A 72,089-nucleotide genomic window follows, 5' to 3' on the forward strand; every position below is an offset into this window, starting at 1 on the left:
GATAAAACAAACTTAAAATTATTTAAAATGTTTTAAGAAATTTCCCTTCGTACTTTCAACTTGTAAATTGAATATTTTGTTGAATGAAAGAAAATAAAAAAAAAATGTGCCAGATCTGGTCTCAGGGGCGTTTACTGCTGGCTTGGGGGTGAATAAATTTTAATCGAGGTGCCCCTCCCCCCCCCACCCCCGATGAGGCCAAAACCTTACCTCATCTTTCCTTCTCTTTTCCCTTAGGAAATTATTATATTTTGTTGCCCCCTCTTCTTTTCAAGATGAATTCCATACCTACCCCATTTATGCCGGGGAGGGTTACCTATATTCACAAATTTAAATGGAGAAAAATGATATTTTTTAATGAAAGCGGCTAAAAAGCAGTTAATAAGCGGTCTAGCTGCCAATTTGAATAAGTGGTCAAATAATATTCTTATTTTATCAAAAAAAAAATCTTTATATTTTGTAGAATCTTAGAAAATCTTATTCAAGTAAATTTTCTCAATAAATTAGACGGGAGGACGAACTGACGGATCAGACCTGGTTATATAGAAGGTGTGCTACTAAAAAATTAGATTGATATTCTATGAAAGCAAAGTATACGTGTACTATAGGAATCCAGTTGAATTCAGCCCACATGGGATTCAACCCACGGAATTAAGCCCAGAAGGATTCAGCCTACACAAGATTCAACGTATTCAGTCCATACGGAACTCAACCCATGGATTTCAGCTCAAACGGGATTCAAACCATGGAATTCAGCCCATACTGGACTCAACCCACAGAATTCTGCCCACATGGGATTCAACCCACTGTTATAGATATATTTCTCAATTTAAATGATTAAGTTTACTGTCGTCCCTTAGATAATTTCGTAGCTTCTTATTCACTAGCAGCTGCGCCCCCAAATAATAGAGGAGAAAAGAATCAACTAAATTAACAAAGATGACAACATCCATAAAAGCGAAGCTTTATAACGGTAGGACAAACGAACATTAACACTTGTAGAGTGTCAGAACTAAATAATCAGAACATAAATGTATGGAAGTTGAAACAAAATTGTATGTAAATTTGTTGAAAACCTGAATAAATACAGGATAATGTTTAAGGACTCACTTACATTTTTAGGACTTGATTACTGAGATGATTCGCTTATAAAATTGTACTTTGTTCTTCTAGGAATCAGTTTTTCATAAATCAGATCAATCGGATTATTATATCTTATAAAAACTTTTTGTTAAAAAAAGTTGAAAATCATCATATTTAAAATGGACGTACGAACATTCTGGTAATGATTATAGAGTTGCTATGCTTTCCTAAGAGTACCTAACCACTACAGGAATCACAATGCAAAGTTTGAAATCGATAGGACAATTAATGAAAAAAAGCTATCCGTTCCGGTCAGACGGACGATCAATCACAATTATTGAAAAGATTTGCTTTTAAAAATCCGCACAGTTTAAAACCATCCCAGGATCTTTGAAAAAAAATGGAGAACTAATACACATGCACCCCAAATTATGATAGATTAACAATATTGGTGGAAATGTTTGAAATCTAAGCAATCAATATTCATAAAAGAACCCCAACCTTCTTAACGAATGAGCGAATGTGTTCATATTATGATCCAGTTTATTTTATAGTAAAGTGTCCCCTCCCTCTCTAGGCTAACCCATCTCAAATATTATAATCAGGGGTAGCCAGTCTAACCAACAATTATACAAAAAATCACGAAACCTTATGGGGTGGGATAAAAGGGAAGGAAAAGGGGAAGGAGGTTGTGGGGAATTTTTCCTTTAAAGTTGTTTGTCAGAATATTATTACCTTGTCCCTGATTATGATAAAAACAGATCTATAGATGTATATACATACAACTGCCTCCATTCCTTTTCAAATACCTATTTCGTCTGCTTTTAAATTATTTTCTGCTACTTGGCTGTGTTAATATAAGCTTCACCATTGGTTGATTTTCAATGTACCATTAGAAAGGTTGCACAAGGTGGTTGCGATGGGGAGATACAGTTATATAACCCTTTCTCCCTTTAGTGTTTTACTCTAGTTTAATAAACCTCACCAAACGGAACCCATATAAATTTTGATTCATTGATTATCCCCATCCCTGTTGAAAATCTCCTCCCCAGTTTTTCTTTTACCGCCGCCAACCAACCCCTAGCTGACTGAATTTTAACCCTTCTACTATGTGCATCTACCACCCTAACTAGCTCTCAGAGAATCTTGATAGGAGGTGGGGGATGGGGGGGGGGTGAAGAGTGTCCTAGTATACCTGCGCACACCCTTAATTCTCTAGAACCTAATTAAACCCACTCTATCTAGAGATTAAAAGAGAAATGCTAATTAACAAGTATGACAAAAATCATAAAAGCTCTAAGAAGGAAGGACAAACGAACAATAACTCTTGTAGAGTGTCAGAACTTGAGCACAATAATTTGTAATTCAAAGCAAAATCAAACATAAATTTGTTGCAAATTGCGTAAACAAAAAATGTTGTGAAAAAGTTTACAAATCAGCATATTTATGAACTTACGGACCTTATGGTAGCGATTAAATAGTTTTAAATCGATAGGATAATTCTATCATATATAAATTAACGAAAAAAGCTATTCCGTACGGACGGACAGACCAACCCTAATTACAGAAAAGCTCGCATTTTATACTTTTACAGTTGATAATGTGTAGAATATTTATAATCAGTTGAACCTGATTGAAATACTAATGTAGATTTCATCATATTTTAGCCATTTTGATTGAAATTAATATACACTAGCGGTTACGCACCCTAGAGGCCTCTAAGGGCCCTTAAGGTGTGGGGGGGGGAGGCAATCTCGACCCAATATCAATTGTAGTTTTTTAAAGTAAAAGTTTTGGATTTGTAGGATTTCTCTAGGGAGGTTTGTGACACCCTCCCCCAAAAATAGATATAAACCTTCCCAGAACCTATGAGAAGCTACACTTTAAAGGAGAACAATATCGGTTCAGTGGTTAACGAGATTTAAACTGACAGACAGAAAGATGGAGGAAATCGTATTCGTGGCTGTTATTAAATTGCGGGATCTAAAGGGATAATACAATGGCCAATAAATTGACATACATCCCCAATGATGATACAAAAAATTATCCCTTCCATAGATTACAATTAGTGTTTGAAATAACTCTCAACTGAACGAAACAACCAATCAAAATTCAGTAAATGTTTCTCAAAGTTTTTAAGCCAGCGAATAAGAAAATTTTGGGGACTAGTGTAATAAACAGCCCAAAGTCCCCTCCCTGCCTGGCACATTGTACTATATAACTTACATGGTCCGTTTATCGGTCTGTCATGCTGCAGGGGAAATTTTAAGTTTCCTGGTAATTAATATATACACTCCCTAGCATCTAGGAGCTCTATATTCAAAAGCATATGGAAGGGCAGAAAAATTGCCTAAAACCATACCTAGAGTTGTTAACAAAATAAATTAGCCTTAAACCATCTTAGGACCAATAAGAAGCTAGTCTTTAAAGGAGAACCATATCGGTTCAGTGATTAGCAGGATCCTTCGCTTACACTTGATATGATAGTATAATAATATTTTGTTTTGTTTTTATAAATAAAGGTTTCGTGAGTTCATTTCATTTTTCATAACTTTCTCTATCTTTTTTATGACCACTAAACATCTCCCTTTTAACTTTCTTTGTTGATTGGTCAATTAATAATTTTGTGCTTTGCACTCCTTATGGATAATGTCATCCTTGTCTTTCAACAATTAGAAGCTGGGCCCAAAGTACAACCAGCACATACAATAGTTAATAATTTCAAAGACCTCTTCCGTCTGCATCTAAACTATTTTCTGCTACTTGGCTGTGTTAATATAAGCGACACCATTGGTTGATTTTAATGACCCAATAGTAAGGTTGCACAAGGTGGTGATGTGGAGATACATTTATTTATAGTTCCACGACAAACGCAGGAGTCCCAAACGTCGGAGTGGACAAACGCAGGAGTTTAAAAATATTAATTTAAGTAAGTATTTCAATACAGGTTAGGTTAGGTTAGGATATGAATATACAAATAAGCCCCCCGCAGGGGTTAGGCATTTAAAAAACCTAAAACATGATTTTAAATAGGTTAGGTTAGGTTAAGGGTCTACTCCTGCGATGTCCACTCCGACGTTTGGGACTCCTGCGTTTGTCCTAGGACCTTATTTAACCCTCTCTACCTCTAGTGTTTTACTCTAATGTGTAAACCTTGTTAATAAATTTGTATTTCATCTACTCTATGACGACATTTGAATTCGTTTAAAGCAAAGTTTTGTAGAAATCCTGACAACCAATCTCCGTGTGCAGTGCATCTGAATACTAAATCCAGAGAATCAAAGGTGGATTCTTTTTAAAAAATAGGGTTGCCTAGTGAGGCAAAATTATTTTTGTAAAAAATCCTCCAAAATCACATAAAAATCTACAAAATTCTTATTGTAATAACCGTTTGATGATTTTATTTAATTTTTGTAGATTTTTGATGCGATTTTGGAGGGTTTTTCACAAAAATAATTTTGCCCTGCTAAGCGACCCTAATTTTTTAAAAGAATCTAAACAATTTGTTAGCAGACGAAAAAGGTGATTGAAAAAGAAAGGGAGGTAGTTATCTGTATATACATATATATATACTATAGATCTGTGGTCACAACATATTACTATGTAGTATTGTTAGTAACGTATTTCCTAATGGACATATGAAATTTGTATAGTTGCTTCGCTGATGTTTTTAAACTTCAACACTTATAGAGTGTTAGAGCTGAAAAAGCAGAATGTAGATGTATAAGTTTAAGTAAAATTGATGCAAAACTGCTTATATGCAGAAAACTGTTTAAGGACATACTTACATTTTTAGGACTTGATTATAGAGATGCTTTATTCATAACATTGTACCTTGTTATAATAGGAATCAGTATAAATATATGACATAAAAATAATTGATAAAATTTAAAAATGTAAAATATCAACATTTCTAAAATGAACGTACGGACTTTCTGGTAACGATTATAGAGTTACTAAGCTTATAACTGTTATAGGAATCATTATGCAAAGTTTGAAATCAATAGGACAATTCTAAATAACTAAAATAGCTAACCATTATGGACGTACAGACCTACCCTAATTATAGAAAAGCTTCGCTCTTTAAAATTTTAAGCTGTGTGCCTAAATATTCGACCATATAAAATTATAAATTCCGTAAAAAAACACTGGTGGCTAAAAATAATATCTTTTTACACTTTACATTGCGGTGCAGGTTAAGTAAGTAAGAAAAAAGTCGGTGGGGGAAATTACGTGTAACATTTTTTCACTTCCCTTTCCGCCATCCTAAAACTCCCCCCCCCCCCCCTCTTCTACAGCTCGTCTAAAATTACACGAGAAACCACCGTCAATTTTTTATCAGTTTTCTCGCGACTTCCGCGCTTTGAGCACACAAAAGTGCACGCACGTAAATTAACACAAGCGATAATAATAAGTGATCACTCATATTAAATGAAGATATAGTATGGAGTTTTTGTATAAAAGTAGTTATTATTAACTATATGTTTTTTTACAGCGAAGCTTTTCTTTTCGTTTGACCGTCAATTCTTTAATGAATAGCTCTATAATCGTAAATTTTTAGGCAAATGAGTATTAAATGAAGATTTCTACAACGATAGGATATGATTTTGAAAGCGTTCAATCTCTAATAATGATTCCCAGGAAGATCAGGCATTATTTCTATGACTGCAACTTGAAACAATTAATTTTTTCACTGACATTACATTTTTAACCAAAAATCAATGTCTTTCAAATTGTTGATAATCGTTTGATCAATTGTCGTATTTGTTTTACTTTGCTACTATGCACGCTCTCTTATTCGCTGACTAAAATAATTTGGTTACTATATTGAATTTGGATTGGTTGGTTCATAATTTGTGATGTCCAATTTTTACAATCAATAACTTTCATTTGTAGAAAGGGTAGTAGTTTATTATTAGTGAAGCTTTTCTATAATTAGAGTCGGTCCGTACGTCCGTAACGTTTAGCTCTTTTCGTTAATTTAAACAGGTTAGAATTGTCCTATCAATTTTAATCTTTAAATTCTGATTTCTATAACAGTTAGGTACGACTTAGAAATGGCAGCAACTCTATAATCGTTCCAGAAAGTCCGTACGTCCATTTAAAACAAGCTGATCTTTTAAATTTTTGTTTGTCAAAATTATCCTCTTCATCTGATTTCAATTTATTCAGTTTTAGTGTTAGTGTTTGTTTGTCCTTCCATTTCAGAGTTTCGCTTTAATGGATGTTGTCATCCTCGTTTATCATAATTAGAATATTATATAATTTCATCAGTTGTTGTCTTATCCTTTATGTTTTACTAGCGGCTACGCCCCTAGAAGCCTCTAGGGCACTGGTAGGAGGGGGAAAAGTTGACCTTATCCCATTTTAAATTTGAGTTTCAAAAGAGTTAAAAAACTATTTATGGGGGGAGGGGGGTGTAGAACCCTCCCAAATAATATTTAAAAACCTTCCCAGGACCTATAAGAAGCTTCACTGTAAAGGAGAACAATATCGGTTCAGCGGTTAGCGAGATCCTTTGCTACAGACAAAAAAAAGGTTAATACTTTAAATAATAGGATTGTATATCTTTGTAGGTTAAAATAAAACTTAAATATACATAATAGATGTATAATACAGACAACTACATGGCCCAAGTGGTGGAGACCCTTTTCGTCTGTTAGTAAATTACTTTCTGTTAATTTGTAGAGACTCGGCTGTGTTAATATTTCCGACGCTATTAACTGATTTCAAAGGCCTGATATATATCGGGTCAGGGTTCGCGCTCACGCCCCTCTATTATTTTACTTTGATATATACATAGCATAAAATTTTGATATCATCCCTAAATTTTTACATTGACCCCAGAACTGATCCCCTTGTTTTTGCTAATTGAATTGAAATCTTATCTAGATAACCTTTTTAAAAGCGAAGCTTTTCTATAATTAGGGTCGGTCCGTCCGTCCGTCCGTAACGGATAGCTTTTTTCGTTAATTTAGGCATGTTAGAATTGTCCTATCGATTTCAAATTTTGCATGGTGATTCCTTTAGCAGTTAGGTACGATTTAGAAAGCGTAGCAACGTATAATCATTACAAGAATGTCCGTACGTCCATTTTAAACATGTTTAGTTTTTTACTTTTTTAACAACAAATTTTATGTGATCTAATCATCGGATTGGTCTGATTTTTGGTATATTGATTCCTGTGACAACAAAATATAATGTAATAAGCGAAGCAACTCTATAATCAAGTCCTAAAAATGTAAGTATGTCCATAAAAATTATCCTGTATCAAGCCGTTTTTCAACAAATTTACTTGCAATTTTGCTTTGACTCTTATAAATTTATATTATGATAATTAATTTCTAATACTTTACAAGTGTTAATGTTCGTTTGTACTACTGTTTCAGTGCTATGCTTTTATGGATGTTGTCATCCTTGTTTAGATAGGTTTTAGATAGGGTCAGTGTTTTCAGACGAAAAGATTTATATAAAAAAAATATTTAAAATGTTTGAGGTCTCAACAAATGTATATAGAATATACGTGGATATTATGACAGGGGGAAAATTGTCGTCAATTTAGGTTGCTAGCATGAAACTCATCTATTGGTCAGTTCGACCATTAAGTAGGAAGCAGGGGATGGGGTAAAAAGGGTCGATAGGGAGTATCGTTATTTTAGCAAGAGTCTCACTTTATTAGAGAACATGAAAATCTGGTGTAAGATCCAAGTAATAATATAAATTTATTTGTCAGTATTCATAGAGGGCAAAAAATAGACTAAAACCATTCCGGAACCTTTACAAAGCTGCATAAAAGGAAGAACTAAATTAGTGCCTAACGAGGTCTTAAAAGAAAAAAAATAACCTTACTACTATTTACACTTTACATAATAGGATATTTTATTATCCAAATATTTATTTATAGTTATTATAGACAGCTTTCCGCGAATATCAAAATAAAAATTATAAGATAATATTACCCCGGATATTAATCGGTATTGAAGCCAAACTGAAAAATATTTCCCTAACTAAAGCTTTACATACTATATCTGGCCATAGGTGGCATTTTAAGTCCATGTAAAATGATTAACATGAAGATGTTAAACATAATAAAAGGTTTTTGATGGGTCAAATTCTTGTTGTTAATCGTTGTTTATTGTATTTACAGCCTATTATTGTGCAAAGAAATACATCAAAAATCAATTGTTACGTTTTATAATTATTTTTTTTTCAGTATGGCCTTAAAACAGATTAAAATTCGCTGAATTAGAACCTTTTCTCAGACATACTCAAAAATCATGTATAGTATCGCATTACAGACAATTTTTTAATTAAAATGAAAAAAAATAAAACCAGTTTTATTAAACTAGGCCTTTAGCTCCTCGAGGCTAACAAAACTGGTATTAATCTTATAATTTTTTATTTTAATATCCGCGAAAATCTGTCTATAATACGATGCTATAAATAACTATTACTGGAGATGATTATCTTTAATCCCTGCTAAAGTATTATTACCGCTTGTTAGTTAAATGGGAAGAAAAATTTCAGTAGAAAGCAATTTTTTCAACAAGCTGTAAAAAAATAAATTTAAATTGATTTTTAATAGCAGTCTAGTCTAGCATCTCTTACAAACTTTTTTTTATGCGAAGCTATCTTATAATTAGGATCGGTACTTCCGTGATGGATAGATTTGATTTAAACCCAGTTAAAATTGCACTATCTATTTCAAACTTGGTATGATTTCTGTACAATTTAAAAAGCTTAGTAAATCTTTAAGTGTTACCATTTTTGCCCTCTTTCCTTGGTTTTATCGTACTATTAGGTGCAATATTGTATGCGTAGCATCTCTATAACCAAGTCATGATATGTGAGTAAGTATGTCCATTTTAAACAACCTGTATTTGAGAAATTTTTCTATAATTTATAAATGTTTAGATTTTTAATTAATATTCAATATTTTTAGTTATGTTACACTATATTTTTTGTAAATGTTCGTCTGTCTATTAAAATAATGCAATAGAGGGTGGAGGGGTTACATTACTGTATGTTCCTACCCCATAGACCCTGTACCGACTTTCAATTGTGTCTTTGAATATCAAATAATATCTCACAAATGATAACATAACCAATTCGCTACAAAAGAGCAGAAAGTAGTTTTCTAGTGAACGAAAAAGGTCTCCGACAATGGATTCAGGTTATTATTTGGATTATATATCTATACTTCTACATTTATTGTCTGTCTAAATATCCAATTTGTTAAGCTTCTCAATTATGGATGTTATCATACTCCTTGTTTATTTAATAATTGATCAGCTGTGGTTTCAATTATTCAAATTATAGATTTCTCTCTTACATTTTTTTTTTGGCATAAATAAATAAATAATTCAAATCAAATTTGTAACTATTATTTAATCATTTTCAAATCACCTTCGCTTATTTATGACTTATTTTTGTATTTATGAAAACGCAAAGATTATTATAGTGTTTGAATGGATAGCACTGTTATAAAAAGCAATAAGATTCCTAAATCATTTAAATATAATCATAAAGACTACTAACCCTATAATCTTTACTATAAAGTTTGTACGTTTAATTTTACCGTTTCTAAAATACACTTTTAAAGGGAGCATTCTGCTCTGTTTGATTGTTATCTTGTGTTGTCATCCTTGTTTAAACATTTTAAATATTGTATTTTTTGTAATTTTTAAGAAATAAAGCTGCAAAGAATAAATTAGATATAATACCTATAGGAATTGCTACAAAAGACCAACTCTACAAAAGACCAACGCCTACAAAAGACCAACTCTACAAAAGACCAACCCCTACAAAAGACTACCACTACAAAAGACTACCACTACAAAAGACCAACGCCTACAAAAGAGCAACAAATATATATTGTTATATAAACATCATATAAAGGTCATGGCCGCAGCGCTCGGCCCCCTGGCCTGCCTAGCCGCAAGCGCTCGGCCCCCTAGCCTATAACCTAACCTAACATAAAAATTGTAAAAACAATATTAAAAAAAACAATAATAAAAATTGTAAAAATCCACCAACCACTTTTTGTAAAATCCACGAAATTCTAAACCACCTATGTATCAACAGTTGAGGATATTTTTCTTAAATGAATGTCCTGGGGCTAACATAGGTTAGGTTAGGTTATAGGCTAGGGGCCGAGCACCCGCGGCTAGGCAGGTCAGGTACACTATTTGCAGCTATAGACCTTCCAGCTCTACGATTTTTTGTAGGCGTTGGTCTGTTGTAGGCGTTGGTCTTTTGTAGAACCGACTAGTTGGTCTTTTGTAGGCGTTGGTCTTTTGTAGAGTTGGTCTTTTGTAGCAACGCCGGAATTATATATCTTTTTTAAAATTCTTTTGTGAAATCTTTTACTACTACATCAGGACAAAAAGTTTATACAATATTTTGGTAATGGCTAAATATTAAAGTAACTTTTGGAGTAGCTTTTCAGATAATAAATTCTAAAATCTTATAAGTTATTGCTATAAAAAAACATAATAAATCTTTTTCACAACTATGGGACTATAAATTAAAAATGTTTACTTTTATGGAGGTCATAATTTTAAAAGAAATTATTTCAGCTATGATATAGAAAATTAAACAAGAATGACAACATCAAAATAGGCGAAGCATAAAACGATCATTTTGACATAATGCATTATTATTAATTTGAACGAGTTTAACTTTTTTATAACAAGGCACCTTTTATTTGTTCTATCGTTTCCAAACTGTGGATGATGATCCCTTTACCAATTAGATATGATTTAGAAGGCGTAGCAACTCTATTATCGTTAATCGTTACTGAAAAGTCCGTACGTCCGCAAAACTGCTGATTTTTACAACAATTTTTTGTATGATATGATCATCCTTTTTATCAGATTTTTTTACAATGATTCCTAGAACACGAAGGTACAATATTTTAAGTAAATTATCTCTATAATCAAGTCTTAATAAAGTAAGTAACAAAACACTTTTTAACTCAATATTAAGATAATTTAATTTACAATTTTGCTCATACTCCTTATTAATTTATGACACTCAACATGTGTTCATATGCGTTTGTTCTACCGTTTGATTTCAGAGCTTCGCTTTTATGGATCTTCCCATTCTTGTTTCAAAACAAAAATCGGATCATGGAAAGAAAACGAAGTTTCCGGTTTCGTTGTTTCTTCACAGTAGCCTTTCTCCTATTTCTAGCCCCTGCGGGGGGCTCTAGCCCTGCAGGGCATATTTTCTAACCCTGCGGGGCAATCATTAACATTCACTTAACCTAACCTAAAATAACCCTTCAAAAGCAACTGTAAAAAACGATGAAACCGGCAACTTCGTTTTCTTTCCATGATCCCAAAAATCGATTCCCCTTTTGAAGCTTTTACTCTCTTTTATCAAACAGAACATTAAAACAGACCTCCATGCATTGTAGAAAAGCTTCGGGGTTTTTTACTAACACTTCAATATAAGTTGATCTATGTTTGCCCTTGCTATGATGAGGATGTTCGTACGAAGCTTTTCTATAATTAGGGTCGGTCCGTCTGTCAGTAATAAATAGCTCTAATCGTTAATTTATGCATGTTTGAATTGTCCTATCGATTTTAAACTTGACATGGTGATTACTGTAGTAGTTAATCGTTACCAGAATGTCCGTGTGTCCATTAAAACGTTGATTTTGACAACTTAATTAATGTGATATAATTATTCTTTCCATCTGATTTTTGATATACTGATTCCTATAACAACAGGGTAGAATGTTATAAGCAATACATATTTAAAATCAAGTCCTAAAAGTATGTTCTTAAGAAGTAACTTTTATTTCAGCAGTTTTACAACAATTATACTTACAATTCTATTTAGACTCAAATTTATATTCTGATTATTCAGTTCTGACACTCTACATATGTTAATGTTTGTCCTCTTAACTTTTATGGATGTTGTCATCCTTGTTTTTGTATGGTCGTTCTGCCTCATATACTCTATAATTCTTTATTTATTTCAGTTGGCACTTCATGATATATATGTTAAAATATCATGAAATATAGGTGCTTTCCTTCAAAGTGCCTAACGAACACTAATAACCTCCCTCCTCTTAGTTTAAAAATAAATTGAAATTAAGTTAAGGGTTAGTTTATTTCATCGATGCCTAACCCCCGCAGGTGGTCCTACCCTTGTTGGGTGGCTATACCTGCGGCGCTACCCGGTACTCAATATAACCTAACCTAACCTTGACCTAAAGTAATAAACAATCAAAGGAAACACCCCTCTTATTTTCAATTTTTTTAAAAGTCGGCTCAGTGGGTGGGTAATGATGCAATGCTAGTTTAGCCACTTGGAGGAAAACCACCGAAATATTTGTTTTATAGACATGCTGACTTTAATCAAACATTTTTTATGCCTTTTTTTAAAAAAAGGCATTAAGGGTTCACTTCTTCCATCAATTAAAAAATATCTAATTATTGTCTATGTTGCGTTCAAGTCTCTATGAAAAATGAAATTTCCAAATTTTTTGTGATTTTTCTTGGGAAATACTTATAAACCTTCCGGGACCTATGAGAAGCTACCCTGTTAAGGAGAACCCGATCGGTTCAGCAGTTAACGAGATCCTTCGGTACAGACAAACGAACGAAGAGAGAAACAAACATCCTATTACTTTATTATAAGGATTTTTGGAGCTTCGTTTTTATGGATGTTGTCATTCTTGTTTATTTTTACATTTATTGCTAATGATATCATCATCCTTGTTTTGATGTTTTACTGTTACAGATCATTAGCAGAAATAAGAATTAATTCAAGGTTCAATATGTATTTTAAAATATTTTATGAATCATCAAGAAAATTCAGTTGGGGGGTTGATAATTTGCAGGGATCTAAAGGGATAAGACAATGGCCAATAAATTGATGTACGTCCCCAATGATGATACAAAAAAATAACCCTTCTGTTGTTTAGAATAAGTTGTTGACACGTTTGGACACACAACTTAATGAATCAACCAATCAAAAGTCCACAAAGTTGTTATGCCAAAGTTTTACAATCACCCGGGTAAAAAAATGGTATTAATTTCATGATTTTTATTATTAATATATTCTTGGAAAATTGTCTGTATTACCCTGATATATACATGATTTTTTCAGTATGGCTGAGAACCGGCTCTAATCCAGCAGAAATTAATCGGTTTTACTTGAAGAGAAATGTATTCATCTTTCCAACTGAAATAATAATTAAGAATAAAGTTTGAACCTGCAAGCAACCTTCAAGATTTCCGGCATTAAATGACTCATTGCAAATTATTATACTTTTTTATGCGTAACATTAAGACAACAAAGAAAACTTTGGTGCTTGTTCTTAAAGTGCATGGTCGAGCGGAGACCCCCTCCCCCTCTTTAAAAGGGGGTGATATCTTTACTCTTCTGGGCTACTTTACAAATATTAAAACCTGACCTCAATTTATGAAGGATCTCACATATTAACCAATATACAGGGCGTTTAAAAAAAAAACTGCGTTTTCCAAATTTGGGAAACAACCATTAGGAGTACAAAAAAAAATAATTATATGTCAATATTCTCTATAAAAATGTGCATCGAAATTGTTACAGGTGTTTTTTAATATCTCTGAAAATAACGGCGCATTTTAAAGCATAAATATTTCAAAAGATGCGTATGATGCTTTTTTCTGGTAGAATTTTTTGCCTTAAGGTTGGTTTTCAAAAATGTATTTACTTGAAAACAACATCTTAATACGGCCAATACAATTTTCTACCAATTACCCTAAAAATTTCATTTAAAATTCCCTCACTGAAAACAAATATTCAGTTTTTCTTTTTGTATACTTAAGAAACATGACCTTAAAAATTGCTCATGTTCGTAAATCCCCACCCCTCATTTATTCCTATAATCCTTTAATTTGATTGACAGGTTAAGATATAAACTCATAATTTATCCATAATTTGTAATTAAATGCTTTAATAAAAAAAAATAAAACTTCAATAACTTTTTTGTCTTTAGAGATTTTTTTGTCAAATAAAAAGGAGTTTTTTATCTTTTTACTATAACCTACATTATTAAAGAAGATTCTTTGGGTATAGTCCTTTCCACGACATCCCTCCATAAGGGGCGATTCATCGTATTTTTTACAGTAAGTTTTCTCCTATTTCTAGCCCCTGCGGGGGGCTCTAACCCTGCGGGGCCAATTACCTAACCCTGTGGGGAAATCACCTAACCCAATATAACCTAACCTAACCTAAAATAACCTATTAAAAGCCATTTTCAAAATACGACAAATCGCCCCTTATGGAGGGATGTCGTGGAAAGGACTATACCCGATTCTTTTACTGCAAATGCATCACAATCAAGAAATGTGAAAAATTGACAAATTGCAGTTTCTTAAAAAAAAATTTGTGAGGAGCTAAAAGCATTTCATCTTTAAAACTCATTAAGGTACTTTTCTTATACCTTTTTCTAAATTAATATTGAAATTCTACGATTTTTTTATACATAATAGAAGAGTCATTTTAATTTTTCTTGCACAACATTTTTCACATAAAGCATTTTTGGAAACTATGTATCTATCATAGATGCCGTATTTTTAGAGATAATGAAAAACACCTGTTATAAATTTGATGTACTTTTTTACAGAGAATAAGGACATATAATCGTTATTTCTGTATTCCTTCTGGTTGTGTCAGAAAAACGGAAAACGCATTTTTTTTCTGAAACACCGTGTAGTTCTCCTATACAATGTAGCTTCGTTTAGGTTCTGGTAAGGTTTTAGATATTTTTTTTCGGGGGGGGGGGGGGGGAGGTTCTTAGAAAAAATTACAGCTCCTAACACATTAGAAACACATTCTGTAAAAAAAATTCTGAAACTAAAATAAAAATGCGATCGATCGAATAAAACCTCCCTTTTCCCCTTAAAGCCACTAGAGACCTATAATGGCAGACCCAGTAGAACAAAAAGATGTGTAACACTTCTGTGAGTTTTTTGTTCCTCAATATTAATGTTCAAGTTTCCGTCTGGTTTGTTTTTAGCTTCGCATTTTTTATTTTTGTCATCCTTGTTAATCTTGACAGAGAGAGAGAGAGGGGACAATAGGCTGTTTATTACACTAGTCCCCAAAGTTTAATAATAAGTTTTCTTATTCGTTGGCTTAACAACTTTGTGAATTTTGATTGGTTGCTACATTAAGTTAAGTGTTCTAACGATTCAACCAGTAATTTTTATTTAAAGAAGGGGTAATTTTGTGCATTAACATTGGGGATTTACATCAATTTATCTGCCATTGTCTTATCCCTTTAAATCCCTGATCTTGACACCACCAAAACTGACCAATGGATGATATCAGCTGTCATTCAATTTTGTAAAACTATTTTTACACATTCTTTTTATTGTTTTCTTTGGTACTTTACCTCGAAGAGCCTATTGAGCACTGAATCCCCCCCCCCCTATTTCAGAAAAAATTTTAAAAAATCCTACAGGAATACTCTAACCATGTGGGACTATCTAGTATCCAATATAGACTAACCTAAAGTAATAAACAAACCAACAAACAAACCAAAAACAAATGGGAGGGGGATTTCTGTGTCAACTAGAAACTTTGAGAGAATAAGCAAATTTTCTTTTCAATTTTAACGTCTTTCTGAGAGTCTGAACTTTTATGATAGAATTGTCAATCATTTTCTTAAAATTGTCATAAAAGATTTTTAATAAAATAATCAATCGTTTCGATAACACAATACAAGATTAATATAGTTATGTAAGGGGATAAAGCTTCACCCTTTCTCTCTCATATATCGAGTACTTTTTATGAATATCTCACATATATCTCAAGTATATAGGATATTACAAATATATGGATGGACGAACAAACCGTTAAGTAAGGAGTAGATGCTTCAAAAGTCCTATTTTTTCTTGTAATGGAAAGCTATACGAGAACAGGGAGGGAGGGAACATTAGCTGTTTATTTAACTAGTCCCCAAAGTTTTCTTATTCGTTGGCTTAACAACTTTGGGGACTTTTATTGAATTTTGATTGGCTGGCTTATTAAGTTGAGTGTTGAAACGCTTTAACCAGTGATTGTAACCTAAAGAAGTGGTAACTTTGTCATTATTGGGGATGTACACCATTATATCGTTCTTTGTCTTATCCCTTTATATCCCTGATCATTAGAAACTCATCTGAGATACTTGACATGATTTTTTGTAAGGCGAAGATGATTATAGGTGTTGTGATATAGAATTACATGATTATCATGATTACTAGTTTAGGATAAAACAAGATATTTCAACAACAGATGGCGCTAGAGCGTTGCATACATACATATTTTAGATGTAGATTCTTTCTATTTAATTTTTCTTTTTATCTCTATAATCAAATCCTAAAGTAAAAAGTCCTGTATTTTCTCAATTTTGTAAGAAATTTATGTACAAATTTGTTTCGACTAAAATTAATGTTTAGCTTGTTAAGTTCTGACACTCTACAAGAGTTAATGTTCGTTTGTCCTTCCTTCTGATTGAAGGAAAGATTGGACTGTAGGTTATACTGGTTCCCAAAGTTTTTATTGACACGTTTTCTTATTTGTTGGAGGTTTATATTGAATATTTCTAGATAAAGGGTAACTTTGTGTATCATAATTGGGGATGTACATTTTTGTCTTACCTCTAAAGAAAGATCCCTATAATATATGAAGAAAAAAGACTTGTGTTTTTTTTATTTTCTTTACTTTCATTTTATTTTAATGTTTTTAGATGAGTAATAAATCTATATTTAGAGATAGTTTTGGAATTATTTGGTAAAAGTATAGATATTAATCGCATCGTATTATAGACAGATTTCCGCGGAAATAAAAATATACAATTATGAGAATAAAACCATTTTGTTAGTCCTGGGATGCCGAAGGAACGGAATATCAAATCTGGTATTAATTTTATGATTTTTATTTAAATATTCGTGGAAAATTATCTTTAATACCGTTTCTAATCCAGTTTGAAAAAGTTTATCCTAATCTAATCTATAACTTGAAAGTCATGAATGTATGTATTGTTAAAATTGGACCTTTTTTCAGAAGGAAAAAAGATTTTCTATATTTATGGCTTGCACATCTGAAAAAATAAGGGGTGCTATTATATGTCATTCTTTTTGTACAAAAAATGAAAAATCTCAACATAAATGTTACATGTGGTTTATATCCAGGGATCTAAAGGGAAAACACAATGGCTGATAAATTAATGTACATCCCAAATGATGATGCACAAAATTACTCCTTCTGTAGATTACAATCAGTGGTTGAAAAGTTTGGATACGCAACTAAATGAACCAACCAATCAAACGTCCCCAAGATTGTTAAGCAAAGGAATAAGAAAACGTTATTAAAAGACTTTGGGGACTAGTCAAAAAACAGCCCAATGTCCACTCCCTCCCTCCCTCTTGGCATATTTTTGTTTGGATGTAGCCATCTTTGTTAATTCATATTTTCTATTTACAAAGATGAGGGGCGAAAATTATATTTAGAGAAATACAAACATTTCTTTAAGAGGATTTCTAGTAGCGTAGCTACTCTATACTTTGAATGTTTGTCTGTTTGTCCTTTTTAAAAGATATGGAAGAAATTTGAGGATTTTTCCGATAAATAATTTACTTGCTTATTTGGTTTGTTGGTAAACTTTATTTACTCGGCTGATATTCAAGGTAGTGATTTGATTTTTGGTGAAGCTTTACACATGTACCAGGATAATTCTATCTAAATTTAGATTTATGGTTTTATGATGTTTCTATCCTAATTTCTTTCCCTAGAAAAAAGCATAAAAATAGCACAGCCCCAAGATATTGCAACCGCTAGTGAATAAAAATTTATTGTTTGGTTCCCTACTTATGGAAGTTTTCGTCCTTGCAATTTTGCCATAACAAGGCGAGATTTTTGCCACTTTGATTTGTGCAAAATTTTAATTTTTCTTGCTGCAGGGAAATTTTAGCACTAGCCTTATAATTATACTAATTGGTACAGTTTACAAATTATACTTCTCTTCAGGGAGACAGGGAGGGGACATTGGGTTGTAACTTCAACTTGTAAACAAAGCTTTATAATAACATAATATTATTATTTGGCTAAAAAAGTTTTAGTTCCTTTTATTGCATTTTGATTGGTTGGTTTTAAACTAGTAGTAGCCAAACCTTTCATCCAATAATTTTTATCTACAAAATTGGTAATTTTGTTTATTATCATCAATTAGGATGTGTATTAATCTATCGTCCATGGTCTTATCCCTTTAGATCCCTGAATTCTCAGACAGATTATTTTTGTTTGTAATTATAAGTCAGATGCTTGCGGGGAATTCCAGGGATTTCTGGGGATAAGACAATGGATGATTATCAAAGTATCCCTTTGGTAGATTAAAAAATTTCAATGATTTTAAGCCAACGAATCTTTTTTATAAAATATTGGGAACCCTAATATAAATTTACAGTGTAATGTCCCCTCCCTCAATGCACAATGTTTTTTTTATTTTCTGTACTTTTTGTTGGGTGTACCTTGTAGTGTTATGTTTTTTTAAGGAATGAGTTTCTAAATAAAATGATTAATTTTTGCCACAATTTCGATAGTTTGTCATCATTTTCGATATAACGTAAATATAAATGTCAATTAATTAATTTAAAGGAAGTTCAAGGAAAAGAGTAAAGGAGTTTTAACAAACTTCAACCCCCCCCCCCCCTCCCTTTATCCAATGAATTTAGGATTGCCAAAAAAATATTTTAGGAGGGAGGGAGGAAATTACCCCTCTTGTTTAGCTTTTGTAACCCCCCCTCCCTCAATAAAAAAACATAAAAGATATAAAAAAAATTAAAATTGGCCGTCCTTAATTAAGTTATTCACTTTTCCATTTTTACATAAAACAAAAAATACATATCCATTACAATAGTAATTATATCTATATTGAGAGGGAAAGAAAAAACATAAATTTAATTTCTTTAATTGGTTTTTAACTTCTGGGAAACTTTTTTCAATATAGATACAGTTTTACAACATGACTGGCTAAACTATAACAAGGATGACAATATACATAAAAGCGAAGCTCTAAAAACGCTAGGACTTAATAATCAGAGTATAAATCTAACAGTTGAAACAAAATTAAAAGTAAATTTGTTGAAAAACTGCTTAAATAATCAATATAGGATAATGTTTAAGGACATACTTACGTTTTTAGTACTTGATTATAGAGATGGTTCGCTTATAATATTGTACTTTGTTATTCTAGGAATTAGTATTCCAAAAATCAGATCTATCGAAAATTATATCAATTCAATTCTGGTTGCTACGCTTTCTAAATCGTACCTACTACAGGAATCACCACGCAAAGTTTGAAATCAAAAGGACAATTATAACATGCCTAAATTTAAAAAAAAGCTATCCGTTCAGGACGGGCGGACGAGTAGACCGACCCTTATTATAGAAAAGCTTCGCTTTTAATAATAGGATAATAAATATTACTTTTTTGCTTTCTCTTTTACAATTTTTGACATTTTTCAATTAACAAATTTGAATATTGGTATAATGAAATTAGTTCTGTAATTGATTAATTATTTTCCTTTTTTTTCCAGAACAATAACTTTTGACAAAATAATTAAGGTATATAGGCGAAGTTAATTGAGTTTGACTGTGTTATAAGTTTCTTATATTTTATTGTTACTTGCCGTTTTTTTAATGCGGTATTTTCACAAAGCGTTTGTAATTATGTAAATTAGGCTGCGACGTATTGGCAGCTTTTATTTTATACAAAATGATTTTATACTAAAACCAATAGTTTCGCCCCTAGTGCAATTCATATAAGGGTAGAAATAAATAGCCTAAAGTAAGATATTGATTCATAGTTTCAGGATCTATATGAAGCCTTCTTAATAGGGAAAACTCTATTTGGTCATCTAAGTGCACTTCACCCTTACCATTCAATTTTAATGTTTTTTTTTTGTGGGGGGGGGGGGAGTATTTTTTCTAGGGGCTTTTCTCTTGGGAGGGTGAAGGTACCCTCCCCAAAAGAAGTTATGATCCTTCTCTTTGACTATAAGAAATATTACTGTAAAGGATACAATAGACATCCTGTTACTTTTAAATAATGATTTTTATTATTTCAGATGATATTTGAATAAAAAAAATTTTTAAAGTGCCATCAAAAATAATCAAATTTTCAATAGAAAATTAGAAGGTTATAGAAATGAAGAAAAGTTGATAGACTTGTCTGTGAGAATATGTTCTGTCATATTTTCTCAATTTTTGTCCCAGCTACGACGAACATTATCATTATTGCTGGTCACAATTGAACAAAAAGTCAACATTTCTGGTGCTATACAAAATTTTATATAAAAAAAACATTTAAATATTGTGATTGGTGACAAGATGTTTTTGATATACCTGAGTTTACCTGTGTTGCTGGCCGTTGTTCCTGGAATATCTGGAGGCCCGGAGTTCCAGTGTCCGGGTCCCGGATTCTATCCGGATCCGTATTCGTGTACAGCTTTCTACAGATGTATCAACAGATTTATGAACTACCGATATCTGTGTCCAGCAGGTAAACAAATTAATATTTTGACAGTACTTGCCAGGTAGAGAGGAGGACAATGGGCTGTTTATAACACAAGTCCCTAAAGTTTTACAATAACGTTTTCTTATTCGTTGGCTTAACAACTTTAGTGAATTTTAAATGGTTGGCTCATTAAGTTGAGTGTTCAGACGTTTTAACCTCTAATTTTAATCTACGGGTACTAAATTGTATTTTTCCTCAAAGTTTTATAAACACGTGCAGTCATTCGTTGTCTTACAAACTTTAGGGACTTTTTATTGAATATTGATTTATTAAAACTAACAGTGTCCAATTTTATCAGGGTTCGGAAGCCGCGCCTCAGCCGCGCATAAGCCTCAGTTTTAAACCTGCTTGTGAGCAGAAAAAGAAATTTCAGAAAGAAGGATTGTCTGCTAAAGAGGCAGTTTTATACATCTAGCTGAATTTTATAGTGATAAGATGACGATTTCACTGAGGCTTACACGCGGCTTACGCGCGGCTTCCGATCCCTGAATTTTATAATCATTGAGGATGTAAAATAATCAAAAATTGTCTTGACACTATCTCAAGATTAATTACAGCATAGTTTAATGTTCTATGACGATTACTAATAGCTTCTCATAGGTCATGCGATGGTTTAAAACTTTTTTTTTTGTGTGATACCACTACCCCCGAAAAGAAATCGCCCCTAGAAAAAAAAATTGGGGAGTGATCGATTCCCCCTCCCCCCACGAAAAAGTCATGTGCTCTTAAAGGCCTCTGGGGGCGTAGCCGCTAGTAATGAACAAAGACAACAAATAAGTTTAAAATGCATTTTTTTTTATTTTATCAAGCAACTCATAATTGTTCCTAACTGTTAGATGAATCATAATATCAAGATTTTAATCAATAGAACAATTCTATCATTCCTAAGGTAATGATAACAGCTGTTCCTGTACCCTAAGTGTAGAAAAGCTTTGTTTTAAAAAAAACTTGTTGATTGATTAAACGGTTGAGTAAATTTTATTGTATGTCACAGACTTAGTCAGGGTTAAAGCAGGGAGGAGGGAGGGGACATTGGACTGTAAATTACTCCAATTACGTCGTAATCTCTCATTCGATGGGTCCAAACTTTAGGGTGTTTCTTATAGAAGTGTTCAAGCATACCAACCAATAATTTTTATTTAAAGAAAGGGTAATTTGTTAATTAACATTTATCGTCCATTGTCTTATCCCTTTAGTTCCCTGGAATTAAGTGTATAAACTTTTGGCGGCTTTGAATCAATGATGTCCATATTATGTCATTGATTCAATAATAAAGTTATTTTTAAAAGCGAAGCTTTTCTATAATTAGGGTTGGTCCGTTCGTCCGTAATGGATAGCTTTTTTGGTTAATTTAGGCATGTTAGAATTGTTCTATCGATTTCAAATTTTGCATGGTGATTCCCTTTAGTAGTTAGGTACGATTTAGACAGGGTAGCAACTCTATAATCATTACCAAAATTTATGTGATCTAATTATCCGATTGATCTGATTTTTGGTATATTGATTCCTGGGACAACAAAGTATAATGTTATAAGAGAAGCAATTCTATAATCAAGTCCTAAATATGTAAGTATGTCTATAAATATCATCCTATATAAAGCAGTTTTTCAACAAATTTACTTACAATTTTGCTTCGGCTCTTATACATTTATATTCTGATTAGTGCTCATGTTTGTTTGTCCTACCGTTTCAGTGCTTTGCTTTTATGGATGTTGTCATCCTTGTTTATGATGGGATATTTGAACTGTCGAGATCACCAGAGCGAAGCATAACTACAACCAGAAATCTGAAGGGATAAGACATAAGTTTATGTATAATTATAAAAACAAATTACATTTTGGATATTGATAGTTTGAACCAACCAATCAAGATTAACAAATGCGAGCACTAGTTCATAAACCTTTGGGTACCAGTAAAATTTAAAGTCAAATGTCCACTTCAGCCCTACATTGGCCTGCTAGTGTTAACTCAATTCAACCATTTGTGGAGGTTCCACGCCAAACGTAGGAGTGGAAAAACATCGGAGTGGACAAACGCAGGAGTCCTAAACGTCGGAGTGGGTCAAACGCAGGAATGGGACAAACGTCGGAGTGGACAAACGCAGGATTTTTGGGACAAACGTCAGAGTGGACAAACACAGGAGTCCAAAATTTTTGTTTTCAATTTTGAATTATTTCAATTTTTAATTTTTTTATACAAACCAACTCCCCCACCCTCTCGGTCTCGTTATTTTTCTTAGTTGTGTTAGGTTATAGGCCATGGGGCCGAGCACTGCGGCTAGGCAGGCTAGGGGGCCGAGCACTGCGGACATAGTCATTATTTTGTAGACAATGGTATGCAAAAAATTTTAAAATTGTCATATTATTAAAATAGCGCGAACACTCCAAGGTTTTACTTAAGCAATGTCCACTCCGACGTTTGGGACTCCTGCGTTTGTCCACTTCGACGATTGGGACTGCTACGTTTGGGGTAGGACTAGTGGACATTTTTTTCTTGAATAAATAAGCAAGACACTAAGAAAGAGAAAATAAGATGATATCATAACAATTGTATGTCCGTACGTCCGTCAACTTCAGTACGTCAGTTTACTAAGGATTTTCAAAATTTAAATATAAGTTTATTTAAATTTAGGATGAACAAAATAAGTACTTTGTTATATTTAATTATTTATTTTCAAACATTTCCCCTACAATTATAATCTTCATGTTCAATTAACTTAAACTTAAAGGTATAAAAAGTCTAATTACTTTAATGTCATTTTTTTCATTTAATACATAGTAAACTTTTAATTACCGTGCTTTTCATTGATAAAATTGTCATTGGTATTCCTATATAATGGGTACAACTGCCTCTTAAGGGGCGTTTCGTCGTATTTTCACAGTAGATTTTCTCCTATTTCTAGCCCCTGTGGAGGGCTCTAACCCTGCGGGACAATCAACTAACCTAAAATAACTTATCAAACGCACTGTGAAAATACGACAGAACGCCCATTAAGAGGTGTCGTCACGAAAGGGGCTACACCCAGCACAACTTTAAAAGCTCATGCTAGAAATAAAAGCAACCTGCTCTAATTAAACCTAAAGTTACATTTGCTGTTTGAAGAATATATATTAGCGACATTGTTTGACTATTTGGTGTTACCCTGTCACATACACCGTAATTAAGCTGTGAATCAATGGATTTATATCATTATTTAGATGTTTCACCAGATTTTCATAATCTCTAATAAAGTGAAACTCGCAGCGGGCTAGAATAATGATACATCCCCTCCCTACCCCATACCCTCCCCTCCTACTGGATGAATGAACTGACCAAAAAATAATTTGCATGACGACAATTTTTCGCTGTCATAATATCCACGTATATTCTACATATATTCATTTGCGAATCAAAGAGACAGTCTTTTGCTAAGGGAGGGAGGGGCTTTTGATTACTTTGGTACCCAAAGTTTTATAGCTACGTTATCTTTTGGTAATATTTTGTACCGTTATTTAATTTTAATTGGTTGATTCTAAACTAAATTAATTCATCTTCATTTTCTTTTTACATTCTTTAATTCACTAAATAATTTAAAATCTTTGATTTATTTTTTATAATTTATACAAATAAATCTTTTGGGGGGGGGAGGAATTTTTTTTCATGGGGGGGGGGGGTTAGTCGACCCCACTATTTTAATTTTAGTTTTAAGAAGAAAAAAAAATTTTGGGGGGGTATTTTTAATTTTTTTTTTTTGGGGGGGGGGTTGGAGGTGTCCCACCCCCCAAGAAAATAGTTATAAACCTTCCCGGGACCTATGAGAAGCTACCCTGTAAAGGAGAACCCGATCGGTTCAGCGGTTAGCGAGATCCTTCGCTATAAACAAACAGACAAACAGACATCGTTCTACTTTGTATTATAGATATTCTGATTATTCAGTTCTGGCATTCTACTAGTGTTAATGTTCGTTTGTCCTACGTTTTCCGATCTTCGCTTTTATGGATGTTTTCATTCTTGTTTTTATTCCACTTTCTCTGTTACATTTCTTTTTTTTGCGTAATCTAAATGCTTAAAAGATACTATTAAGCACAACTCATCCTTATATCCTTAATACAGTCTTTTTTCTAAAATTAGGGTAGATCCGTCTGTCCGTCCATCCGTTACGGTTAGGGAACGGAACGGTTAACTTTTTTAGCCAATTTATACATGTTAGAATTGTATGATATAAATATCCTATTAATCTGATTTTTAGAAACTTGATTCATAGTTCAACAAGGTCCTAAACTATAAGCGAAGAATCTCTAAGATTAAACTACAAAACGAGAGTACGTCCAAAAAGTATCATGCTTTTACTCATCCATAAGTAGCAAAGCAACAAAAATCAAGGATGAACAAACGGGGAATGCAAATGTTCAGTGATCATAAAAAAATTCAGTCCAATGCTCCTATCCCTCTCTGACCAATTTAGCTTATGTAAAAGTATAGAGAACATTGATTCTGAAGTCATTCTGATCATTCAAATAAATTTTTGTTTAATCACTGTTTATTTTTTATAGTTTTGGGAAAATCATTCAAAATCATTATTCTTATATCATTTTGTAATTGTAAATATATATACAACTTTTTCTAGTAGCAAAGCTACTCTATAAGTTGAAATGTCCGTCTGTAAGAAACGGTATTCTTGAATTTCTCAGCCGCTATTCAAGACAGACGGCTGAAATTTTTTGTGAATATTCCCAATATACCAATAAGCATTCATTATATAACTTACTTGGTCTGTCCGTCGTAATTCAAGGAAACTTTTTTTTAAATAAAGTTTTTGCTGATTAATGAGCATCTACTTGGTTCGTCAGTCTGTCCATAATGCTCATAAGGATATTAAATACAGAGAAATTTGTTTTCCACTTTTGCTATTTAAGATGGGTGGTTTTTTTGTTGAAGATTGGGCTGCCACGTGAATCGGTAATGCTCTAAAATAATTTTTACATTCAAGAGCTTCGCTACTTATAGATGTTGTCATCCTTGTTATTTGTATAATTCTTATTATTGAATAAATAAAAATTACAATTGAATTACAAATAAATACAATGTCTGTCTGTTTATCTGTCTGTCTTTGTCTTGTTTTCAAAATTATATTTCTTTTAATGAATATAAAATTGAAAGACCAACTTAGATGATAAAATCCATATTTTCTGCATATTTCCAGGCAAGTGTAAAATTTCTGGATTTGAGTATGTGTAAAATCAAGAAACATAAAAATTTTAAGACATTTTTCATTTATTGTACGCACAGGGTCTCTTATTTGAATGCAAAAAGTTTAGTGTCAGGGAGGGAGGGGGCAATTGGTTGGTTCATTAAGTTGAGTGTTCAAACGTTTCAACTACTAATTGTAATCTACAAAACGGTTAATTTTGTGTATTATAATTTGGGATGTACATCAATTTATCGGCAATAGTCTTATCCCTTTAGATCCCTGGTTTTAAGTAAGTTAGGGCAGGGAGTAAGGTTTTATAAATAAGTGATCTCCTTCGTTGGCTAAAAACCTTTGTCTACTATTATAAAATCTTGTAGTGTTTAAACTTTTCAACAAACAATTTCAATGTAAAAAGAGAAAGTCACTCAAAAATCAGACACGTGACGTCATAAAAATGAGGGATATGAGAAAAGAAGTGGGAAAAAAAAACTCTTTAAAAAGAGATGGATAATAGCTCATTTTTATGACGTCACGTGGCTGATTTTTGAGTGACTTTAATTTCAATTTTAACAAAGGTTAATTTTGTTTATAACTAATGGGGATATGCAACAATTATTATATCCTTTCAGATCCCTGATATAAAGAGAGTGTAAAAAGTTAAAAATATAACCAGCAGATATTATTGCATAGCAAAGTTTGTACTAATACTATTAAGGGCGCAACTACTTTTCAGCGTATAATTTCAATTTAAACAAGGGTTAATTTTGTTTATTATTATTTTTCGGGATGTGCATTAATTATCTTATCCTTTAAGATCCCTGATATAAGGAGAGTGTAAAAAGTTCAAAATGAAACCAGCAGATATTATTGCATAGCTAATATTGTACTAATATTGTTTGGGTCACAAATACTCTATTCTAGAGACGTTAAAAATGATATGTCAGGCGCGTGACATAAGTAGTAGTAGTAGGGAAAAGCATTGGCACATAAACAGGCAGAACTCATTACCATGCACAGTTATGAATTCCAGATAAAGGTCGAGAAATCAAAGGGTTACTTTCTGTTTTTACACCAAGAAATTTAAAAAGCAAACAAAACACGAAAAAATCAATCTAGGGATTTCTGAGATCTTTAGTTTCAGACAAAAAACCTTATTACTTTATAAAATACTAGCAGCTTCGCCCCTAGCCTCTAGGGGCTTTGCCCCAAGAAGTAATTTAAAAAAATGTAGTACATGTGGTGGATCTTCATCTTTATCATTTGCATTATCAAAAAAAAGAAATATTTTTTGGGGGGTTGGGGGTGTCCCTCCCCCCAAGAAAATAGCTTAAAACCACCACAGGACCAATAGGTATATACCCTGAAGAGTAGAATCCAATCGGTTCAGTGGTTACCAACATCTTAAGGGACAGACGGACGGACGGACGGACGGACGGACGGACGGACGGACGGACGGACAGACAGACAGACAGACAGACAGACATCATTCTACTTTGTATTATAGAAGATAAAAATTTTTATTTTTTTGTATAAACACATACATATTTAAGTTTGCTAGAAGGATGTAAAAATGTGGCGAGGGCTGTAATTTCGGAAGAAAGGTTTATAATTATGATAAGAAAGGGGTTAACATGGAAATAGGGCAACCTACAATCTGCAGACCCTTAGTTTCGGTGATGTCATAAAGTTTAATATTGAAACAAAAAAAGTTCAAATATTCGACTGAAAAATAGAAAGGCTTAATGATGTAAAATATAATCTATAATACAAAGTAGAACGATGTCTGTCTGTTTGTTTGTAGCGAAGGATCTCGCTAACCGCTAAACCGATTAGGTTCTCCTTTACAGGGTAGCTTCTCATAGGTCCCGGGAAGGTTTATAACTATTTTCTTGGGGGGAGGGACATCCCAAACCCCCCCAAAAAATGAAAAATACCCCCCCAGAAAAAAAAAATTTCTTATTAAAACTAAAATTAAAATAGTGGGGTCGACTAACCCCCCCCCAAAAAAAAAATCCCCCCCCCCCCAAAAGAAATTTTTTTTAAAAATTTTTCTTCTAAATCTTAAATATGAAAATTCGTTTGATCAGACCTCTTGGGGCAAAGCCCCTATAGGCTAGGGGCGAAGCCGCTAGTACCTAATGATTTCTTATTTTTTTTATTATGATTGCATGGGGATATGCACCGGGATCTAAAGGAATAAGACAATTGATGTATATCCCCAGTGATGATACACAAAATATCCCCTTCTGTAGATTACAATTAGTGGTTTAAACGTTTGTATACACAATTAGATGAACAAATCAATAAAGATTCAATAAAAGTCGCCAAGGTTGTTAGGCCAACGAATAATGAAACGTTATCATAACACTTTGGGGACAAGTGTAATAAAAAGGATATTTCATGGTTGCTAGATTGCCAAAACATGCTTAACCATGTAAGAAATCCAAGATGCCTTGGGCAGAAACTTTTAATTTTTACAATTTTATGGTCAAAATATGGACCACACCATATTAAAGGAGTTTAGCCAAATATACCCAGGGATCTTAAGGGATAAGACAATGGATGATAAAAAATATGTTGGTCAAAATTATTGGTTGAAAAGTTTAGACACTGCATAATTTTAACCAATCAATCAAGAACCCAATGTTATTAAGTAAACGAATGAAAGAGAATTTTTTTAAAACTTTGGGTTTTAGCAAGGGCGTCCAAGTTTTTTTATTTGGGGGGGGGGTAATCTTTATATTATATAGGCAAGGACGTCCAAACTTTTAAATTTTTTTTTGGCGGGGGGGGGGAATTCAAACTTTAAAATTTTTGGGGTGCCTACGGGTCACTCTTTAATTCCTCCCCCCCCCCCCCCCCTCCTATTTGACGTCCTTGAATTCTAGTGTAAATTACATTCAAATGTCTCCTCCTTCCCAGAATACACCAAAGTAAATATATGGAGAAAAAAAGTTATTAAACCCTTTTTTATACATTTGGTGTCGATCATTTATCTGTGTTAGAATCGTTCTTTCGATTATAAACAAAATAATGATAAAGACAATATATATGTAGTTGTACGTATATCACATGATAATAATCTATATTAGATGAGAGCATACTTCATAATTTTAATCATATACTTTCAAGTTATCGATTGATATCCGCTAAATTTGAACCAGTTCTTAGACATACTGAAAAATCATGTAAAGCATCGTATTATAGCAAAATTTCTACGAATATTGAAATAGAAATTACAAGTTATTGCCAGTTTTGTTATCTCGGGCCTTCAGCACTTCGGGCTACAAAACTGGTTTTAATCTAATAATTTTCTTTTTAATATCCGCAGAAAGCTGTCTATAATACGATGCGATAAATAACTATTCTTTTACAATTTTGGTAATAATATACTTTTGTTTCAGGTACAAGGTATGATCCACGTGTATCCAACTGCAACCACAACTTCCTAGCTCCACCATGTGTTGTTGCTGTTAGACCACAGCCAGGCGGGCAAGGAGGTGCAAGTCAGGGCTCTCAATCTGGTGGAAGTCAATCAGTTGGCAGTGGAAGTCAATCCGGTGGAAGTCAATCAGCTGGAAGTGGAAGTCAAAATGGAGTAAGTCAGGGAAGTCAATCTAGTGGAAGTGGAAGTCAGAGTATTGGTGGAAGTGGAAGCCAGAGTATTAGTGGAAGTGGAAGTCAATTTGTGGGTAGTGGAAGTGGCGGAAGTTCATCAAGTGGAGGCCAAACTGCAGTAAGTGGAGGTCAATCAAGTGGAAGTGGAGGTCAAAGTGGTGGAAGTGGAGGTCAAATGAGTGGAAGTGGAGGCCAAATTGGTGGAAGTGGAAGCCAATTTGGTGGAAGTGGAAGTCAAAGTGGTGTAAGTGAAAGTCAAAGTGGTGGAAGTGGAGGTCAATCGAGTGGAAGTGGAAGTCAAAGTAGTGGAAGTGGAAGTCAATCTGGTGGAAGTGGAAGTAATGGAAGTCAATCTGGTGGCAATGGTCAGGAGACAGGAACCATGTATCCTCCAACAATGAAACCTAGTGAAGGTAATTATTATTCTAGTATTGCTTTGAAACCGATTTATATCCACTGGATTAGAACCGGTTCTCAGCCATTAAAAAATCATGTATAGCATCGCAATTTCATGCAGTTTTCCGCGGATATTCAAATAAAAATGATCAAATATATACCAGTTTTAGTCTACAATTTTTCATTTAAAAATGTGTGGAAAGCTGTCTATAATACGATGCGATAATAACTATCAAAGGTAAAGTTTTTCTCTCAGCCCATGAGGTGGGAATAATTGTCCTATGTATTTCAAATTTTTTATAAGTGTCTTGTGACAATTTATTATAATCTTTGAAGTGTTACTACGTTAGAACGATTATTAAAAACATATATTTATAATAATTTTAAAAATTATATGAACATGTAGGCCTCTAGGGACACGTTAAATGTTTTATTTTTAATCTATGTTAAGGTCAGCTTTTAGTTACGTTTTATTGCGATTTCTCTTGGGAGGGTGGTGGTACCATCTCTCAAAATAGTTATAAAACTTCCCAGGACTTACAAGAAGCTACCCTGTAAAGGAGAACCGTATTGGTTCGGAGGTTAGCGAGATCCTTCTGTACAGACAGATAGACAGATATTAGAGATCCTGTTACTTAATTTTAAGGTTAAAAGTGGCAAATTTAAATTTGAAAATTCAAAGTTGAAAACAAGATTAATTCTACATAAAGAAAACAAAATTTGCTATAAATTGCATCCTACAAATACACTTCATATGTTTTGGATCATTAAATTTTAATGAAATTTTTATTGCTCTTAATTTCTTACGTGTTTATTGAGGCGTTTTTCTGGTAATAAAACATAACAGCCGCGGAAAAGTGACTTTTTGTATCATTTTATGGCTTTAATTTCCTTCATTTAAGTTTCTTTTTTTCTTCATTTTTACACAAGGGAGGCATTTTCAATATCAGTTTTTTTCCACGAAAACCTAAGTTTTTATAGTGCCTATAAAAAATGATGTCAAACTAGACTACTATTGGTCAATAAAAATGTATACTGGCCTGCAATTGGTAATTTAGTCTGTGTATTGGCCTATTATTGGTCCTTTGTATTGTATGGAGTAAAGGGTAGGTCCGACAGTTCTATTGATGATTCCTATAACAACTGTAAAAAACGTTTTTCCTATTTACTTGATTTTTGAAATATTGATTCCTTGAACGCTTGGGCAAAAGGTTATAAGCGTTCATACTTCAGATTTAATTAAAAGTAATAACTAAAATTATAAGAAATCTGAAGGGACAATGGCCGAAAAATTGATGCACATCCCAATAGATGATTTTCAAAATTACCCATTATAAATTACAATTAGTGATTTAAACGTTTGAACACTCAACTTAATGAATCAACCACTCAAGTCCCCAAAGTTGTTAAGTCAACGAATAAGAAATCGTTATTATAAAACTTTGGGGACTAGTGTAATAAACAGCCCAACTTAAATAGAAAGTAGAGTATCAACGAATGACAGAACGTGTTTATGAATATTAAGATACCAGTATAATAATTTACCAGGGATCTAGTGGGATAAGACAATGACCTATAAATTTATGTACGTCCCCAATGATGATACACAAAATTACCTCTTCTGTAGATTACAACAGTATATGTTGGACACTCAACTTCATGACTTAACCATTCAAGTCCCCAAAGTTATTAAATCAACGAATAAGATAGAAATCGCTGTTATAAAACTTTGGGGACTATAGTATAATAAACAGCCTAATGTCCCCTCCTCTCTAATTTATGTTTTTCTTAAAATAAAATCAGTTTGGTATCATTTGTTTAACAAGAAAATTTTGACAAATTATCGTAAAGATACTTAAACATCAAGAAGGGAGAGGACATTGGACTGTAAATTACACTGGTAACCCAAAGTTTTATAACCACGTTAAGATATTCGTTGATTTTTTTGGTTGTTTTCAAATTAGTAATGTCCAAACTCTTCAACCTATAATTTTATCTACATATGATTTAATCATTGAGGAAAGGGGTGTACATAAATTAATTGTCTATTGTCTTATCCCTTAAGATCTCTGCTTAAGCATGCACACATATTAACGTGCACAGACGCACATACTAACGTGCACAGACGCACAAACTTGATGTTTTATTATTATGATGATGTATGTTGACCAAGGAGGGAGGGGTCATTGGGCTGTTTGTTTACACTTGTCTCCAAAGTTTTTAATATCGTTTGATGAATAACATAGGGGACTTTTATTGAATTTTGATTGGTTGGTTTATAAAGTTGAGCGTCGAAACGTTTTAACAACTAATGTAATCTACAGAAGGGGTAATTTTGTGTTTCATCATTGGGGATGTACAATAATCTATTGTCTTATCCCTTTATATCCCTGTATGATGACCATGTTTTCCAAGTTAATTGCCAGCTTCACGTGATATCATCATCATTTTACAGTGAAGCTTTTCCGCAAGTCCGTCATGACGTCATCATGTCACAAAATGTTCGGATTTTTTAGGGAGGAAGGGTCCAAGGACGTCCAAGATCGGGGGGGGGGGTAAAGGGTGATTACCCCCCCCCCCCCAAACGAATTGGGGGGTGGCAATCAAATTTTACCCCCGGCGAAAAAAAAAATTTGAGGGGTAAAAAAAATTTACCCCCCCCCCCCCAAATAAAAAAGCTTGGACGCCCCTGGAAGGGTCGTTGGACTGTATATTATTCTGACCCTGATATTATTTATCAACTCGTTTTCTCATTCTTAGGTTAAAAAACTTTTATATTTTTAGTTGAATTCCTCTTGGGTTGTACAAATAAGTATTGTCCAAACTTCTTTGCCATTAGTTTGAATATTAATTAGGGAAAAGTAATCTGTAGACGTACACTTGTCCTTTTATTCGAATTTATGCTTTTATGGATGTTGTCATCCTTGTTTTATTATATTACACTTAACATCATTAATTTTCCTAAGTTTTACTTTAATGATCTGATAAGTATAGTTATAAAATACCCCTACAGGGGGTTTTATTTCATATTTATTTATAATTTTTACAAGCGAAGCTTTTCTATAATTAGGGTCGGTTTGGCCGTAACTGTTAGCATTTTTCGTTAATTTAAAGAGTTTAGAATTGTAATATCGATTTCAAACTTTGCGTGGTGATTCCTATAGTAATTAGGTACGATTTAGAAAGCGAAGCAACTTAATAATCGTTACCAGAAACTGTACGTCTATTTAAAATATTCTGATTTTTTACTTTTTTGACAACCAATTTTTGTATGTTAAAATTATCCGATTCATCTGATTTTTTAAATACTAATTCCTATTACAAGAAGGCACAATGTTATAAGCAAAGCATCTCTATAATCAAATCCTAAAAATGTAAGTATGTCCTTAAAAAGTATCAAGTGTTAACATTTCATAGCTTTTCTCTTATGGATGGTAACCAAGATCTTACTTTTATCTTGGAGAGGTTTTAGGCTATTTTTCAGACTTTACCCAACCTTCCCAATAGAATAGGGGCGAAGAAATTTATTTAATACTATAGGATATTACCAGGGCTGTTTATTACACTAGTCCCCAAAGTTTTTAATAACGTTTACTTATTTGTTGGCTTTACAATATTTGTGACTTTTACTAAATTTTTATAGATTAGAGTTTCCAAGCGTTTCAACCACTGATTTTAATCTACAGAAGGGGTAATTTTGTGAGGCATCATCAGGGATAAACATAGATTTATAGGCCATTGTCTTATCCCTTTAGATCCCTGATAATACTGAGTGTAAAGAATGACAACATGTAAAGTTGACAAATTACAATGACACTACAACTGATAATAAATCCTTCTAATTTTCAAAATAATTTCTATATTTGTTTAGCGGACGGGTCCAGCGGTGCTGTGGAGGCTCCTGTCAATAATCCCCAGCAGGGGGGCGCACAGGAGCAGGATGGTGGTGACCAGGAATCTTCAGGGAAGCAGCTTATAGTGCATAGTAAAAAAATGATGTCATAAAATACAAATGACCAATGATAAGCCAGTATATATTTTAATTGACCAATTATAGGCCAGAATACTTTACAAATGACCAATGATAGGTCAGTAATAATAGTATACAATACAAATGACCAATGATAGGCCAGTATACAATACAAATAAACAATGATAGGCCAGTATACAATACAAATGACCAATGATAGGCCAGTATACAATACAAATGACCAATTATAGGCCAGTATACAATACAAGTGACCAATCATAGGCCAGTTTATTATACAAATGACAAATGATAGGCCAACGCCATTTATTGTATAGGCACTATAAGCTCATTAATAATCAGGAGCTCAAAATGGCGACGATGACGTCAGCAATGAAGTGATTGGCGGGGCAGGAGAAGAAGGAGGCGAAAATGCGGGAGAAACCGAAGATTTTGGCGAGAACGAGGACTATGATGGAGTTATTAGCATCGGTGATGGTGATGAAGAAGGACCCATCACCGACATTGACATACCTGGAGAGAATGGCGGCCAACAGGAGGCCATCACCCGCCCGCCTCCGGAAGAGTCCCCAAATTCCAACTACACCCTGGACCCTGATTCTATTTACCCGTGTGCTGAGACAGGATATTTTGCAGAGGTCTCCAACTGCAGAGAGTTCTATATGTGTAGAGAAGTTTTGCCAGGTATGCAATTTCAATTATTATTATAGTTTAAATATTATTTTTTATGTGCAACTCCATTGATGATAAACAAAAATACCCCTTATTATTTAATTATTTGTTGACTCTTTTAGATTGGACCAATCAATTAAAATTCAATGAGATAATGTGTTCTTAAAACGTTGAGTACCAGTGTAATTTATTTTTCTAACATCCCCTTATCCCCTTCCTTCCAGGGAAATCATGCACAATTACATATTATTATTTGCTTAAGAGTACAAAAGACTGAAGCATTTTTTTTAAATTGCAAGCAATTTAGATTTGGGGTAGGGGAGGGTAATAGGAATTAATTTAGAGGATGATTGGTGGGGGGGGGGGGGTGATTAATGTAAAGTAAATATTTTGATATTATCAATAAGATTGGAATGAAAGGTTTCAATAAATTCAGTCTGATTTCAATGATACTAGATTCTTGAACCCCTAGCAACTAGTGGCTCTGTATTTGGAGGGAAATAGAGGGAAGAAAAAAAATTACAAACAAAAACAAACATTTGTAGATAAAAAAAAGCCTAACTCAATCCTTGGGCCTATGTAACGCTTTCCTAAAACAGAAAATTCAATCGGTTCAGTGGTTGACGAGATTTCAACATAAAGACAAAAACCTTACTACTTTAAATAATAGGAATTTATGAAATTGTGTAACATACGTCATGCATATAGTTTACAAAGCCCCCTCTGATTCTCTTGTTATATTTGCTGAAATGATTTACAGTACAACAGTAATCTGAAGTGGCCGGGAAAAAGCGACAAAACAGTGGATTTATCATTACTTGGATCTTACGCCAGATTATCATGTACTCTAATAAAGTGAAACTAAAAAACGATCCCCCACTTCCACTCCGTTTACCCTTCCCCTCCTTCTGAATGATCAAATTGACCAATAAATTATGTCTATGTTAGCAACCTAAATTGGCGACAATTTTCCCCCTGTCATAATATCCACGTATATTATTCATCCATTGACAAAACAGTCCTTTCTACAAATACTTGAAAAGTTAAAAATTCTTTATATAATTGATTTTAAATTCTTTGTAGTGTTTCAGTTTTGATTATAGAGATGCCCTCCTATAAATTGTACTTTCTTGTTCTATGATCAGTATGCCAAAAATCAGATCAATCGAATAATTATATCACATAAAAGTTTGCTCTTAAAAAGGTTAAAAAGCAACATGTTTAAAATGAACGTATGGACATTCTGGTAACGATTATAGAGTTGCTACGCTTTTTAAATCCTACTTAACTGGTACTAGCGGACAGAGGGACCGTCCTTATTATAGAAAAGCTTCGCTTTAAAAAACATAAACTATAAACAGCATAACTTTTATAACGAAAATAAATGCATTTGAAATTCTATTGCACATAATTTGATAGAAGGTGATAATTATCTGGGAAAAAGATTTTCAAAAATCATTGCCGAATTTTGTGAAGTGGTACTTTATATAATTTGACTAGCGGCTTCGCCCCTAGTCTCTAGGGGCTTTATAACCTCAAGAGGTGATTTAATTTTTTTTTTAAATATTTGTAAAATTTTAAAGCAAACTTATAGATCTTTCTAGCTTTAGATAATTTAAGAAAAATAAACACCCATTTATAACCACCTTCTATAGATAAGGGATCCTAGGGGATGAGACAATGGACAAAATTTATATTACCCCCCAATTATGATAAACAAAATAATCCCCCTTTGTAGATTAAAATCAAAGAAGATAAAGTATAGAATAGAATCCAGGTAGAAGATTCTGCCTGGCTAGCCTGAATTAAAATTGGAACATTTGAAAGACGAAAACGGCTATAAGGCTATTAGTAAATAACATGATTTCAGTAATTATTCAGAAAAAATATTCAAAATAAATTCCTTTTGCAATAATTTACTAAAAGCCTTGTAGCCAAGCTTCCAGCGTTCTCTTCCCTATTCACAATGGATTAAAAATGAATTTGATGTGCATTTTAAGCCCTAAAAAATTTAATTAAGTAAGAAAATTGACCAAAAATATTGGTCTCAGTATTTATATTATAAAACTAGGTTGCGCTCTTATGTATGTTTTTAAACAGCTGATTATACATACTAGCAACTACATCCATACATTAACTTGTGGTAGGGGCGGAGGGGGGAGGAAGAGGCTGTACCCACTAAACTGACCCTTGAAAATTACAAATGTGGTCAATTGTACTTACCAAAATTAAAACAACATAATGTTCAGTGACATTTTATCTTAGTCAAAAACGACCAAGCAGCCAATACTGTCTTCACTTCAATGAGAGGTGTGTATCAGATTCAGATACTGCAAAACAAAATTTTAAATCATGAAGATCAATAAAAGTTTTAACAGTATATATTAGATTTTGATACAAATTAAATTTTTCTAATTTTGTACAACTAGTCATTGTGATTTTTACTTTAGCATTATTGTCTTTACTGCGCAAGTCAAAGATTCCTTCAAATTTCCCAGAAATATTTAGGGTTTTCACTTCTATTCCTCCTTATTCTATGATTAAAATTATAGTCTGAAAATTTTATATCCAGCAATCAAGCAAAAAAAATAGTACCCAAAGTTTTAAGCCATGAGGAAGCTTGGTTATAAATCCTTGGGTATCATATATAAAAAGTTATAAAAACTTCTTTTTTTGCCATTGCCCTATCCACCAATCCTTGAATTAAAAGGTGCTAAAGAGTATGTTGTTTTCAGACAAAATCAACAAAAAACGCAGTGAAAATAGTCATAATAAATACTTCACTTCAGAGAGAGAGAGGGGGGACTTTGGGCTGTTTATTACACTAGTCCCCAAAGTTTTAACATAACGTTTTCTTACTTTTTGGCTTAACAACTTAGTGAATTTTGACTAGTTGATTCCTTAAGTTGAGTGTACAAACGTTTCAACCTCTAATTTTTATCCACAGAAGAGGTACTTTTGTGTATCATCATTGGGGATTTACATTAATTTAACGGCCATAGTCTTATCCCTATAGATCCCTGTCACTTTATTGTATTAATGCAGTGACTTGCTTTATATGAGGAGTTGTTGATAATATTTTGAACTCGTGCTGTAACAACAATTATAATTAAAATTGATAAAAAGAATGATAAGAAATAAGATTAGAATTTTCTTTTATTTTTTAAGTGTGAAGATAAAAAAAAAGAAACAAAAATAATATCCTATTATATAAAGTTGTTAGGTTTTTTTGTCTGTTAACTTAAGAATTCGATAAACCAATTGGGTTCTACATATAAAGGAAGCCTCACATAGGTCACATGATGGTTTTAGGCTATTTTATTTTTAGATTTAAGTCTTGGGAGGGTTTTAGGATATCCCCCCCCCATCGGTTTCTCCGAATACAGAGCACCTAAATGTTAGTACATAATAATTCAAGTTTAACTTACGGACGGACGGACAAAATAACTTATTATTTAGCTTCTCTATTTAAGAGGATAAAGCATAATGTTTAAGCAATGGATTTATTATTACTTGGATCTTGCACCAGATTATCATGTACTCTATAAATAGAAACTTGTAGCTGGCTAAAATTACGATCCCACCCTTCCACACCTTTTAACCAAAATCCCTCCCTCCTTTTGAATGAACGAACTGACCAATGTCCATTTTAGAAACCAAAATTGACGACAATTTTTAACATGTCATAATACCCACGCATATTCTACAATTTTGATTTTGGTAAAAATACGTATAAAGATGTATTTCAAATAAAAAATAGTTTTTCTCTTTGAGTTCAGAAAAAAAGTTAATTTAAAATTATAGCCTATTGAACCAACACATCTAGTTAAGCAAACCATAATCATCCTGAAAATTGTTCAAAACAGCGCAAAAAAACGTCCGGACAATAGATATATTACCATAGATGGGTTGTCAGTTACAATGATCTGTCTAACTTAAAAGGAATTCCTACAACCTAAGAAATTTAATTATTTGTAGCTGACTTAGCATACATGAATGAAATAGTAAAATAATTTTTGTAATTAAATGGGGAGGTAGGTTGTGCTAAAATTCCGTAGAGGTGTGAGTTTTAAAGCTTAAATACAGCAGTAGAACGATAATATTCACTAAATATGAGTATTCCTTATTGAATAGAACCATAAACAAAAATTTTATATTTTTATATTTAGTAAATTTTATCGTTCTACTACTGTTTCTAAGCCTTAAAACTCACATCTTTACGGAATTTTAGCACAACCTACCTCCCCCTTTGTACACGTTCTAACCTATATTTTGGACACTGCGTGTTTAATGGTCCAATTTACTTATTAGGTATCTAGATCTACTAAGTCTATTGTCCGGGTATTGACGGCTTTAGTGGTGGTAAATATTAGCGCAAAAACCAAGGAGGGAGGAGGGAGACTGTTTCTACAATAGTCCCATAACGTTTTCTTATTCGGTAGCTGAACAATTTTGGGGACTTTTAATGAATTTTAATTGGTTGATTCCAGCCGCTTTAACCCCCAATTGTAATCCACACCAGGAGTAAGTTTGTGAAAGTTCATTGGGGATGTACATCAATTTATCAGTCATTGTCTTATCCCTTTAGATCCCTGTAAACATTAGCGCAAAAACTGATTTAATGGTTTGCACATACTTTCACGGACTAAAGGATAAGTAATATTATGAATAACAATACATTATTTAAAAGCTGAGAGAAAAGATACATTAAATTGTAAATTATTCTGGAACTCAAAGCTTTTTAAGCATGTAATTTTTTTATTGAATTAAAAACTTTGGGTACTTTTATTACATCTTGATTAGTTAGTACAAACTTTAACTAGCAGTTTCCAACCTTTGAATTAGTTTATCATCCTTTTCTCCCCTTTTTCAATGGTTAAAAAGTCCCTTTAAGCTAGAGACAAAGCCGCAGTCTGTTATATAAAGTATTTTGGTTTTGTTTGCAGCAAATATCTCTAAAACTGCTGGAGTAAAAATGTATTTTAAACAGCTTCCGAGAACATTAGGAAAAATTTAAGATCAAAACCTGTTTTGTTAGACCCAATGGCCAAAGGCCCGGTCTAACAAAGCTGGTCTTAATTTATGATTTTAGTATTTTTAATCCAGCGGTTATTAATCGGTTTCAAAGCCATATTGGCGGCTAGGAGGGAAGCCGATAGTTTTGACACTTTTTGTAGCAAAAAGTATAATAAATCAAAGTACGTCATTTGCTTAAGCGTTGCTTTTTGCGAAAATATGATTTTTACATTTTCAAGAAATTTAGAAAAAAGTTTTTTTGTCCATTAGAATCTCACTAACCACTAAAACGATTGTTTTTGTTTTTTACATATTAGGAAAGCTTAACATAGAAAGGTATTTAATATTTTAATTTAAATTTTGGAATTGTTTTATGCTATATTTTTACCATCTCCCTATCTCGCGGAATGCAGAGCTCCTAGATACTGGGGCTGGAGCCACTTGTAATTAATATTATGTATTTGGTTTAATATTATGTATTTGGTTTAATTAGTGTAAAAATTTTGCAACAAAAATATCAAAAACTTTTGTTTCATAGAATTTAAGATTTTAAGTTTTTGACTGAAGCTAATTGCTTTCCTAAAATAGTTTTGGTAAGAAAAAATTGTGAAAAGTTGAATAATGTTAAAAATCATGGCACTTTCCCCTAAAGTTCCTTGTTGAGCACGAATACTCCTCTTCTTTTTTAAAAATAAATTTAATATGAGGGGGTTGGGAATAGTTCTGTTTTTTTGTTTATTACTTTAGGTTAGGTTATATTGGCTACTGGATAGCCCCACACCGTTAAATATAAAAAAGATAATTGGGGGGGGGGGGGGTAGTTCAGTGCTTGATAGACAATTTGTGGTAAAGCACCAAAACCATTGTTGCCGGGGTTTTCCCATCAAATTATTCGAAAACTAGAATTTCCTTGTGTAAAGATCTGTAATTATCAGGGATCTTAAGGGATAAGACAATAGACGAAAACTTGTTGCACATTAACCAAATGATGGCAACCAAAAATTACCCTTTTTGTGAATTAATATTAGTGGCTGAAAGGTTTGGACATTATTAACTAAAAACAGTTCAAGATTTTTAAAAAGTATCCAAAGTTTTTAGGCATGAGGATACTTAAAATTTTGGGTAGCAGTATAATTTACAGTCCAATGATCCCCCCCTGATCCTGGTAATTATGGATAATTTTACAATTTTATCACAAAATTTTCTTTATTTTCTAAAATTAATTGACAATGAATTGTGTATTTTTTTTAACTGTGCATCTGCTTTTTAATAGCAAAACTACTTTATAGTTCATTCTATCTGTCTGCCCTTCAGTCCCTCCGTAACGCCAGGGGATAGCTTACTTTGTCTTTATGCTACAAGATACGTTGGGGGAGAAAGTCACTCAAAAATCAGCCTCTTGACGTCATAAAAATGAGGGAGATAAGGGGAGAAGTGGAAAAGAAGACCCCTAAAAAAGAGATGGATAATATTCGAACCTACTTAAAGTGTCTGACTCTGATTATGACGTAAAAAAATTTGGCAATGAAAGGCCACTATAAATTTTACCATTGGTCAATTGGTCAGTGTATACTGGCCTCTCATTGGCTAATCCCTCATTTTTATAACGTCACGTGGCTGATTTTTTATTGACTTTCTCCCCCTACTTTTTTTATGGTCAGTGAATATTGGCTCACTTTTACCGTTTGTCCAACCATGTTTTTGTGTCATCCTTGTTTATTTTCGTCCGCTTTTTTTCTAACCAAATAATGAAGATTACAATGAAAGTCTAGTGTCGTTTTTTAAGGGCCGCTTGGCCGCAAATTAATGAAACAATTTGGAAAGAGGTGGCTCGGCTGCAGATGTATTTACTTTTTTCGGACATTTTTAATTAAAGTTTAACTATGCTACAACAAAATAACAAGGGATCTAAAGGGGTAAGACTATGGCCGATAAACTGATGTATACCCGCAATTAAAATACACAAATTTATCCCTTCTGTAGATTAAAATTAGTGGTTGAAACGTATTAACACTCAACTCAACGAACTAAATAATCAAATTAACTGAAGCTCCAAAAGTTGTTGATCTAACGAAGAAGAAATTGATTTTATAAAACTTTGGGGACTAGTTTAATAAACAGCCTATTGTCCCCTCTATCTCTCTCTGAAAATAATAATATTACTAGAATTGAAAATCCGTTCTAATTGTTCTAAATAGAATAAAAAAAATTATGAAACTTTTAGCATAATAAATCTTGTATATTATCTATAGCTAATCAAGCATAACACTTATTAAAAAAGGTGATTTATTAATAACATTTCCAGTATGGCTTCCAAACCGATTGATATCCACTGGATTAGATCCGGTTCTCAGCCAAACTGAAAATTGTATAGCATCGTATTACAAACAATTTTTTCACTAATATTGAATATAGTCCGGGACTTCGGCCACCCGGGTCTAATAAAACTGGTTTTAATCTTATGACTTTCATTTGAAATACCCGCGGAAATCTGAAGAGGATATTGGTCTATGATTATACTGGTAACCAAAGTTTTATACACATGGTCTTTTGATTGATTGATAACCCATAATTTGAACGTGTTTATACTTTTTTTCGTAAGACACTTTAGTGTAGGTAGGGATAACCAAAATATTGTTAACAATAATTCTTTTTCTAGGTGTTTTAAACGCAGAGCGAATTTTTCGTTGTCCACCCCGTTACTTGTTTGACAGGGTGACCAACTTGTGTCAGAGACAAGAGAAGGTTGTGTGTGATGATCCAGGATATCTCTCCAGGTATACATTTGCATTCATTATTGTGCAAAAAAATGTATCCTTTTTTTTCAAATAACAATTTGCGTGGCTTGTGATAAAAGTAGAAAAATAAAATGCATATTGTTATAATTGCTTTGAGTTCTAGTTCTTGGAAGTATAGGCTAATATTTGGAACATAGGCCAGACACAATGGTTCTCCAGTATTCCTTGGATTGGGTACGATTTGAGGCCTCGCGGAAAGATGAGATTTTCTTTTCTTTCAGTGATTGAAGGCTGTTTTAGGTCTACCTGGTTTTTTTTATTTCTGTATATGATCTATCATTCTTAATTTCAGATCCTCTCTTGCTGTGGACCTATCAGTTTCCGACCTGGATACTTTCTTCAACCAAGTTCTGTATTATCAAGGTGAGACATTCTTCCAAAATATCTGTTTTTAAATTCTCTGGCACTTTGAGTACCTTGTTGATAACTTAAACCCCCCTTCCCATATTTCTTGTAATAACATTAAAATAAAAGGTTGTTAGTTTTTCGTTAGTTTAGGTTACATTTGGTACTGGGTAGCCCGCATGGTTAATTTACTACAGGTATAGGTTCTACAGGGTTATGCATATGGAAATTATTTTTTAATTTATAAGGGGGGGGGGGTTGTATAAAAGCTCAACGGGCACTTCTTGATGGTTGGTGACTGTCTTGTTTACATGATACTGTTGACGGGCGTCTGACGGAGAAAGTAAGACGACAATTGGTCAGAGGAATTTCAGAGGTCTACATATTATTTAATATCACTTTTATGAGGGGACTGACGAACCAGGGAAAAAGGAATGTGATTCTGACAAACAATTATCCCCTCATCCCCTCTACTTTTTTTCTCCCCTTCTAACCCACTTCCCTTGCAGTTACACCAAAAAAAAAACAAGCTTTATTCCAACTTTACTCCAACAAAATATTTAAATTTCGATTTAATTTTCGGTAATTTCAAATGGAATAATTGGTTGAATAACAGCCCCTGCTGACGAACAAAGTGGTTATAGAGTTTAAATAAAGAATATTTTTAAAAATCAAATCTTATATTTTATTGCTTACTAGCAGCTACGCCCCCTAGAAGCCTCTAGGGGCACTTTAGGTAGGAGGGGGAAAAGTCGACCTCATCCCATTTTAAATTTGAGTTTCAAAAGAGAAAACAAATATTTTTGGGGGTAGGGGGGTGAAGACACCCTCCCAAAAAATAGTTTAAACCTTCCCAGAACCTATAAGGAGCTTCACTGTAAAGGAGAACAATATCGGTTCAGCGGTTAGCGAGATCCTTCGGGACAGACAAAAAACGCTTACTACTTTATATAATAGGATGTACAAACCTTTAGCTTTTAGTAGAGAGGAATGGAACTTTGTGAACTTTAAAAACTTGCAGCGTCTAAACTTTTTAACAAATAATTTTAATCTAATGAGGGCAAATTAAAAAAAAATCATTGGGGATGTACACCAATTCGTCGTTCATTGGTAAGAGTCTAAAGTTCCCAGAGATCTAAAGTTATAAGACAATGGCCGATAAATTGATGTACATTACCAATGATAATAAATTACCCTTTTTGTAGAATACAAATAGTAGTTGAAACGTTTGGACAATCAACTTAATGAACCAACCAATAACAATTCAATAAAATTCGCCATTGTTGTTAAACAATGAATAAGAAAACTTTATTACAAAACTTTGGGGACTAGTGTAATAAACAGCCTAATATCTCCTCCCTCCCCGAAAGTTCTACATAACCATGCACACTTTTCCTCAACAGTTTAGCGGATTTAAGACCAACACGCAACAAGCGGTCAATGGATCCTATAAATAGACATATTTGCAAAATCAAAACTGGCTTTAGCTAAATTGTATCTGCTCCTTCTTCCGGATTATAGAATTTTTAAGAATTTGACTAAAAATGTGTGATAATTTGACTTTAAAATAGCCTTTGATGTAAATGTATATTACCTTTAACACATGAAAGCAGTAGTTGTTTTAAAAACTTTTTTTTGTAGATTAATTTTAACTCATGAAATTGTCGACGACGGTACCTTCTGATTTTAATTAATGCTTTTTTTCTTCAAATTACCTTGAAATCTTAAACTTAGAAAGTAAAAACAGTAATGAAAAATCAACATATTATTTAACTAAACAATTTTGACAACATCCATAAAAGCGAAGCACTGAAACGGTAGGACAAACGGACATTAACACTTATATAGTGTCAGAACTGAATAATCAGAATATAAATGTATAAGAGTCGAAGCAAAATTGTAAGTAAATTTGTTGAAAACTGCTTGATTCAGGATAATATTTATGGACATACTTACATTTCTATGACTTGATTATAAAGTTGCTTAGTTTATAACATTATACTTTGTTGTCCCAGGAATCAGCCTACCAAAAATCAGAAAAATCAGATGATTAGATCACACAAAAATTTGTTGATAAAAAAGTAAAAAAATCAATATGTTTAAAATGGATGTACGGACATTCTTGTAATGATTATAGAGTTGCTATGCTTTCTAAATCGTACCTAATTACTAAAGGAATCACCATGCAAGTTTGAAATCGATATGACATCTCTAACATGCCTAAATAAACGAAAAAAGCTATCCGTTTGTGAAGGACGTACGGACGGACCGACCCTAATTATAGAAAAGCTTCGCTTTTAAAAATACTGACAGAATTATTTACAACATATTACTGTTATTACAAGCGAAGCTTTTCTATAATTATGGTCGTTCCGTCCGTACGTCCGTCAGTAAAAGTTAGATTTGAAGATGGAAATGCTAGCTTTTTTAGTGGAAAGGTTAGCTTTTTTCCGTTAATTTAGAATTTTCCTATCGATTTCAAACTTTGCAAGGTTATTCCTGTAGTATTTAGGTACTACTTAGAAAGTGTAGCTACTCTAAAATCGTTACCAGAATTTCCGAACGCCCAATTTAAACTGTTGATTTTTAAAATTTTAAAACAACATATTTTTATGTGATAAAATTATCCGATTGAACTGAATTTTGGGATACTGATTCCTAGGACAACAAAGTACAATGTTATAAGTAATGCATCTCTTTATCAATTCCTAAAAATGTAATTATGTCCTTAAACATTAACTTGTATTTAAACAGTTTTTAAAAAATTTACTCATAATTTTGTTTAGACTTTAATAAATATATATTCTGATTATTCAGTTCTGAAACTTTACAATTAATAATGTTCGTTTGTCCTACAGTTTCATAGCTTGGTTTTATGGATGTTTTCATCCTTGTTTAAATAGAAACAATAAGCAATTTAACACTCGAATTTTGTATGAAAGACACAATAGTATAAGTTATCAAACACATAAACAATAGATTGTTGAAGAAATTAGGCATTTAATTGATTATATCAAAGAAAAGTTATTAATAAGTATAGTCTAATTAGTTAAAAACTGAATAGTTCATTATACATTAAATAGTTTTACTATTCAGTAAATTTGTTGCAAAATACAACATACTGTTTAAGGACATTCCTACATTTTTAGACTTTATTATAGATGTGCCTCGTTTATAACGTTGTACCTTGTTGTGGTATTTATTACAAAAAAGTTAAAAACTTTTTGTAGAATTGCTATGCTTTCTAAATCGTACCTTACTACTAAAGGAATAACCATGCCAAGTATGAAATCAATAGGACAATTATAAAAGGCCTAAATTAATGATAAGAGCTATCCGTTAGGGACAGACAGACAAACCCTTGATAAGGAAAAGCTTTACTATTAAAATCAAGCATCAGAAAAAGTTTTTTTTTTTTAAATTATAATTATAGATCCACAACGACCAAAATCTTTGACCTATGTAGATTATGATCACTTTTGAAAAAGGTTTTGCCATGTATTAAATAAGATACAAAATTAAATAATTTTTTTTTTCAATTGTTAAATAATCTTTAATACACCAGACATTAATTTGATGTTAAATTAAAATATACTATATATATCTCTATATAAAAAAATAGCGATTGTGCCCCTAGCATCTAGTTGGTCTGTTTTCTAAGGGGTAAGGCATAAAATCATCCAGAGACTTAAATCTAAAAATCAAATAGCCTGAACCCATCCTGGGTCCTATGTACGTGAAGCTTTCCTAGAGTGTAGAACTAAATCAGCTATCGAATCTTAAGCTACAGATAAAATACATACTGTTTACATACAAAACATATCAGATGATCATTATCAAATTTTTGTCAACTTTAATGCAATTAAAATTAAAAAACATTTACTTTACCTAGTAACTATTAAGTAAATAAAATGGTAAATGAAGTGTATTCAAGTATATCTTTTAAAGCAATGTTTTTAAATGAACCTTTCGTGTCATATATTAACCTACTTACTGTTTTATTATATCAAAATTTTATCCATATAAAATTTAAAATGGTTTAGAAAAGAAAAGATAGACTTTTGTGTAATGAACAACTAAGTATCTAATCAATTAGGATTAGTGCTTTTTATATGACTTTTTATATCACTAATAATGCATAAAATAACCACTGTTATACATCCTAAATATGCAGTGTTGAAATGTCTATAAAAATATTGTTTTAAAGCCTCAACAAATATGACAAAATTATATTTACAAGCTTTAAACTGTAAGATGATTTTTGATTAAAGGTTATTTTAAAGTCAAATAATCACATATTTTTATTAAAATCTTTGAAATACTATAGACACGAAGAAGGAGCAGATACAATTTAGGTAAAACCAGTTTTGATTCAGCAAATGTGTATATTTATAGGATCCATTGACCGCTTGATGCGTGTTGGTTTTAAATCCGCTAAACTGTTGAGGAAAAGCGTGCATGAATTGAAAATATTCCAATGAGATTTCAATTGCAGAAAATTTTCAATTATGATGAAGTTATTGCAAAGTATTAAATCAATAACAAATTAAAATCAATCAAACTTTATTATTTTTAAGAAATGCAATTAACAGGGATCTTAAGGGATAAGATAATCCTTATACTAAAGTAACAGGATGTCTGTCTGTCTGTGTGTCTGTACCGAAGGATCTCGCTAACCGCTTAACAGGGTAGATTCTCATAGGTCCCGGGAAGGTTTAAAACTATTTTCTTGGGGGGTGGGACACCCCCAACCCCCCAAAAATGAAAAATACCCCCCCCAAAAAAAAAATTTTCCACCCCCCAAATATTTTTTAAAAATTTTTCTTTTAAAATCTAAAATAAGAAATTGGGTTATCAAATTTGACTCCCCCCTCCCCAAGTGACCCTAGAGGCCTATAGGGGCGTAGCCGCTAGTTGTCTATAAAGTGAGGATAGTTGAAAATTATTCCTTCTTTAGATTAAAATATGTTGGACAGTTTGGATATTTCTAACTTAAACCAGCCAATTATAATTTACAAAAGTACCCACCCTTTTATGTCTGTAGCAAAGGATCTCGCTAACTGCTGAACCTATATAGTTCTCCTTTACACTGAAGCTTTTTATAGGCCCTAGGATGGTTTTATGCTATTTTATTTGTAAAAATTAGTCTGGGTATAGCTTTAAGCTATTTTTATACCCTTCCATTTCCCTTCGAGTATAGAGCCCCAAGATGCTAGGGGCGCAGCCGCTAGTCCTATAATATAAAGTACTAAGTTTTTTTTGTCTGTAGCGAAGGATCTCGCTAACTGCTGAACCGATATAGTTCTCCTTTACACTAAAGCTTTTTATAGATAGAGGGAATGTTTTTGACTATTTTTAGAGAAAATATCCTCCCCCCCCCCAAAAAAAAAAGTATTTTTTTTATTTAAAAAACGACTTCCCCTCTCCCACAGGTCCCTAGATGCTTCTTGGGGGTGTTGCCGCTAGTATTTTCTAAGCCAGTGACTGATTAAGTATTTGAGTACGAGAATATTTTACAGTCTACTATCCCCTTCCTCCCTCTCCCTTCCTTCCTGGCAATGATTGACAATAATTTGCTAAACATTGATAAATAAGTGCTAATCATTGCAGTCATTTTCAATCTTTTTGTGCAAATTAAGTGTGGGATCTACAGATAAATAGTGGATTAATCATAATAAACAAATAATTACGAGAATGTACTTGGATAGAGAGAAATCGCCCGGTGTTAAGAAAAACACAACAAAAATTATGAAGCCTTTTATAAAAATGACGTCACACTGGCCTATCATTGTTTAATTAAAATGAATCCTTGCCTGCTATTAGAAGTTTAGTCAGCGTATTGTCCCATCATTGGTTATTTGTATTGTATAATATCATATGTACTGTAATTTTTAATGAGACTCTAAAATAGAAGTAAAAACATAAAGAATAATTTTCCACCCCTACTACACTTCTCTTGACAAGAGTCTAAATCTCAGATAAAATAGCCAAAAGTTAGGGGTGTCAATTTAAAAAGGTCACACAAGTTGTGAAAAAAAAATCAATTTAGACTAGTTAAATTTTAGTATGTTGATTATAAAATTGATAATAAAATTACACCACTCTTGTTGTCTGTTTTACATATTCCTAAAACTTTGGGTCTAGTTAAGGTGTCAAAAATTTTGGGTGCGATTCGTGCATCCCCCGGCCCCAGGCAATATACTGTGCTCCTTACTGGTTATATGTACATTATTTAAAACTGCTAAAATATTTAGGTACATCAGCAACAAGTACAGAGAAAGGAAGATTCTCTCTGCCTGCGGACACACAGGCCATCCAGACAACCTACCATCCATCCAGAACTGTCCAACCATCCGTACCTGTCCATCCACAACAAACATTCTCCCACAGAAACCTGTTATTAGCTCCATTATTTAACCCTTTTCTGCATACGTATCATAGAATACCACAATATAACCCTTATTTCTTCCTTACAAAGTAAAATTAATAATTTTTTAAATGCTTTTATAGTGCCTGTAAAAGATGACATGGTACTGGCCTACCATTGGTCATTTAAAATGTATACTGACCTGCCATTGGTAATTTAGTTTTTGTTTCGGCCTATCATTGGTCATTTTTCTACAGGTACTATAAAGAGCTTCCATTTTTATAAACTAACACGTATAGTGCTTTCCCTCAAAGGACCTTGTGATCACAGAAGCTCCCTGTCATATTTTTATATATGTAAAATTTGGAAAAATACAAGAAAGGCCTTCATTCTTTTCAATTAATTTCAAAATAAGGGGAGGTTCTGCGCTCGCAAGGACCTATGAGTGAAACCGTTAAAATATATTATATTATAAATTCATACTCAAGAAGAAATTTCCCATTTGACTGCCATTTTAAAAGAGTAGCTATTATATAACAAAAGTATACCAAACGGTCCAACTAACCTCGAAGTTAGTAAAGTTACTGTATTCTTTCCGCGGATATTAACATTAAAAGTTATAAGATGAAAACCATTTTCTTAGCAATTGTATGCAATGAGATGCCATACATGATTTTTTAGTATGGCTGAGAACCTGTTCTAATCCAGCGGATATCGATCGGATAAGAAGCCGTACTGAAAAACACTTGAAATGACATTGAAAGTTTGTTTTTGCTTCAGTTTTTTTTCAGTATGGCTTAGTATCCGCTGGTTTAGACTTTCTTCTCGGCCGTACGAGCAATCAGTATTGCATCTTATTACAGCCAATGTTCCACGAATATTACATTAAAATCATAAAATCAAATCCATTTTTGTTCTCGGCCATTCGTAAATTCATGTGTAGAATTTTATTACAGTCAATTTTCCAAGAATATTAAGATTAAAATCATAAAATTTTAAATTAATACCGGTTTTGTTAGCCCGGGCCTTCGGTCACTTGGGTTTAACAAAACTGGTTTAGATCTTTTCATTTTTCTTTTTAATATCCGCGGATAGCTGTCTATAATACGATGCGATAAATTACTTGTATTTTCACTTATATGTTTTCTTATTAATTATTGATAAGAAAATAATTGTAGAAAAGCTTCGCTTTCAAAAAGTATTATTGTGGTATCCGCCGAGGATAAATGGCAGACACCGGAGTTCAATTAGATTACGGCAGTGTGACAGACGTGGACACCTTACTATAGAGAAGCTACGCTTCTCTAGCTTTCACTAGATAATGATCAACATCTATTTTCAGTTGTCACTTTATTGAAGGGTTAAGAGATACTGAAGCTATATACAACAAACAATAATTACATGGATAGGAATAACTAATCATAACATAAAAGCATAAATAATACATATACAATGGTCAGTTTGGGCAATAATGATTCCCCCATCCCTGGAAAGGGTGGGGGAGAATTAAGAATACAGTTAACCATAATAAACATGACAGATTCAATCATTAATTCTAAGCGTAGGGAGGGGGTCACTAGACCCCTTCCCCAGGACTCGGGGGAGGGCCATTGACCCTCCACCGAACCCCAGATCAGGGGTGCCATAGACATGGCTCACGGTTGCCGAATACCACAACTCTCCCCTCGGAAGGCTGGGAGGTGGTTTCCCTACCAGACTTCCGACAGTGGTTGAGGCCTTCGGCCCGCTCCTTAGGGCTAAAATATATACAAACGATAATGATTCAATGGAATCCTAGTGGTGAGTATCTTCTTAGGGTTGATGGGCTCCCAATGTGGGATAGAAGGCAGAGGCAGGTATCAGGTTTGCTGGTGGCACAGTTGTTGCTGGAACGGTCAGCAGTGGGGCCTGCTGGTTGTTGTTGGCAGCGGCTGGGGCACTGGCTGCCAGGTTGATTGTCTGAGCAGCGGCCTGTCCTCCTGAGGGGCCGCGGGGTCTGCCAGAGGGCGGTGCTGGCCTACCTGGGCGGTCATGCCCGCTGTCAGTTGATTTCATAGACACCATTTCCTCGGCTGCTTCCCTGCCGATGGGAATGGCATCCCAGTCCACTGAAAAGTCCCGGGACTTGGCATGGTTGAGCCTGGCTCTAGCCAGCGCTTTCCTATATAAAGCTGGATGGTACAGGAACACTTGTGATATCGCATTCAGGGCTGCCCGGACTCCTCCCTGTGCTGCTGCCAGAGAAATGATGGTTAGGTCCCCCAGCAGTTTGAGGATCAACAACAGCAAGCACAGTATGGCTGCGCCATCTCCCCACTCGTGGATGGCTTGTCTAAATCCTGCCCAGACATCCAGGGCTGCCTCTCCTTCCTCCGCCAGTCGGTCAATGTTGTAGGACACTATCCCATGGTCTCCTGTGGCCGAACAGCTGCCTTGCTGAACGCAGGAGCCATAGGATAGGCCGGTCAGCATGGCACTCTTGTATGCTGGGAACGCCAGCAGTTGTTGCCAGTCGTTCAACTCAGCCTGCGAATACAAACCACCTGAACTGAAGTCATCTAAGGGTTCTGTCAACAACTGCTTAGGCGTATCCAGCGGGGGTGGCCTCTTCTTGGGAGCAGGGGTTAACTCTATCCAGCCTTCCTCCGCGTGCACAGTCAGGGGGTAGGTGGAGGAGCAGGGAATCTTGGTGGCGTGCTCACTGTATACCCGTGTCACAGCGTCTACAAAACCTGTGGGCTCTACTGGCACTTTGTCCCAACACTCCTTGTGTTCGCGGACAACGTACTTGTGCCTTTGGCAGGTCAGATGCAGCAGGATGTCTCCCCTCAGTACCGAGAACGTGCTCCCCTGGACACGCACCGGGTGGGCCGGATCTAGTTGCTGGAGCTTCCAGCAGTTGGCCGCTACTTCTTCTGCTGCAGTGCTTTTCATGCGCGTTTCCAGGGGAAACCCAATATAACCTGCATGGATCTGTGCTTGAAGGGGAACGTCAACATCCCTGGCCGACACTCTGGGCAGCGCAGCCGCGGCTGGGTCAGCTGCCACGAACAACGCTGGATGGTTGGTGGCATGGGCCTCGAAGTCGCAGTTCACAATCGAGGTGGGGTTGGTCATGTTGATGAAAAACTGGGCCTGATGGTCAACCAGATATGCATCCATCACCAGGCTGGGCTGGAGGCTGCGGATCAGCCTCAAGGGGCAATCTCTTCCCAGGTGGTCCCACACGTAGGTTGCTTCCCCAGTGATGCAGGACAGCTCAGAATGGGGACACTCTAGGGTCAGGTGGTCAGACTGGGACTCCACCCGTCCATCCTCCACCACATAGGTCTCCTCCTTGACCAGCAGCCGCCGCTCCTGGAGCACTAATTCGTTGCGGTAGAGCTGGCCCTCAAAGTGGACGTCCTCCCCCTCGGGGCTGTTGACGAGGGCGCCCACCATGTCGATGGTGAAGAACAGGGGGTGGTTCAGCTGGAACGTCAGTGGCTGGGTCTTGCCTGGCAACGTGTACACTCGGTTCCTGGCCAGGTCTCGGCACGCTTCTGGGTCTATCTTGGTTGGCCTCATGAGGGTGGGGACCGAGGTCACCTTGAGGTGACCCCATACCCCACACCTGAATGTCCACTGGGACACGGTGAGCTGACAGCTGAACCCAGTGGTTTCCCTCACCTTGACTTGCTGCAGGACGTGTACTTCATGGCCCAGGGGCACCTCCTGGTGTAGGGGCTCCGTGGCACACATCTTTTCTTTATTGTAAGACGTGACATGGGTGGGGTTGGCACAGTCCCACCCCACCAGGACGTAGCTGGTTGTAGGCCACACGGCTGCCAGCAGGAGGCCCCACAGGACCATCCACCAATGGGAGAGGCTTCCAGGTAACCATCTTCCTCGTACACGCGGCTGGGGATCTTCAGCTCTGGTCACGGCTACTTCTTGGGGCTGGACACGGCTGGGCTGCTCCTGGCTAGATACAAATTTCCATTGAGCGTTATCTGTATGCGGCCGAGGCACCCCGATACCCTCCCCAATGACAGACTGGCAAGCGACTGGCACTTGCCTGGGTGTCGGCTCCCCTAGCCCTAAGTGCTCCCTTCCCTTGTCCAAGGCATGCCCAGTGGCATGGGGCTGAAGTGCATGTGGCACAGGCTCGCCCTTACTCACTGCCCTCCCCTGCCCTAGGAACTCAGGTGCATGTGGCACAGGCAAGTCCTTATTTTCCCAAATTTCAATCTCCCCAGCCTCAGGTGCAGGGGGCACAGGCAAGGCTGGGTGTTTACAATATTTTGGATACAACACATTTAACAAATTCAACTTATCCTGATGTTGAGCAGCTGGGTTCCCTTGGCTGGCAGGGGGCTCTGGATGGCATGTAGCTGGACTCTCCCTGCAGGCTGGTGGCGCTGGCTGACTGGGGGTGACGGGTGTCACCCCTTCCTCTGGGACCGCTGGCTCGTTCCAGGACTCAGGTCTCTCGGTGGCGGCGACGGTTGTCGCCCCAGACATCAGGTTGGAGGCTGGCTCGTTCCAGGATCCAGGTATCTCGGTGGCGGCGACGGTTGTCGCCCCAGGCACCAGGTGGGAGGCGCTGGATAGCACCCCCCCATCATCCCAGGTGGCGACGCCGGGTGGCATCCCATACATCGATGCAGAGGTGCTGGCTAGCACCTCCTGCCTCTCTCGTTCAGCGGCTGCCAGGGCCTCCCCATACACCGTCTCAGGGACGCTGGGCAGCGCCCCTCCACTCTTGCTGGGTAGGCTCAGTCGGGCAGGTTCCATCATGTTGAGGCTGAAAGGCTGGGGCCTCAGCACCTCTGGCTCGGCTATGTTGTTGGGCTGTATCAGCTCTGGCCCCAGATGGTTAAGACTGAAGCCTAGGCCAACCCGGTTGGGTTCAGCCGCGCCGCCCAGTATGTTGATCCTAGCTGGGACAGTCCCAAACTGCGGCATCCCATCGGCTCGGTCCGCAGCTCTGGGGGCGGCTGCTTGCTGTGGTGGTGCTGGGGGCGCGCTCCCTTCCATATGGGCCACTCTGCTGGGCTTCCCTGGAGGGGCACCCTTGTCGGCGGTGCGCCTGCGGCTGGCTACCTGGGCCCAGTCGGCTCTACAATCGGCCGCCGTGTGACCGTCATAGTGGCAACGCTCACACTTGGCAGAACGGTCACGGCGTGGCTGGGTGCGTCTCTCCTCTAGGCTAACTTCCACAGGCGTTGGGCAGTCTCGAGCTCGGTGGCCTCTCCCCTGGCAGCGGTAGCAGCGGCCTGGAACCTTGTCATCTGGAACGACCTTCCCCATCTGGTGGAGACCCGGAGCCAAGGAGCCAATCTCCATTGGCTCCGACTCGTCATATTGGGGCAACTGGATGCAGGCAGATCCAGTCAGCCCATCGGTCGAGTCCACTAAGCACACACCTTCCTTCAGCTGCTTAGTAACCATGGTCACGGTGAACATGGCCTTACGAGTGTACTCAGGTACACTCGTAATTTCATGGTTCATCATGAGGCGTTTTACGTTGGCGTTACGAATTCCACGATTTAATTCGTCCACCAACAACTCAAGATCCTCATGGTTGTAGGCGTCCCTATACAAGGCGCACTTAGTTGATATGTACGCTTGTATAGGTTCTGTCGAGTGTTGCTTGTAATCCCTAAACGCTTGTTTAAGCGTTTGGGATTCAAAAGCAGGGCGAAATAGCAACTCACACTCGGTCTTGACCTGTTCGTAGGTCAAGGCTTGGCCTGCCTCGCCAAACAGATGGGACGCCATTTCCGCCGCTTGCCCTACCAGTGACAGTAGTAGGGCGTTGCGGCGGTTGAGGGAATCATGAGGTGGGACGCGGTAAGCCGCCCATGACATCTCAAGTCTGCGGATATGTGCCGACCAGGATTGTTTGGGCGGCCCTCTAAACTCCGGCAGATTGCTCAGCATCAGCTTGCGGTACTCGGCTGGGGCCGGCTGAGGGTCATCCTGGAGCCATCCTGGGGCTTGGTCACCTCCTGGGGCTTGATGCTGGTCCATTGGGTCAACGGTGAAACGGCGGGCACAAAGTTATACAGTACTAAAATTGAATGGTTTGTCACTTGAGGCTTCCTAGCCTAACAGCCAACACTGTTTGTATCACTAGGTTGGGCGTTTAGTTACAAAGATATAACTTAGCTGTACTTATCACTAGTTAGGTGTTGAGGTTATAGGGTAGGCTGGTAGAGGTAGATAGATGTTGAGGGTCTGAACTGCTGTCAGGAACTGATTGGGTTTTCCCTTATCACACTAGAGCTAGAAGGAAAGAAACTTGCAATTCTTTATTTGCTAAAAATACCCCTGTTAAATGCTATGGAGTAGCTCCGCTCTGGTGTGAGTGTGTGTGTGTGTGTGTGCGTGGAATCTCCTGTCCTTGTAACGCGCGTTCGCGCCGTCAAATCCGCGCACACGGGGAAAACGCGCTCTCACCCCTCAACTCGCTCTCTCATTGGTCCGCTTCGTCCGTTGGATTTATGATATTTTCCGCACTCTGTTGCGCTACCCGTGAATGGCGCTCTGTGTATCCGATCGCTAGCTCCACACTACAGACGGACTTAGTCTAGTGTGGGTAGGAAGGGGGAAGCGCGTGAGGGGACGGGGGTAACTCCGTCCGTTCCCCCTGTGAGGGAGGGGGGTAACTGTGTGCTGGTGTAATAGGGCCTTTTCTTCTTAATCTTAGGCTTATCTATTATATCACCCTGATTGTATTTGCCTTCAATGGAGAGGGGCCCCTCCCCTTCCCTTGGAAGAAGGGGTGTATTGTTGTTGTGCTGTGGGCTTGAGATTGTTTTGATTATATTACATCTAGCTTCTATTTTTGTCCTTATCACAATTGCATAACAGATTTGTTTACCAACTCTGTTCTATTTTTAGCTGTTATCACAATACACAGTAATCCAAGCCTGTTCTATTCTTAGATTTATCACAACACAACAATTTGTTTGCCAAGCTTTGCTCATAAATCTATTGTTTGGCCATCACACTAGGGTGGTAATCCCTGCAAATGTGATATAATATCTGTTTTCTAGATGGGTGGCTGCGTTGTAGCTTCTCAGGATACTCGGGGTTGACGTAGTTTTTCTCTGTTCTGGTGCACTACACTCGTATGTTAGCTCGCAGCTTGCAGCTATGTGGCATGTTTCAGCCTATCGGCGGCAGGGAATGTCCCGTCCTGCTAGCGCCGCTGATCCAAATCCGGCTGATGGCGGCAGGGAATGTCCCGTCCTGCTAGCGCCACTGGTTCGGATCCTGCTCTTTCTTGCAGTAAAGTTGGCCTATTTTCAGCCGTTTACACTTATTTGGCTTGTTTCAGCCGGTCCGCAGGCCTGTTTCAGCCCTTTTGGCGCTCAATTCTCCGTTAGATATCAGCGCTGCTCGCGGTTATTCGTCAGATTTCGCTGTCTCGCTTCCACAACTGCCGGATGCAGAGTTAAACTTTGCTGTCCAGGGTGGGTAATTCAGGTTGCTTGCGTCAGTTTTGCCAGATTCACTGCTGGGAGTACCTTAGCCTCAGATGCGCGTCTGCTCTACACTTGTGGTTCGCCGTAATCTCACACAGCTGTCACCAAAGTTGTGGTATCCGCCGAGGATAAATGGCAGACACCGGAGTTCAATTAGATTACGGCAGTGTGACAGACGTGGACACCTTACTATACCTTTCACTAGATAATGATCAACATCTATTTTCAGTTGTCACTTTATTGAAGGGTTAAGAGATACTGAAGCTATATACAACAAACAATAATTACATGGATAGGAATAACTAATCATAACATAAAAGCATAAATAATACATATACAATGGTCAGTTTGGGCAATAATGATTCCCCCATCCCTGGAAAGGGTGGGGGAGAATTAAGAATACAGTTAACCATAATAAACATGACAGATTCAATCATTAATTCTAAGCGTAGGGAGGGGGTCACTAGACCCCTTCCCCAGGACTCGGGGGAGGGCCATTGACCCTCCACCGAACCCCAGATCAGGGGTGCCATAGACATGGCTCACGGTTGCCGAATACCACATTATGAATGTTCAAAAGTTACCGAATATACAATATTACGCTTTATTACTTGAAAGCTATAGTTACCAATTATAAAAACCACTTTAAAAATATATTTTTAGGTACCTTTCTTTAATGCAAAAAATACATTTTGAATCTCATTTTCAACATCAAAAATATTTTTACCTTTAGAAATCTAAACAGCCAGAAAAAAAATGTTATCTTTGTCTTAAAACTTTAAATATCTGTAAATATTAAAGCTAATCACAAACGGTTTGTTAGGGACCCCTTAAAAATAAGGGTATCTTTAGCCTTACTTTAGTTTAGGGGAGATAGTCTACCCTTAAATTTAGTAATGTCAAGCTTAGGTAAAGATTTTGATAGGAATACTTTAGCCTTACATAAACCTATCATATCAATATAAGGTACTCTAAGTTGTCTTCCTTTGCCAGCCCCCCCTCCACATCTACCCTTTTCAAACGATTCCCCCCCAATGAATAGCCGCCATAACACTCACCATTCCCCTCCCCCCCCCGTCCCTTAGTGTTCTTTCAATTGGGGTTATATAAGAAAAGTTTCATTATACTAAAAGGCGTTAAAAATTATCATGAGGCTGTATATTCTATTTTAAGTTTTCTACATTTTTTCCCTTAATCTTAATCTTGTTTTTACTAATTAAGAGATTTTTTAGCTGATTAATAAAAACTCTTCCTATCTTTTAAGTAAAAGATTTAGGAATCCCTATCATAAACCCCTCTCCCTTTATGATGCCCCAGCCTTATAAATCCTCCCTTTTCATATAATTCTCCACCTAGGTTTACCTAAGGGTGTCGTTAATTTATTAAAAAAAAATAATGAATAAAATTGTTTCTTAGCTTAACAATTTGATATATTTTTTTAACAAAAAATTTTGTGGATTAAATTAAACTTTAATACAATAGAAAAAAATCTTATAGATTCATATAGAGCTAAAAGCATACTCTTTGTAATAAGTTTTAAATATAACTCTTTGTAGAATTTAATTTTCACGTCGCCATAGTTGTTCATTCAATTTAACAAAAAAGGATCAAAGATTCAGCACTTTTTCCATTTCAAATATTTGATTATGAGTCATGTGATTTATCTATATTTCATGTAGTGCCTGTATACCAAGCAAAGAAATCACTCTGTACCAAAAAAAATTTAAAATCTTTCTTTATAAATCTTACATCTTTAAAGTTTAGAAAAGTAGCCGCAATTATGTATAACAAATATAGGATGTATGTCTGTGTGTGCATGGGAATTAAATAGAAACTTTGAAGCTATTTAAGGCCATAATATTTTTTTTAATTCAAGCTAAAAGAACGATTTGCTGTTTTTAAAAATAACCAAATAAATAATAAGGAAGTACAGCAGTACTACAGTATAATTAACCAATAGATATAATAGAACTAGATGGTCAATCGGGATCCATAATTTGTGAGACTTAACCCTTAATAGTTGGGCCCCTTGCCGCACCTTTATCAGTAGTTCAATGCCCCCCCCCCCCATTATCTCAGCTCCTATTAAAGCTAGAGGGCTAAAAAAATTGTGCATGTCCCCTATTTGATAATGAATTTTCGCTTCCTCCACACTTTTATTCAACAACCTTTGTTTTTACATCCTTTTTTACTTAGGGGGAGGGGGGGATCACCAAAAAAAATATAAAAAAAAACTTTGGGCAAAATACAGCTTTTTGGGAGATATATTTTTCATCCCCTCCATTTTATTTTATTTGGGGGAGGGTTTCCTGAACCCCATAAAACATCCCCCCAAACCTGTAGTAGTACATCCTCATCCTTATACTAAAGTAACAGGAAGTTTGTGTGTCTGTCTGTGTATCTGTACCAAAGGATCTCGCTAACCGCTGAACCGATTGGGTTCTCCTTAACAAGGTAGCTTCTCATAAGTCCCGGGAAGGTTTATAACTATTTTCTTGGGGGGTGGGATAACCCCAACGCCCCCAAAAATGAAAAATATCCCCCCCCCACAATTTTTTTTAAAAATTTTTTAACTAAAATTAAAAATGATGATGGGGGGGCACCCCTAGATATACCACACTTTTCTGGGATCTTGCTGTATCAAGTATCAACTGTTGGGACTATCAAAGGATAACTTCATGCAAAATTTGAGCCGGATCCGGCCAAAACCGGCCGTGAATTTTATGAAAAACCGGTTTTTTGTGGGTATCTGTAAATCGATTCACGTGAAGTAAAATTTTTTGTACCTCCAACCGGTTTTGCTCCAGCTGAATCGATTTACAGATACCCACTAAAAACCGGGAAAAAACCGGTTTTTCATAAAATTCACGGCCGGTTTTGGCCGGATCCGGCTCAAATTTTGCATTGAGTCATCCTTTGATATTCCCAACAGTTGATACTTGACACAGCAAGATCCCAGAAAAGTGTGGTATATCTAGGCAAACCCCCCCAAAAAAAAATTTTTCTACCCAACAAAATTTTTTTTTACTTTTTCTTATAAAATCTAAAATAAGATATTGGGTAATCAAATTTGACTCCCCCTCCTCAAGTGCCCCTAGAGGCCTCTAGGGGCATAGCCGCTAGTAAGAAATACCCCCCCCCCAAAATAAAAAATCTCTAACAAAAAAATTTTTGGCACGCTTCCAGTGCATTTTTAGTACTAAATATTTAATAAAATTTAAATTACCCCCCAAAAAAATTTACCCCAGGAGTAAATTTGGGGGGGGGGGGTAAACAAAATTTACCCCTGCAAACAGATTTCAGTTGGGGTAATTACCCTCCCAAGCAAATTTTACCCCCAGGGTAAAAATTTTAAGGTTAAAAAAAATTTGACCAATGGTAAAATTCATAATGTCCTCTCATTGGCTAATTTTTTTTGTTACGTCATAATCAGTCCGACACTATTACTGGGTTCGAAAATGGAAGTTAATTTTTTTTTAATTTAGGGGGGTTTGGGAGGGTACTCAACCCCCAAAAAATATAAAATAAAAGAAAAGTATTTTTTAAAAAATTTAAGGTGGTGTTGGAGATCACCCACCCATGAAATAAAAAAGTTGAAAAATTAACAAAGGGGTTTGTCTTATAGGAACCGCTTTATATGTATAACAGAATTTGATGCCAGATAGACAATCTAGATCTTAAATATCTATTCATTGGTTGTCAAAGGTGTTTTAAAACAAGTTAGAGAAGAAAGAAAAATTACCTGCTTTCTCATACCTTTAAGAATACCTTAATTTATTTAGGTGTCCCTAACTTTTAATGTAAGCCTACCTTAAAGTTTTACTAAAAACCTTACATAAGTTTCCTAAGTAACCTTTATCAACCCCCCCTCCCTTCCCCTCTCTTCTCTCCTCTACCTGCTTTCTTTCCAATTAAGTACCCTTTAGCTATACCTAACTCTTTATGTAAAACTAGTATAATCCCCTCCCCCTTTTCAATGCCCCTAACTCATATATCAACCCTTTTGATCCACTTCTCCAAGCCTTACTTATGAAAAATAAAGGTTACCTTAATTAATTTTAAAATAATAAGAATTAAAATTCTTTCATATGCAGACAATTTGATGTCGACTTTGTGTGGATTATTTTTAATTTTACTACAATAGAAAAAAATTAAAAGGCAAGATCTTATAGAAATAAAAGCTACTCTTTGTAACAAACATATCAAATTTGATAATATGTGACTCTTTGTAGATTTTAATTTTAACATCTATATAGATGTTCATTCATTTTAACAAAAAAGTACATAGATTCAACACTTGCTTATTTCTAATATTCGATTATGTGTCATGTGTTTTACCTATATTTCACATGGTGCCTATACCAAGGTAAGAAATCACTATATAACAAGGATGACAACATCCATAAAAGCGAAGCTCTGAAATGGAAGGACAAACAAACTTTAACACTTGTAGATTGTCAGAACTTAATTAGCAGAATATTAATGCATCAGTACAAAGAATATTGTAAGTAAATTTGTTGCAAACTGCCTAAATGGATGATACTGTTTAAGGACATACTAACATTTTTGGGACTTGTTTATAGAGATGCTTTACTTATAACATTTTACCTTGTTGCATAAGAAATCAGTTTTCAAAAAAATCTGAAGAATCGGATAATTTTAATATACAAAAATTTGTTGTCAAAAAAGTTAAAAATCGACATGTTTCAAATGGACGTACGGACATTCTGGTATTGATTATAGAGTTTCTAAATTGTACCTAACTACTACAGGAATCATCATGCAAAGTTTGGAATCGATAGGACAATTCTAACCTGTTTAAACTAACGAAAAGAGCTAACTCTCTGTGACGAACGTACGGACGGACCGACCCTAATTATAGAAAAGCTTCGATTTTAAAAAACGTTTTTTAACCTAACTTAAAAATCTAACATCTTTAAATATTAGAGGGGTTGTAGCTATCATGTATAACAAAAACAGGATGTGTGTCTGTGTGTGTGGGACTTCTTAAAAACTAATGAAGGCTATAATACTTTTTTTTAATTTTTAAGCTAAAAGAACAATTAGGTGTTTTAGATAATAACCTTTAAAAAATATTCTACAGAGAAAGTACAAAAGTATAGTATAATGAACCAATAGATATAGTAGATCTAGATGGTAAATCGGGCCCAACTTAATAAGGAATTTCCAAAGAGTTATCTTTATCCCAAAAAAGTTAACTATTTAAAGGTGATTTCTTATATATGTTATGTTGTATGCTTTACATCATGTGAGGGAAGAAATTTTTTAACCATATGATTAACCTAAGCAAAGGCTTATCCTAAGAAAGACTATTTATAGCTGATTCATTTTGCGAATGATATGAAAGGATAATTGCTCTTTCTAACCAAATTCTGTTTACTTTCTAACCAATATATGGCAGATTGATCCTCCCCTGTATTCCTATTGGCTGAATTTGGGAGTATGTATCTATATTATACCTTTTAATAATTCTTACTTGATAATTTCTTTATTGGTGTTCCTTTATTTCTTCAAAACTTGAATGACAGCTTTAAATGACTTATTTTTGATTAAAGTATTTTTTGGCAATGCTTCGCCTATCTATTATTAAGTGTTGATTTAGGGAAAAGAACACTGAAAACTTTTTTTACTATGCTAAGAAAATTGCTAATAAAACATCACATGTTTTATTTTAATAGAGAAAGAGGGGACAATGGGCTATTTATTACTAGCTTATACCAATAACGAAATAAATTTTTTTTAAATCACAAACATGGTTTTCAGCTTTATTACATTTGTCCCCAACATTTCAAAATAACAATTTCTTATTTGTTGGAATAACAACATTTTGAAAATTTGATTGGTTGTTTCATTAAGTTGAGTGTTCAAACGTTTCAACACTCAATTTTAATTTACAGTAGGTGTATTTTTGTGTATCATCATTGGGTCTGTACATTAGTCTACTGGCTTTTGTCTTATCCCTGCTAACTTTATACCTGAGCTTGATCTTTAAATCATTTCAATGGTGCACGGGGTGGTTTAGCGCACCATTGAAATGATTTAAAGATCCAGCTCTGATTTATTTCATTTGTCCCCAACATTTTAAAATAATGTTTTCTTATTCGTTGGCTTAATAACTTTTGGGACTAGTAAAATTTGATTGGTTGTTTCATTAAGTTGAATGTTAAACCGTTTCAACCATAAATTTTAATTTACAGTAGGGGTATTTTTGTGTATCATCATTGGGGTTGCACATCAATTTATTGGCTTTTGTCTTATCCCTTTGGATGCCTGTTTTTTTAACCTTTCTTAGTGAATCTAATAACTTTTAAGTTTGAGGGGTAGCTGCTATTTTAAATAACAAAAATTGGATGTTTGTCTGTGAGCTGGGACGTCCAAATGGGGGGGAGGGGATGTAAACCCCCCCTCCCCACCTTCCCCCCAATAAATTTAGGTGTTTTTAAATATGGCTACGGCATATAACTAGGAGTTGAAAAAAACCTTTTGAACTCTACTCTAAGGTTTTTTGAAAAGATTTTTTAATTCCGACCATAAACAAAAAAGTTAGCATTTTGGGAGTTTGTGACCCACCTCCCATTTTCTGTGGGGGGGGGGGTGGAAAATATTCCTCCCAAAAAGTTGTATTTTGTCCTAAAATTTTTAAAAAAAAAATTTTTAAGCTAAAAGAACAATTAATTTGCTGTTTTTAAAAATAACCAATTAAATTCTATTTGTTTGGCTTTAAGATTGCTTTTTTTTATGTAAAGTTGTACTTGTCATGAAAACCGTACATTAATTTGTAAGTACTTCTTGTCAACCCCCCTTCCCCTCTCCTAACATTTCTTCTTTTTGAATTTTTACCTGCTTTCTCTCCATTTAAGAACACTTTAAGTATACCTATTTCTTTATGTAAGCCTTCCTTAAAGTTATACTTACATTAATTTCTAAGTAACCCTTGTCTACCCCCCTTCCTTTCTTTATTGTCTACCTGCTTTCTCTCCAATTAAGAACCCTTTTAGTATACCCTATCTTTTTATGTAAGCCTCTCATAGCGTTTCTTCATTTTGAATTTTTTTGGTTAAATAATGAAGTTAATTTAGAAAGTTTATGCTGAAGTTTTTTATGCATGGAAACTTTAGGCAGCTTTGAGAACCTGTTTTCCTTGAATTTTTGAAATTTTGAAAATTGTGTATTGCAGTTAAGAAATTTTGTTTTGGCTTATTTATAAAAACGTTTCCTAGTTTTATATGTATGGCCAAGCTTAACTAAAGTGTATGTAGCCTTTCTCAATGTAAAATTTAGGTAAGCCTTATAAAGTAAATTAAAATTAAAATAAAAATCATAAAATTAATGTTTTATGGACCAAAGATTTTTCAAGTTTACTAAAGTAAAAAAAAATTATTTAAGAAAGGTCATGAATTAATAGTATTATACTCATTGTAATAAGTTTTTTTATATGTCTCTTTGTAAAATTTAATCTTAATAATCTTTTTTGTTGTTTATACATTTTAACCAAAAAGGTTTTTTAAATGTTTAGCATCTGCCCATTTGATTATAATTCATGATTCGGACCATGCTAAGCAAATTGCGAATAAAAAAAATTATCCTTTACAAAATATTTTGAAGCAATTCTTATAAATCTACTATCTTTAGAGGGGTTTATGTATCTTTAGAGCCGAAAGATAGAATGTATGTCTGTGTGTGTCTGGACTAAGAACTGCGCATGAAAACAGTTTGTTTTATTTTAAAAAGTTTTTTTAAAGCAAGAATAACAGTTTCCTTTTTTTACAAATATAACAAATATAAGAAGCTTCCATGAAAAGAAACCGATTTATTCCAGAAGCTAGCGAGATATTTTAGACACCCTTTATTATATCTCTTTTTAATGGCCCTTGAATTTTTTACACTTTACTTTATTTTTAAATTTTGGCGTATATTAAGGAACATCTATGAACATATCTTTCATTTGTAAGTAGAGGAAATCAGGGATCTAAAGGGATAAGACAATAGTAGATAGATTGATATTCCGTCCAAATTGAATTTGGGGATGCCTAGGCAAAATTTTTGCATTTTAATTTTTACACCCCTCCCCCCCCCCCCCCCAACATAAAAAGCTTGGACGTCATTGTCCTGTACAATTAGTTATTGAAACGGTTGGATATTAAGATTAATAAACATACCACTTAAAATTTTGAAAAAAGTCCTAACAGTTATTAAGCTATTGAATAAGAAAACGTTATAATAAAACTTTGGGGACTAATGTAATATTTTAGAAAGCCCAATGACCCCTTTCTTCCTGGATTGAATGAGAATGTGTACTTGCTTTCTACCTGACTTAACTAGATAAGATACCTTTTATATTTTAAGTATACCTAAGTAATTTTATGTAACCCTAATTAAATAATTAAGAAATAAAATTTAAAAAAATATGAAAGACAAGTCTTAATTAGAGCAAAGTTTTTTTTGTCTACATAAATAGAAAAAAAGAAATATTATAGATAACTAAAAGTGTACTCATTGTAATAAATTTTGAATTATGCCTCTTTAAATGTAGAATGAAATTATCACATATATTTTGTTGTTCATTCGTTTTAACGAAAAAAATAATTTGCAAATGTTTAGGACACCTGCCCATTTCCAATATTTGAATATGATTTGTGTTTTTTATATATATTGGGGGAGGTTAATTTACCATATTTTCTATTAAAAAAATCACCCTATAAAAATATTTTTAAGTAACCATTCTTTATAATTAGAAAAATCAAAAATATCTTTAAAGAGGCCTTAGATGGTTACTTGCTATTATTTATAACACAGATAGGATGTATGTGGCGGAATTTACAAGGAACCGTGCTCAAAAACTTAAAAAAGATAGGAATATTTTTCCAAAATTTTAGTTAGAAAAACAATTGGCTGTTTTAAGACATAACCCAAAAGGTACTCGTATATCATCAAACCTGCTTTTTCTTGACATAGCTTAATGTAACTAAGAACAAAATAGGAACAGCTAGTAAACTTTATAAGGTACCTTAAACCTTTCCTAAGTCTTACTTGACATTACTACATTTAGGAATACTTAACAATAACTAAGAAACTCCAAAGGTATACTTAACTAAAAGCTTACATAAGCCTGACATAAGAAAATACCATTAGGGACACTTATCTTCGTTTGTGATTCTCACTATTAATAAAGTATGATTTATACATTAAATAACAATGTAATAATATAACCTGGTAAAATTAAAACGAAAAAATAAATGAATTGAATATTAATGTGATAACCAGATAAATCTGTATAATTTTTATAAAAATAAAAATTTTAATTAGGTTTTTTTGCTTTTAAGTAGTAAAGCTACTCTACAAGTTTAAAATGACAGACTGGGTTATGTTGACATTTTAGCCTGTAAAAGCGAATTCATCATAAAACGTCCGAACCTTTTTCGTGAGGGTGTTGAATAAAAAAATTCAAAAGATGTAAAAACGTTGCTAATACGTACAACACAAATCTCCAACCTCTCAAGTAATTATGTTATGGGGGGATCATTTGTACTTAGATTTTAATAATGGTAAAAAATCTTAAGCGGATAATACCAAAAAAATCTTCTGTAGATAAAAATGATTGATGAAAAAAGTTAAGACAATAGATATTGAAAAAACAAATAAAAATTAAATAACAATAACCAAAATTTTAACCTACGAATGAGAGAATGTATTATAAAACTTTTAGTGATGACAACTTCGATGACAACTTCGATAAAAGTGAAGCTCTAATATTAAAAGAAAGAACAAACGAACAATAACTTTTATAGAGTGTCAGAACTGAATAAGCAGAGAATATCTATAATACAAAGTGGCTTGATGTCTGTCCGTCCGTGTGACCGTCTGAAGCTTAAGATCTCGGTAACAACTGAACCGATTGGATTCTACTTTTCAGGGAATAAATCTACTGGTCCTGTGGTGGTTTTAAGCTATTTTCTTGGTGGGTGGGACACCCACAACCCACCCACCCCCCCAAAAAAAACCAAATATACCAAAATAAAATTAAGTAAATTTGTTGCAAAACTGTCTAAATACAGTATACTGTTAAGGGACATACTTACATTTTTAGGACTTGATTATAGAAAAGCTTCGCTAATAACATTGTACATTGTTGTCCTAGGAATCAGTATTTAAAAAATAATTATATCACATGAAAAATTGCCGACACTAATTATAATAAAGCTTCGCTTTCAAAAAGCATTGGAATTTAATAAAAGTTGGAATGATTTGGTTAGTTATTAACTTAAAATAAATTACAATAATTACAATATTTATTAAATTACACGGTTATTGAACAAACATGTTAGGTATAATTGATTATATGTATTATTTTGCAGAGTATTTGTTCTTGTTTTGGCTTTGAAATTTGGCTTGTTAGTCACGGTTCCGTAAACTGTATCAGGGTGAAAAGGAATACTAGTACCCAAAGTTTTATAAATACGTTTTCTTAAACTTTAACTTTAAAAACTTTAGACGAAGACCAAACTGCATAACTTTAGTGTCACTTTTGTCGTTATATTCTCCATCTCTTTTTAAAGGGTTTTCTTTCCCACATTTCCTCTCATCTTCCTCATTTCATGACGTCACATAAATCAAAAGTGACACAAAAGTTATGCAGTTTGGTCTTTGTCAAACTTTAGAATCTTTTTATTAAATATTGATTGGTTGGTACAATCTAATACTGTCCAAACTTTTCCAAAATTCATTTAAATCTACAGGTGGGGTAATTTTATTTTCATAATTGGGAATGTAAATTAATTTATTGTCTTATTCCTTAAGGTCCCTGGAATTGTAATGAAAGTTTGAATGGAAAACAAACTTACTGCTGAGATGGGTTTTTGAAACAAGAAGGCCGCGTTTTTTCGACATTTTTTAGACCAGTCGTCTTCGTTCAATCAATTATGAATTGGTCTCGTAGGATTTAAACAGAGTATACAACTTAGGAATTCAAAATTTTAAAATTATTATTTCAACCCTTTGTATAATGTCTATTAAAGCTCTAAAAAGATGCATTAATTAATATACAGCAAAAATGGATTTAAGATTATTTTTTTTCTTCTATAAAAGCCGTACCAACAAAAGCGAAATAATTAAATAAATAGTTGTATACTCTGTTTAAAACAGGGCATCTTCATAATATTGATTGATTGAACGAACGAAGACGACAGGTCAAAAAAATGTCGAAATAACGCGGCATTCTTGATTCAAAAACCCATCTCTGACCCTTGCAGAGTCATATCAATTACATTCAGGGAGAGAGGGGACATTGGACTGTTTAAGTACACTTGTCCCCAAAGTTTTCTCATTCGTTGGCGTTTGGGGACTTTTAATGAACTTTGATTGGTTGGTTTAATAAGTGTCAAAACGTTTCAACCACTAATTTTATCATACAGAAGGGGTAATTTTATCATACATCATTGGGAATGCACACTATTGTCTTATCCTTTAGGTCCCTGAATTATTTACACTCACGGATCTTTAGGGGTGATTATAAAAAAATACCACTTGAGTATATTAAAACTAATGGTTGAAAAGTTTGACACTTCTACTTTGCAAACAACCAATCAAATTTTAATTAAAGTATCCAAAGGTTTTGAGCCAACAAATTAGATAAAGTAGTTTTTGTGTACCTGTGTAGTTTATAGTTCAATGTCCCATATTTGCATTAATACGTAATCCGATTGTATAAAGTAGTAAGGTTTTTTGACTGTCCGTTTAGATCTCACTAACCACTGCACCAATTTAGTCCACATTCTTGGGAAACTTCACACTCTATTATCAATTTTATTAATATTGATTGGATGGTACAAACTATCTGTATTAAAACTTTTCCACCGATCATGGAAATAAAAATAAGTAGCGGATTCGTCGTATTTTCACAGCAGCTCTTGATATGTCATTTAGGGTTAGGTAAATGTTAATAATTTACCCTCATAGTAAGAGCCCCCAGCAGGGCCTAGAAACAGGAGAAAAGCTACTGTGAAAATGCGACGAAACCCGCTTCTTAGTTTTCTTTCCATGATTCTTTCCCTCAAATAAGTCTGTTTGAAGAAGGGGTACTTTTGTTCATCGTCGTTGGGGATGTAGAGAAATTTATCTCCATTGTCTTTTCCTCTAAGATGCATGTGTATAGCTCATAATGATAATACAAAACAAGGATGACAACATCCATAAGTAGCGAAGCTTAAACATTATTAATGGATATTGTGAAAAAATGAACTATAGAGCAGTTTCATAAAAATCTCAATAAAACTTTATAAAAGTATGCAGAATATGAAAGTATTTAATCCATGAAAAGTTCAGCCGTCTATCTGTAATAGGAGTTGAGAAAATCCTAAAAACTTTAAAATATAGGAATCGATCTAGCACCCCAACCCACTAACAAATCATGATGAAACTTTGTGAAAATATGTAGAATGTTAACATAATTAATCCCTGGAAATTTCAGCTCTCTATCTTTTACATGTGCCGAGAAAATCACGTCTCCTCTTTCTGTCTCTGATAAACGTACGGACGACAATTTCGAATCATAGAGTAGCTTCGCTACTAAAAAAGAAAGTAACTTTTTTTTTAAAAATATTTGTTTTATCATTAAACGTTTCTACCACTAATTGTATTCTACAGAAGGGGTAATTTTTTATATCATCATTGAGGATGTAAAAAAATTCATTGGCCATTGTCTTATCCCTTTAGATCGCTGGTATATAATGTATTTTCATCCAACTGTCTTACTTTCTGACAGCTATATATGTGAATATACACAATAGAGTTAAACAAAACAATTAACAATTAATGAAAATCCAGAATTGATATATTATTACTTGGATGTTGCACTAGATTTCCCTATACTAAGATAAAGTGATGCTTGCAGCTGGCTAAAACAATGTTCCCACCCCCATCAAACCCCTTTATCCCATTCCAATACCTTCTACTGGATGAACGAACTGACCAATAAATGAGTTTCATATCAGGAAGCAAAATTAAATACAAATTTTCCCTCTGTTATAATATATATGTATATTTTACATTCCTTGGATATACGTAAATATATAGAAACAGGGGAAAATTTGTATTCAATTTTGCTTCCTGATATGAAACTCATTTATTGGTCAGTTCGTTCATCCAGTAGGAGGTATTGGAATGGGATAAAGGGGTTGGATGAGGGTGGACTGCTATTTTTCAAGTCATTTATTGGTTTTGGTACCCAATGTATAACCTAACCTAGCCTCAGTTTACAACACGAAATCTACCACCCACCTTTTTTTTCAATTTATCAGTCTATTCCATGAAAGTCTAATATTGACGGCTATATTAATTTGAAAGTAGTGTAAATATATGTAGTAGTGTATATAATTTTAGAAAATGCAGATATTTTTTTTCAATTTGCATAATATATGTTGTATGGACGTGTGCACAGTTTATTCATAACAGTTGTACATTACATCCCATGATATAAAGTAGTAAGGTTTTTTTGTCTGTAGTGGAGGATCTTGATAACTGCTGAACCAATAGGGTTCTTCTTTACAGTAAAACTTCTTATAGGTTCTGAGAAGGTTTTAGGCTTTTTAATTTTTGCCCTTCCATATCCCTTTGAATATAGAGCCCTTATATGCTAGGACAGCGGCTAGAATCTATGAAATTTATTAGCAGTTTTGCCACTAACTATCTAGGGACCCTGTATTTAATTTAGGAGGGCAACAAAAAAAGTCTAAAATTATAAGAGTTAAGAGCTAACTTTAAACTATAAAACAGCCTCAAACCATCCTGGAACAACCACATATAGTTTCACTAAAATTAAGAACTCAGTTCAATATGGTTAACAAGATATTAAACGGATGAACAATAAAATTTAAAAATGAGTTAATCCCTTATTTCATAACTTGGGTACTTTAAATTTCCCCTAAGACAGTTTTATCATATGGGATTCTAAAGTTTATAGCTGACTTTTTTCATTTATGAAAATGCACCTTTTTTGTCTGTATGTGTATAATTTCATATAAATATTGGGGTCTAATCATTCATACACTTTCATCACATGTTTATTTTTTTTCAATTCTTTTTCACTCGTTGAAATCATTAGAGTTAATCTATCTTAAGTTAGATGATTTACAGGTCTTCCAAAATTTCTCAATGAAATTTCTTCATAAAAATTGTATTTTACAGTTTCATGATTGGATTAAAATAACGACACTTTTTTTATGAGTGGAATCATTTAGATAAAGGGTGCAAGTAGGGGGTCATGTTAAAAAGACACACCCACCTTCGCGCAACCTCTTCACGCCACTGGTTGTTAGAGCAACTTGAATAAATTGATTATGTCGCACAGTTTGTTGACGCGCACCTTGCTATTTTTTTTGCAGGCTTGAAAGCTTGAAAAGTTAATTATTTTGCAGAATATCTGTTGAAAAGATCAACATCAGATGGAATGTGTCGGCATTGAAAATATTATTAATTTACAACTGTTTTAAAAATGGACCACCTACGAATATATAATAAAACTTAAAAACACATTGACGATAAATTGATAAACCCAACTGTAAATAAACAAGGATGACAACATCCATAAAAGCGAAGCTTTGAAACGATATGACAGACGAACATTAACTTTTGTTGAGTGTCAGAACCGAATATACAAAATATGAAAATATAAGGTTTGACAAAATTATACGTAAATTTGTTGCAAAACTTCTTAAATACAGAATTCTGTTAAAGGACATACTGACATTTTTAATACTTGATTATAGAGATGCTTCGCTCATAATATTGTACCTTATTGTAATAGGAATCCGTAATAAAAAAAATGAGATCAATCGGATGATTTTATCACATAAAAAATTGTTATTAAAAAAGTTAAAAAAAAAACATGTTTAAAATAGACGTACGGACATTCTGGTAACGATTATAGAGTTGCGACCCTAATTATAGAAAAGCTTCGCTTTTAAAAATACTGAGGGAAAAATTTGCACAGTGCTAGTTTGTATCAACCAATCAAGATTAAATATAAAAACCCAAAGTTTTTAGTCATAAGTTTCAGTTAATGCTTATATACATCTTTGAGTACCAGCATAATTTACAGTCCAAGGTCCTCTCCCTTCCTGGGGGTCCAAATCTAGTTTACCGGGTCATTGTTTGAAAATTCAATTTTTCCACACAGTGAAATTCAACCGTGGAGAAAATTGGATCTTTAATATTTTTATAGTATCGCAACAACTCTACAATTCCTTTACTGTCCGTCTGTCCATCAGAAACGTTATGTACTAGCTAAGGGTTGGGTTAGGGAAGACATTGAGCTTAAATTATAACAATGTTGGAAGACCCTCAAAAAATCAGCATGTTACGTCATAAAAACGGAAGATTATCCATCTTTTTTAAAAAAGTTTTCTTTCCCACTCCCCCTCTTCTCATCACTCATTTTATGACGTCATTGAGGGACTTTCTTCGTCTTCACAAAGTTATATAACCACCATGTACTCCTATTTATCTAATCTTGATTAGCTGGTACACACTAAAAAATATCAAAAAAAAATTTCCAATGGTTTTGATAGTAGTGGTAATTGTTTT

The 72,089-nt window shown here is 34.4% G+C and overlaps 1 protein-coding gene across 1 annotated transcript; it reads left to right on the top strand.

Moving 5' to 3' along the window:
- Positions 1–20,202: 20,202 nt before the first annotated feature.
- LOC145312209 (uncharacterized) lies at positions 20,203–49,338 on the top strand. Its single transcript, XM_080151423.1, has 7 exons — positions 20,203–20,629; positions 29,219–29,845; positions 33,700–33,788; positions 34,155–34,500; positions 42,164–42,281; positions 42,595–42,665; positions 48,902–49,338. The coding sequence occupies exons 1-7, from the start codon at positions 20,458–20,460 to the stop codon at positions 49,126–49,128; spliced, it is 1,650 nt and encodes a 549-aa protein (XP_080007549.1). The 5' UTR covers positions 20,203–20,457; the 3' UTR covers positions 49,129–49,338.
- Positions 49,339–72,089: the final 22,751 nt, after the last annotated feature.

This window comes from Acartia tonsa, chromosome 2 (genome assembly GCF_053477335.1).
Source record: "Acartia tonsa isolate MP-2025a chromosome 2, ASM5347733v1, whole genome shotgun sequence".
In the NCBI taxonomy this organism is placed as follows: Eukaryota; Metazoa; Arthropoda; class Copepoda; order Calanoida; family Acartiidae; genus Acartia; species Acartia tonsa.

What these genes read in the sequence shown, in the direction of transcription:
- LOC145312209 (XM_080151423.1), top strand. Translation starts at nt 20,458, where the DNA reads ATGTTTTTGATATACCTGAGTTTACCTGTGTTGCTGGCCGTTGTTCCT. An exon ending in ATGGTGGTGACCAGGAATCT is followed by an intron (nt 33,789 to 34,154) that starts TCAGGGAAGCAG and finishes GCTCATTAATAA; the next exon opens with TCAGGAGCTCAAAATGGCGA. An exon ending in GATCCAGGATATCTCTCCAG is followed by an intron (nt 42,282 to 42,594) that starts GTATACATTTGC and finishes TCTTAATTTCAG; the next exon opens with ATCCTCTCTTGCTGTGGACC.